The following is a 72,089-nucleotide window of genomic DNA, read 5'->3' as shown; positions in this document are numbered from 1 at the left end:
TGGAACTCTGTAAATAATTATATGTCACTTGAAAATATTAATATGATTTATATAAAAATGTGACACTACCAGCCCAGCTATCTGGAATTTTGTAAATAATCATATGTCATTTGTAAATATTGATATGATTCATTGACTTGTCTTACAAATGCAAGAGAAATATATGTTATGTGTATATTAAACTATGGTGCAGAAGTGTGTGTCGAACTGTATGTTATGTACTGAGTTTCAAGAATGTAACCATAGTGTACCCTGCTGAAAAAGAGCAGAAATGTGTATAAACTATATACCTGTGCAGATGTGTGTTTTAATGGTAGAAGTTGGGACATACAGAGTTAACTTGCAAAACTTCAAGAAAATAAGTTGAAATTGTTTACAAGTCTGCTATAAAAGTTAGTTAATACAAAGAGACAGGATGTCTAGAGCTAGGAGTTTCTTTATATTCTCTTGAAACAGAAATAATTCTAGTTCTAGGCAAACTTCTGAGGGATAAGTATTTTTGCCACAGAGCTGCTAAATTCTAAGTTTCTATTAGCCTGGGAACTGAAGGCAGATAACAAAAAGTGATGTCATCCCAGCTAACTCAGCAGTAATGTGTATTATTAATTTAAGAACTATCTCAGAGAGTGAGTCTGTGCATTTTGTATTTCTCTTGGTATCTGACAACATCCTTTTATCAGCACTTGCCTTGCTAATAGTAAGTAACTAGATTACAGTGATTTCTCTTAGAGATAGATAGATAGGAATATAGTAAGATTAGTTTAGATGTTTTCTGTATTTATTTGAGACTGTCCTGCAATATTGTTTTAAAATATTTCCTGTGATTTTGAACCCTGTAGTCACTTTGCTGAGTTATTGAATATTGTCTTGTTATTTTATTATTTATTATTAAATACATTTAAACCTTTTAATTATGGCTGGTTTGTTTAGAGATATTTTTGCTCTGACAGTACTTGCATATGTATTTGGTGACACTGTATAGACCACTCCTAAATAGCCTTGGCCTTGGTCACAGTAACCATTTGGATAATAGTAACATTACACAGTAAGATTGGTCACCCTTTTGGAAGGGCATTAAAGTAGCTGATAAGGGGTTCTGGTGGCAGTGCTAACTACCTTATGGTCTGGGCAGAAGGGGGCATAGCTAGTAAACCTGTGCCAGCCTTTCCCAGGTGTGTGTTTGTATATAAATCAAATATTAAAGTGTGTGTGTGTGTGTGTGTGTGTGTGTGTGTGTGTGTGTGTGTGTGTGTGTGTGTGTGTGTGTGTGTGTGTGTGTGAACTACTTGAGCAGGGACACAAAGCACTGGTTGGACAGAGTGCTGGGAGGACTTGGCTTGGAACCCTGGCTAAGACTCAACTCTACAGCTGTGCCACTGGGGAGTCTTATTGGGGATCTAGTGAGATAGGTATAAACTAGCAACAGACTGACTATGATCTCTGTGTACTCTTGAGGGAAATTGTACTTTACTGTGTGTGTACTTGTCATCCTCCCAATGTGCATGTCCCTCACTGGTGCTAGTGGTGAGGATTGAGGCACCTTGATTACTGGGTCAGTGCAGAGGCATCACATATTAATTGGTGGCAGTGGTGGGATAGCCACATCACATATTAATTGGTTGATAGTGGTGAGATAGCCACATCACATATTAATTAGCTTGTAGTGGTATGGATATTGAATTCCTTTAGCCTGTGTACAGTGATCACTGAAGGTGTTTGTACTCTCAATCAGCCATGCAGTGAACATTTCGAGTTCATATTACGATTGTTTTTTTTTTTGTTAGCTTAGTTAGTCAGGAAGAGCAGGCAAGCATGCCAGCAGAGGAGTATGGCAAGCTGATAAGGAGCCAGTTGGCTGAAATGTGACAGGCTAAAGGACTGGTGTATGCCAACCTGGCTAAAGCAAACATTATTGCAGCTTTAATCATAGCTGCATCACACCACAAAATCAGGAGGACAATCAGACTGGCCTTGGAGATGTATAATGCGCAGAAAATTGACAGCTCAACATTTCCATAGAGGACTTAAAAATCCATTTGAAGTTAAAGAAACTTGAGCTAGAGGCCAATCATTTGGAAATAGAGGCAGCAGAGAGACTGAGGCATCTAGAGACTGAGGAAAATGAGAAATTGCAATGTATGAAGGCTGAGGAGAAGGAGAGGCAGAGGCAACATGAAAAGGAGAAGCTGACTCTTTGCCAGAGTCATGGAGGTAATGGGGAAAGGAGTAACCAAACCCCAGTAGACACAAAGGTCAGTACATTTCTTTTACAGAGGGGGATAATTGTGACAGTTGCATTCATATGTTTGAGAGGTATGTAAACAGTATAATGTTGACCAAGGGCTCTGGGTACAGTTCCTGACTCCCTTACTCCATGATAAAGCTGTAACTGTTCTTTCCAAATGGTCTGATACTGACTGTTTAAATTATAATGTTGTAAAGAACTGTTTGCTAGAATTTTTTTTTAAGTTAACACCTGAAGTTTATAGGAAAAAGTTTCTTGAGCATAGCCGCAAGGCAGATGAAAGTGTGTTTGAATATGATTCTGAACTAAGCACTTATTTTCATAGGTGGGTGCATAGATGTCAGGTCACTACTTTTGAAGGGCTGGCAGACCTTTTGGTGAGGGAACAAATTAGCACTTTGCCTGAGTACATGAGAATCTGGTTAGCTGATAGAAAATGCACTACTGTAGATGAGTTGGAGAAGATGGGAGACCTATACCTAGCAAGCAGGGCATCACTGCACAGGAAAGGGACACCCAGTGCTGCTCATGAGTCTGCCAGTAGCAGGGGAAGCCACTAGTCCAGGTACATGTCCAGGACTAAGGGTTAAATGTTTTAAATGCAACCAGTGGGGCCATGTAGCATATAGATGTCCATGGAGGCAAGGTGGGAACAAAAGGGGGGAGCGCCAGTAAGTGGGAGTGACAAAATGCCAACATCAGGCTGTCTCGAGATAACAAGGGTATGAAACTACCACAAGAGGTCATATTCTTAGTGGATGGGAAAGAGGCCATCTCTATAAGAGACACAACCTCTGACCAAACCATTGTGAAGCCTGCAATGGTTACAGAGGAGCACTACTTGCTTGGGCAGTCTACTCCAGTCAGATCTTTAGGAGGGACCCCATTCCAAATACCTTTGGCTAAAGTTCACCTTGACTGGGAGGGTGGAAATGGAAGCAACCAAGTAGGTGTGTTTGAGGATATCCCTGCAGATGTCCTGATAGGGAATGATTTTGATAATGTAGTACTGTGTGTTCATGCAGTTATACGCAGTCAGTCTTGGAGACAAGCATGTGGGTCTGGTAGTCTGGGGAAGACCCAGACAGACCACACACTTGCAGCCAGGACTGGTGAGGTGGTTACTTCAGAGAGGGAGCTACCCTGTAGCAGAGAGACTGAAGGTGAGCCACAGCTGCTTGTGGGTACTGATGTTCCCTTGGACAGAGTGACTGCAAGGATAGAGGTGAGTAGTAGCACCTGGGCTGACAGTGAGGCACCATTGTTAGAGAATACCAGACTTCCTGTGGAAGGAGATCTAGGAAGGGTTACTAAGAGAGAGTTGAGACAGGCTCAGCTCTCAGACCCTACATTACAAGGCCTGAGAGGGGTAGCTAGTGAGGCACCTGATTCTCAAGGAAAGGGGGAATCTGTATACTGGGACAAAGGGTTACTGTATAGAGAGTGGCCCCTGAGGGAGGGCTAGAGGGTGAGAAAATACAGCAGTTGTTAGTGCCCAGAGCCTATTGTCTGACACTTCAGCTATAGCCTATGATATTCCCTTTGCAGGTCATTGTGGGCATAAAATGTACAAAGAGACAAATTATGCAGAACTTTTATTGTCCTGGGATTTCCAGGGAAGTACCAGGGTACTGCAGGACTTGTGAGTAGTGCCCAAAGGTAGGCAAGGCAGGAGACAAGGTGAAAGCTCCTTTGATGCCTTTGCTTGTGATTGAGGAGTCATTTCAGAGGATAGCTATGGATATTGTAAGGCCTCTGAGTGTTCCAAGTTCCTCAGGGAAAAAGTGTATCCTAGAGGTAGTAGACTGTGCTACTAGATACCCTCAGGCAGTGGGTCTGTCCTGCATTGAGGCAGAAAAGGTGGAAAATGCTTTGTTAGAGATTTTCAGCAAGGTAGGTTTCCCAAAAGAAATACTGACTGACAGAGGTGCCAATTTCATGTCAGACCTGCTGGCTTGTCTGTGGAAGTACTGCGGGGTGAAGAACCTAAACAACACCCCCTACAATCCCCAGATTAATGGTCTTGTTGACAGGTTAAACTCTACACTCAAGAAAATGCTACAAGCATTTGCAGACCAGTTTAAGAGGGAGTGGGACAAATATTTGCCCCATCTGTTGTTTGCTTACAGAGAGGTTCCCCAAGAATGCACATGTTTTTCACCCTTTGAGTTGTGGTATGGACATAGGGTGAAGGAGCCTCTAGATTTTATTCGAGATTAGTGGGATGGTGAGTGTGAATCCCACAAGGAATCTGTTGTGGCATATGTCCTAAACCTCGGGACAAAGCTCAGAGAACTCATGGGCTTGGCCCAGGGGCACCTGGCAGAAGCCCAACAGCAGAAACAGGTCTGGTATGACAGGAATGCTCGAGCTAGAAAGTATGCTGTAAGCCTGCAGGTAATGGTTCTCATTCCTGTCAGACACAAAAAGCTGCAGGCAGCTTGGGAGGGACCTACAAAGTGGTAAGGATGGTCAGTGTTAACTACATGGTAGAACTGCTAGGCAGGAGGCAGGGGCACAAATTGTACCATGTTAACAGGATGAAACCTTACCATGACAGGGAGGCCCTTGTGCTAAGTATTTGCACTACAAGGCAGGAGGAATCTGAGGGGGATCTATGGCTACAGGGAGCCAGCCAGGAAAATCCCAAATTACTATGGTGGAACCTAGGGTTTCAGACATATGATGGGACAGTGCAGCATGGTACTGGGGTCAGAATGCCAAGGCATCTAGAATCTCAAGAAAGGGAATGGGGTAAGGTATTCCCAGATAGATTCAACCCTCTCAAGCAATGTTTCTCAAGGGTCACGTGGAAAACTAGATTGAGTTCTCTTGGGGGCAGAAGTGTGACAAACCAAAATGCTGCCAGCCCAGCTAGCTGGAATTGTGTAAATAATTATATGTCACTTGAAAATATTAATATGATTTATATAAAAATGTGACACTGCCAGCCAAGCTATCTTGAATTTTGTAAATAATTATATGTAATTTGTGAATATTAATATAATCCATTGGCTTGTCTTACAAATGTAAGAGAAATATATGTTATGTGTATATTAAACTATGGTGCAGAAGTGTGTGTTGAACTGTATGTTATGTACTGAGTTTCAAGAATGTAACCATAGTATACCCTGCTGGAAAAGAGCAGAAATGTGTATAAACTATATACCTGTGCAGATGTGTGTTTAATTATAGAAGTTGGAACATACAGAGTTAACTTGTAAAACTTCAAGAAAATAAGTTGAAATTGTTTATGACTCTGCTATAAAAGTTAGTTAATGCAAAGAGACAGGATGTCTAGAGATAGGAGTTTCTTTCTATCGTTTTGAAACATAAATAATTACTGGGTTTCAAATGTAAAAGTGTTTAACTGTTTTATGACTTTCAGTTCTATGCAAACTTCTGAGAGATAAGTATTTGTGACACAGAGCTGCTAAATTCTAAGTTTCTATTAGCCTGAGAACTGAAGGCAGGCGACAAAGAGTGATGTCATCCCTGCTAACCCAACAGTAATATGCATTATTAATTTAAGAACTATCTCAGAGAGTAAGTCTGTGCATTTTGTATTCATCTTTGGATCTGACAACATCCTCTCATCAGCACTTGCCTTGCTAATAGTAAGTAACTAGATTACAGTGATTTCTCTTAGAGATAGATGGAAATATAGTAAGATTATAGGTTCATAGGTTCATAGATGTTTTCTGTATTTATCTGAGACTGTCCTGCACTGTGTTTTAAAATATTTCCTGTGATTCTGAACTCTGTAGTCACTTTGCAGAGTTAGTGAATATTCTCTTGTTCTTTTATTATTTATTATTAAATATATTTAAATCTTTTAATTGTGGCTGGTTTGTTTAGAGATATTTTAGCTCTGAGAATACTTGCATATGTATTTGGTGACACTGTATAGACCACTCCTAAATAGCCTTGGCCTTTGTCACACTTACCATTTGGATAATAGTAACATTACACAGTAAGATTAGTCACCCTTTGGTAAGGGCTTAAAGTAGCTAAGGGGTTCTGGTGGCAATGATAACTACCTCATGGCAGAAGGGGGCAGAGATGGTAAACATGTGCCAACCTTTCCCAGGTGTGTTTCTGTATATAAATCAAATCTCAAAGTGTGTGTGTGTGTGTGTGTGTGTGTGTGTGTGTGTGTGTGTGTGTGTGTGTGTGTGTGTGTGTGTGTGTGTGTGTGTGTGTGTGTGTGTGTGTGTGTGTGTGTGTGTGTGTGTGTGTGTGTGTGTATGTTGATGGATACGCATCATATTCAGGACTATTTTTTCCTTACATTTATTCTCATTGTTTTTTTTTTGTTTGGGATAAACTCTGGATTTTCCTAATTTATTATTTATTCAAATTTGGTAACTGCTGTAGAGCACTGATCTAAATGGACCTGTTTCAATCTCAGCCTGGACAAATATAAATGACAATAGACAACCAAGTTAACAAGAAGTATTTTGAATACAAACAAAAGTTTTTGTGAATATGACAGGGTCAATTATAATAAAAACAATAATAATAAAGTACAGGGCACATAGTAAGGGATAGTTCAAGTAAGGAGGGAGGAAGAAGAAGGAGAATAAAGTAGAAAAGTGAAGGGACATAATACAAAGTGTATAAGATGGCAAAAATAAGGAAGGGCACAAAGAATTAAAAAAAAAAAAAAAATATATATATATATATATATATATATATATATATATATATATATATATATATATGGGTCCACTTTTTAATCTTGAAATACTGAAATCTCGAATTTCAGTATTTCGAGACTAAAACATCAAAAGCTTACAAACACGAAACTACACAATCAAGAACACTCACAAAATCGAAAGAAATAAAACAAAAAAAATAATAGCCAACTCTACCCTCAAAACAAAACATAAACAACACATAACTACAACCAGAAATACCACCATACATTCCTGCAGGGGGGCAAGCCTCCTGCACTCCCCACACACCCCCTATTTATATATACCACACTAACTCAAAAAAATACAAAAAACAAAAAACAAAAACACAAACACACTCTTACCTGCCCTTCACTCCCATTGCAATCATATTTACACTCACTAATATCACCCACACACTACAATCATACTAAAATCCCCACATACAGCACTCACACACATACAGTCTCAACTACATACCCTACTCTACCCCTAAAACTCCCCACAAAAACTAAAAGCAAACACATTTATACCCAAAACTGTTAATAATTAAACATTTACCTGAATCTCCATACAAAACGAACATCAGATGCCATAACACAATTTCCTTAAAGAGACAGTACACAATCACCTACTTACCACACTACACCTATCGCGCATTTGGGACACTAAGATTCAACATAGTGCAGTTTCGGAAAACTGCACTTTCGATATTATGGTCTCGAAATACTGAAATTTGAGATTTCAGTATTTCGAGATATAAAAGTGGACCTTCGAGATATAAAAGTAGACATATACATATATATATATATATATATATATATATATATAGAGAGAGAGAGAGAGAGAAAGAGAGAGAGAGAAATATATATATATATATACATATATATATATATATATATATATATATATATATATATACATAATGTGGAAGAGGTGTCACATATTATTGTAGGGAAATAATGTGAGAAAGGCAAAGGACCTTGACTGGTCAAGGGGAGAGTGGGGGATTAGGTGATGTGTCCAAAGGTATTTGCAAATTGACTAGGACTTGAGATGATCTTTAGATGAAGAAAAAATGATTGGTATAATGTAAGGTCTTTAATATTAGTAGGAAGGGATTCCCAGAGTTTGGGTCCTAAGATGGAGAAGCCATGTTTAGTGCAATGAAGTCTGGTTCTTGGACACTGAAGAAGTTCACCAGAGTGGTTAAAACTTCTTATATTGTAAATGGGGGGAGGGGTCACCTGAAGAGGTTGGAGGCAAAGGAAGGACAGGAGTGTTCTTTGAGGAAATTGAAGAGTTGGGATCCAAGAAACAGGTTGGCATGTTGTTGGACAGGTAGCCAACTTACTTTATTAAGCGTGGTTCAATAATGTTCATTTCTAGGGGAGAGGTAATACAATGGCAGATTGCATTGCTTATACTTTGAATGGTAGAGGAGTTTTTCTTGGATGCTGGTGTAACCAGTGAGAGTCCGTATTCAACTGTGCTAGTAGAATGCCTTTGGCTATGACAGTCCTGGTCAGTCTGAAGAGAAGGGGGGAAATGTTATAGGACCATAATAGGATATTTTTTCTTCCATATTTGGTCTAGGTGAAGCTCAAAGTTCAGTGCAAGATCATAGGTTTCAACTCTCCAGATTTCTGCCTCACCTTTTTTGTCTATTCTTCATAAAATTTATGTATTTCTGGCAAATCACTCAGGACTGAAGTCATTAAATAAAGACTTTCAGAATAAGAGCAACATTTGTTTTTTTTTCAGCATTTAGAATATTGATCCTACCTTATGCCATGGAAAAAGTGCCATTAAAACACTTATCTAACTAATATTTTGCTACAAAATGTCACATTCCCTTTCCCATTTGCCTAAAGGACAATTGCATTCTCATCTCTAAACCTGAATATGGCCTGCCATTGCTAACCCCTGATACCAGGCTTAATACTCATAAGCTCTTAATGGCTGAAAATAAAATAGGTAGATTTGTTCTGCTAGCTGAGCACATAGCCATCATTGTGAACTTCTAAAATGTTATATTTGTTAGCAATATATAGCACAGCCACATTGCTACTCATCTCCATCTTATACAAACCTCAGCCTGTGTCTGGCAGTAAGAACAAAGCTTCCCATTAAGAATCATGTCCATTCTCTTAGATACAGACAAGATGAAATTATTACCTAAGATTACCTTAAGTAGACTCAAGTAGCCGAATCTGTATGGTTATATCCTACCAAAGAAATGACCACTTGCCAGCTTTCCAAACTTCAGGGCACCTTCCTTTCATCTAAACCACTATGAGCTGCATAAAATCAGTGGTTAGAATACCAAAAGCTTCAGAGCTTTCTTGCCTTATGAAGGAAGACTATACAATGAAAAATAAATGCTAAGGAAAGAAAATAGAACATATATATATATATATATATATATATATATATATATATATATATATATATATATATATATATAGATGTCAATAGGTTCATAGGTTCACAGGTTGGTACTAGGCTATCAGCCCTAGGGCCTATACAAGCCTAGCCATAACAATTTTCTAGCTATTTCTTCCCACACTATTTACATCCCTGGATCCCTGTCTAGCAATATATACAGAGGAGAATATACATACAGAGCCTGGTACTTCACCTAAAACAGAATGGGGTGGTGGTGAAGACAGGGTAGGACTACTACATTAGTAATTTATTAGAACATCTATTCTTATAGTAAGTTTACAGTTGTACTATATTCACCATTTAGACAGCTACTGCAGTAGCCTTAGCTGTATGAGATTGTACAATATTCAACATTTGTTTTTTATCTGCCTATTTTCTGCCATGATAATGGTCTTGTATGTTCTCAGTTTCATCATCATAGTATCATCCTGCATGTACTCTTCCAATTTAATATTATTCAGCTACCCATTCTTTACAACAGCAATTATGCAGTTTGCTAGGGGGACCATAATATATGAAACTAACCCATAGCCTAGTGCCTTCAGAATCTTCATGGCTCTCATGCTGGACCTTGTGGCAGACTTTAGGAAAAAAGAGTCCAGAAGAACATTTGCCTAGGAAGGAATACTTCACATAGAGTGGTGACTAACACTAAACCTAAGAATGTGTTTCTGTAAGAAGACCTCCAGCTGAATTTCGAATAATGGTGCATTCCAAAAAACATGCCATCTCCTGCAGGTAAGTGGCCTGAACCAGGCAATCATCTAAACCAGACTACATATAAATCTTTCTGAGCCTAAGGTGGACAAACGCTGAAGATAAACGTGATAAATCAACTAGGAGCAGTGTGCAGTCTGAAGAACAAGGAAGTGAACTGATGATGATGCATTCCAACATGATTCTGAGCAACTTCTTTTGGCTCTTTTAAATGGGAATATGAAGTTAGGCAACCTTTGTGTCTAGTGTTCCCATGACACTTCTTCCCACTGTGAGAGGGTACAGGGTCTGTAGTTTAAGCATTTTGAACTTTCATATGTTTAGGAATTTGTTTACTTTTGAAATTTCCAGGAGAGTTTTCCATATTTCATCTTTTCTTGAGACTAGCAATAGTCTGAATACCTTGTCCCTTCCGATACAGGAAGTACAATCTCTATAACTGCTATAATTGTCATACAATAAAAAGCAACTCAACAACATGGTCAGAGGTAGGGATCAAGATGGGCCTTGCCATTTTTTGCAGTTGTACAATACAGGGTTAGAGGTGTGAAAGATGGCAGCCAGAGTTCAGCTGTGATACATATTACTTATTACAATGATAGAGTTTTTTGGTGACATCATACCTAACAGGATGAAAGTGAGAATTGTAGAGAACCTCCTTGCTAAATGCCCATGACCATGCATGTGCAAAGTACATTGTACATGCTCAGACATGTGCACATTTCCATGTAGAACTGTCCACAAGAGTCTGATTATGGGCACTATGCAGAGAATGAGTCATTCAGAGACATTCATGAGATGAGTCCTTGTGTACAGAATTATCTCACTCAGAGGGCCAATAAAGCTTAATGTAAACCCTAGCAGTTGTAGAGTGCTTCATTTGCACTATGCAAGAAGTCAAACAGTTACAAACATATGACAAGCTTCACCTGTTGAGGATAATCAGCACTGTGGAAAGCTTTATTTCTACTTGCTGATGGTATTTGCAGCATTTTCCTTACTACTACCTGTCTGGAGATGTAAATGAATGTTTCTATGTAGAAATACTCTGTTAGGTATTTTAACAAGGGAAATGTAGACAACGAAGCAGAGAGGTGGGATTACACAAATGCTAGGGAGGTTATTAGAAGGTACCCTGAAAAGCCATTGTCAAAGGAGCTCTTAAAGGAAGCTGGCCAGCACTGTGTTCTGATGGAATGGACCACAATGATACTTGTGCTTGGTATATTATACATGTTACTGCTACACTCACATTATGCTGATACAGTGAAACCCTACATGGCCATATACATGTAGTTGGCTGCATGTGCATTGCAGTTAACCACAAAAGGTATCTCCCTGTGTAAAAGTGCCTACTCACATTGTGTATTTTTATTCATGCAGCACTATAACATGCAAAGAGAAGAATAGGAAGAGAAAGCTCTTGGATGCAAAGAATGAAGTGTTGTTGCATGCCCTCTGCCTCCATGGCCAACAGCTCTTCAAAAAGGAGACTGCTGACTGGCCCTACCATGAATGTGCTTGCCAGGATCTTGTGGTTCACATCAATGCTGTTAGTGACCAATACTGCACATAAAGGCAATTCAGATGTAGGGCTGCCAACATTACCTGCATTGCAGAAAAACAGGTTTTTCTTCTTTCACAGGAAGGTAGGGTAATGAGAAGGGGAACGTTATCTGAGCCACCTTTGACAGAGAGGGAAGTGCTCTGACTTCAATAAGAGGAGGAATGAGCTGCTCATAATCACACGGTATGGTGCAGGACTTAGGACCCTAGCTGCAACATGCCTCAGGAGTATCGGATAAAGATGTCCCAGTGTGTATTGCTATAGCTACATTAAATCACACTTATGTTTGATCACTCTCCTTACTTCTGCACATCTCAGTAATGGTTGTGTGCTTAGACTACTGCAGGAACATTGGAGGTACAACATACGTGGGCACCTGCACAAAGTAAGGTATATTATCTTGTATTGTTGCATACCACTGCAATATTACATCTGCACTGGTTACAAGGTGATAGGTTATACTTATACTGTGCTTTGTGCTTTGTTGTGTTCACAGGTGAGTCTCTACATGACACTACAAGTGTGGAACATCCACCTCTTGATGCTGGAGAGTGGTCCATCTCTGATGATGATGATGACAGTGAACAGCTGGTATGATCAGAGAATACAGTGTCTGGGTCAGACTCAGGCAGTGAGCTGCCAAAAGTCCCAATCTATGTCATGAACACAGCCTTTGAGCCTGTGTACTCCTGAGAAACACAGATCACACAGGCTGAACAAATAACTGTGGGTACTAACAATTAGGGCAGTATGTTACCCCCCATGGCCTAGGTATTAATATCTGACACAAGCACCATAGGGCAAAGGGGATACTGCATGGGTGTGTATATTGGTGCATGTAGAAAACATGGGTAATGGCCTCCCTCCAAACTTGCTGTGTTGATACCTGCATGGTTAGTACCACCATATCCTTTGGAAAGATGTTGTGGGTAATGCAGGGTATGCCGGATGACCTCCGGGAGTGGTGGTCCATATGTGTGATATTTGTTGACCAAACTGATCACATACTTATTCAAGACAGATCCTCCAAGGATCACATTCTGTTGTTGTCCAAGCAGCTGATCCACTTTGGCCTTCACAGATGGCACCACTGTAGATGTGGATAGCCAAGGTCATTGTTGCACAGCTCCAATGGACCTTCCCTCTTACACTGCCATTAAAAATATAGGCAGGATACATACGTTTTTTTTAATAAAAATATTTGGTAGTTCTAACCTCTTACTTATGAGCTATGATATTAATCTCATTTTCATGCATAGATATCTTGTCTAAAAAAAGTAATCTTAGTCACCGACATTTACACTAACCTATTACTATTGTTTTGGAGGGACAAATATTCTTTCAAGGAAGATTTCTTGTTTAATGCACACGTTCTGTTCTAGATGCATTCTCTGAATGATGCTTAGAAAAGTTTGCCATCCATCTCACAACTGACACAGCTTTTTTAAAATTTAAGCTGAATTATTCATTGACTTAGATTAGTTTTTTTAGACAATAAGATATCTATGCATAAAAATGTGATTAATATCATAGCTCATAAGTAAGCATATAAGTAAGTAAATAAATAAGTAACTCATAAGATGTTAGAACAAATAGTTTTATAAAAAAAAAGTATGCATCCTGCCTATATTTATAATGACAGTGTAAGAAGAAAGATCCATAGGACTAGCAAACTGAATACTTAAGACAAAGAGTTTGTAAAAGAGATGAATGATTTTTAATGAGCAGATATGGTGAATAAATGTATATGAATTAATGAAAGTGTGATGTGTGACAGAACTGGAAGCACTTTGCACTTTTTTTATATTCCTCTTAAGAAATACATAGGTGGCCTGTACAAGCATGCATGCATACATACAAATATTTCAGGCATGGGTAGTAATACCTTTCTAACCTGTCAGTATACCAAAACAATCATTCCCATAATAATAAGTGCTAACATTGCTCTTAAAACTATTTGAACTATTCCTTGCTTTAACAAAATTTGATAATCAATTCCATGCATCAGCCATTCTCTCAGAAAACCAATTAATACAACTTTCATTCCTGTATAATGTCCTATACAGATTGCCTGATGATCCTGTAGTACTGTTTGATAACCCCAAACTTTACCAGAGGAAGTTGTCATTAATATCTTGCATATCTTAATATGGTCCCCTCTTAAATATCTTATGTGATACACTGTACACGTTCATATGCTTTAGTCTTCATAATAACTTCTCACTGTACTCTTTCAAATTTACTCATGCTAGTTTTCTTATAATGTTTCCATATTATTAACCCATAGTCTAGACTAGGTCTAATGTAACCTACAGACAATGATTTTTATCATTTTGGAGTTTCTACATTTTATATATACTGCTATACAGTCTATAGTTATAAAACTGTTATTAACCAATTGGTTGGTGTAATCAGGAAAACTCAAATGTGGATTTGTCATATATCCAGGTCCTTAAATGACTCCACATTTTCAATCAATGTGTACTATATTAAAATTTCAACCTTCATTCTATGGCAGCCAAATTTCATATGTTTAGTTTTTGATGCATTTATCATCAAATAATTCTCCTGTGCCCAAATGGACAATTTAGTTAAGTAGAATGCCTCACATGAAAAAGCTAAGTCTGAAAAATGCAGCATAAAGAAGTGTGGATTTAGGTCAAAGCCATGTGGGACACCTCTAGTGTAACCTAGAATTTCACCTGTCCAATTGCTCTGTGTACTGCCATGTCCTATGTAAGTCAAGCAGCTATCCATCTAAGTAAGATTACATTAATGCCCGGTTATTCTAATTTACTAATCAGTGTTTTGCGAACGACCATATCAAAGGCTGAAGTTAAGTCAATACAAAATTACATCACATCACATTTTTTTATTTACAGCTTATATGATATTATTGTAGAACATCATGTTATAGGTAGATATGAATCTATTTTTAGCATATGCATGCTAATATATGGTTTCAAGTTCCAATCTTTCCAATTCTGACAATAATTTATCCAAAATAACTTTCTCCATTATTTTTCACAACAAAAAAATAAATGTATGGCTCTATATAACTCTGTGTTTGTCCTGTTCCCCTTTCCCTTAAAGAAATACAAGATCTTCGAACCTGAATTTTGTCAGTGAATTAAACAGAACATACTAGAGAGACAGATATGTGCCCCAGAGACTGTCCCGCCTATGGAGTAGGCTTCCCATCCATGTGAAGCTGAGTTTGTCGATTACCCATTTTAAGAGCAACCTAGACCAGCGGATGGGGAATAGAAAATTTATATTGTGCCTGGCACCCCCATTCCCTTATGGACAGAGGTAGCTTATAAACGCCTGGCTCTCTATGTTCTGTTTGGATACAGGACATCATTATTCTTTTCTGAAAACTTGGTTAGAGTTAGGAAAGCCGCCCCTCCTCCTGAGGTTGTTAGCCTAGTAACAGTGTAGCCCCCCCCCCCAGGGTGTTAGCCTAGTAACAGTCTATGAATCCATGGGTTTAACAAGTGCATGTTTCCAGTTTTGACAAATCTCTGCATACCTAGTGAATTGGGTCTACCTGATTACGCCATAAGCTGAGAAGAACGACAATGAGATAACCGACACCGGAAGATCGACAACAGAGAAGACCGACAGTTGAGAATCCTGATGCTGAGAACACCGACATGTTAAGGTAAGTGTGCGATAGGGACAGACGTTAGGGTCAGGGTGGGGGTAAGGTAAGTGTGTGATAGTGACGGACGTTAGGTTAGGTTGCAGGTGAAATAAGTGTGCGATAGTGATGGACCTTAGGTTTAGGGGCGGGTTAAGTGAGTTAGGGTTAGGGTGCGGGTAAGGTAATTGTGCAATAGTGATGGACTTAAGAGGTGGGGCGGATTAAGTGAGTTAGGGTTAGGGTGCGGGTAAGGTAAGTGTGCGATAGTGACAGACTTAAGGGTTAGGGGTGGATTAAGTGAGTTAGGGTTAGGGTGCGGGTAAGGTAAGTGTGCGATAGTGACGGACCTTAGGGTTAGGGCTTGGGTTAAGGTTAGTGCATATATTGTTGTGTATGTAAGGTTTAGTGTAGGTTTGTAAGGTTTTTGGTGTGCTTGTGTTGTGTGTGTGTTTTTATTTGTTTTGTTGATTGTCGGGTTTGTGGTTTGTCGGGCATGTGAAGTTTTGTGTTTTTGAACATTCGGTTTTGTCATGTCGGTTATTTCGTTGTCGGTGTTTTGGCATGTCGGTGTTATCAGGTAGACCCAGTGAATTACATACATAATAGTACTGTAAGTTTATGTGGAAGTGCTCTCATTTTATTATTATAAATTCCATCTCTTCCTTGTGTTTGTTTGGGTTCAGTTTGCATAGTTCCTTTTCAATGTAATCTAATTTAATTTCAGAATCTGAAGATAGCTGGATGCTTATAGCTCAATTTTTCACCCATTTTGTGGAGCAAAACTATATTGCATAAGATTTTTGTAAACATATCTATAATCTGTTGTGTTTGAGAATATACTACACACTTTTATATAAATTTTCTTCAAAATATAGTGGATCTTGTTTTTTTTTTTTTTTTTAATTTTCCTGATCTTGCCTCATAGTCTGTTTAGTTTGTCTGTCAGCTGCAGAGATGCATCTGCAGCGTTTCTTCCTGGGCCTTCGCTAAAAATTGGTTCCGTTCTGAGTCGGACTTTCCTGGCAAACAAATGTTAAATAAAATAAATCAAAATAAAAAGTTTGTTTATTTCAGTTTTCAAAGTTCTAGTTCAACCTAATTTCTATTTCTTATACCTTTTGTCTCTCATCTTAATTAATTATCTTGTTCTTATACAAATATATCATCCTGACCTTGTGTGCATAGATCTTGATGGTAGATATTTTTTAAATTTTCTGCATTCAAACAATTTCCCTTTCAAAACATGTCACATTCCTTCTGCAGTCTTTCCAGTGAATACAATTATTTTTACATAAGGACTGTTTTGCTTCCATATAAATGGTTATTAATCTATTGCTTGTTGGTCTATATTTCACTTTGGCAGAATCATCTACCAGTAGCTTAGCCATTATGACTGCATGATTAGTGCACACCAAAGATGAAGTAACAATCATCTCCTTAGGAACACAGTGTCTACGATCCATTCCCTGGTAGGTTTGTTTACAATCTGCTGCAATTGTTGTTCCTGAACATGCATTGCAATACTAATGTTGTAGATTCAAAATTAATCCAGTCTGTTTCTGGTAAATGTAAATACTCACCTACTATTATTTTTCCAACCCGTGTTTTATGCAATACATTAATGAATTCTTCCAGGCCTGTAGCACTTGACTTTGATGGCCTATACAAACCAACAATTGTAATATCTTCCAGGGTTGTCTTTATTGTCACACGTACACAATCTACAGTATTGATATTATCATCAAACATGTAATTATCACTAGTCTCATAATAATCATTTATCCCTATCATAACACTGCCACCTGATTTTTTGCTGACATGTCCATAACAGTTATACACTGACAGAATGGTTTCCAAGTCATTGGCATTGGTCTTTATCCATGTTTTACAAAATATTATCAGCATCAATCTTATGTGAGCATAGCAAATTTTACAATTAAAAGAAAACATTTAAAAATTACTAATGCTCCTAGCATTAACAACCAGCATAGCTAAATTAAACTTTGCTCTCTGTGAACTGTTAAATTTCTGACCTGGTAAAAATCCTGTCTTGTGTTAGACAAATATTCCAATATATCTGCTGCAAAAAATTCTCTTCCCTTGCCATGAGTAAATACATTTGTGGTCAAACATAGGCTTGCACTCTGCTACACATTTCCTCTTTTTAAAGTGTATTGTTGTACTTGGCAACTTGGTTTTTAGCACCATCCAGTGAGGCACATAAAGCAACAATTATCATTTTCACCTGAATGGCAAACCTTTTTCATCTGACATTCACTTAAACCAAGATTTGTTAAATTTGTTTTCCCCATGCTAATGCCACTGAAAGTTAAAGATGATCTTAACCTCAGTGATATTAGCTCAGTGAAAATGTGACATGTATCCATAGAGTTTAATGGATATGTTCTGCACTGTGGCAGAAACATATCCTTTAAACTCTACAAAGGTTCCCTAAGTTGATATCACCAAGGGAAACAGTACATTTATTTGGACCACGGTTTAAATAAAAATTTACCAAAGCTTGTAATTAAAACATGAGCCAATTAAGAAATGACTAGAGCAAGATGCATCATGGTAGCTAACTCGTCTTGTGCTGCCAAGCACTCTTAAAATGTGGCAATACATTTTAAAATGTGGCATTTTTTCATCTGGATATTTACCAGCAATATATTTTCATTCACACAGGCCTGAATCTCTTTTCTAAACATAATTGGTGAAAAATACATCTTAGCACCTGTTCAAGCTTTGTTTTCTAAGAGGGATTTACATTCCCAACTAACAGTTGATGAGTTGTTGAAATTAGATTATTTGAACTAGAAGAATAACAAAATAAATCTCCATACTTCCTTACATTAAAGTATCCTAGGGATCTACTCACATTCCTGTATTTTTGCTCTTAGCAAACATAACACTATTCAATGTACATTATCCTCTCTGAAAATGTGAGTATCTGTCCCTCAATAATTGAATCTACAATTACTAGAATATCATTTCTGTTCAGATCCAAATAATCTCCTACTTCTATTTCAATAATGTCTGCCCTTTCAATTATTATTAGTCTTATTAATCTTTCTTTCACAAAGCCAAACAAATCAGTCCAAACCAGCAAAAATGAAGCAAAAGAAGGTTCCAGGTCACCAGTGAGATGAATCTATAGTTCTTTTATTTAAATCCAAAAACAGATGAGTGCTTTCGTCTACAAAATGAGACTTCTTCAGATAAAACAGTACTGGTGCCACTCTTAATTTATATAAAATACCTTAATTAACCTGATTACCTAATAAAGTTTAAAATTTTAAAATTTTAAAGCACCACCACCAAGTGGTTTCTAGCTCTTTGGTTATTATACCCAAAATCACAAACGTCAAAAGTCTAGAAAATCCATTGATAGAATTAAAAAAAATGGTATAAAAAATTGTATAAAACAATTATTATATAAAAAATAATAAATAATGCTTTAATCTTAATTATATTTATTATATATTTTATATATTTTTTAATTTTTGATGTAGCCCTTTGTACACTAAAATGTTGTAAACAACAACAGTAAATCACACTCTACCTGCTCTCTCTGCTAGAATAGCCTTAATACTAACATATACATTCAGGCCTGGACTGATGTTAGCCTTAAGCCTCAGTTGCCATCTAAGTTCGCTATTGAGTAATATATTCCTCATATCACCTCCTCTGGGGTTATTTTTAACCAAGTCAATAATCCCAAACTTGAAACCACTAAATGAAGTACAAAGAACTGAATGTTTGTAAAGGGCACTGGTTTCTTTCCTATTTCTAATGTCGTATATGTGTTCATATATTCTATCTTTCAGTGCCCTTTCAGTTTTTCCTACGTAAAATGATGAACACTTTGTGCAAATAGCCAAATATACCAACATCTTGGTTTGACAATTACCCCTACAAAATTTAACTGTACTACCTAAACCATTTTTCAATTTGATAAATTCTTCTTTAAAAATATGTGAACATTGCCCACACCTACCACATGAACTGGTTGCTTTTTTGATGTTATCTAAATTGTTACCCTTTTCAAGCAACCTTTTAAAATTAATTCCTGTCTTGTATGTAAAATGAGGTCTATTACCTACCACCTCGTAAACTTCTTTGTTTGTTTTCAGTATAGACCAATTAGTTTCCACTATTTTTGTAAACAAGTCAGAAAACCCATTATACTCAGTAACACATGCCCCTAAAAAGTTTTGTGTCTCTTTTTCAAGTTCTACTACTTTTATAAAAGGTTGACCTAATAAGGCCTTGTATTTGGTCCCCCAACCATTATAGACTTCCTCCGAAATTTTACCAACCATTTCTCTTGGGTATCCTCTCTCTACAAACTTTTCACCCAAGAAATTAAATTCATATAATAGTTCCTGGAAGTCAGATGTCATCCTCGTTATCCTAACAGCCTGTCCCTTTATAAGGCTTCTTTTTTGATGGAATGGATGAAAACTGTCATGGTGTAAATAACCATTGCACCATGTATTCTTATGAAATATCTTGGACTTAAAACCCTGTGGTACTTTACTGATGGTGATGTCCAGATAGTTAATACTCTGGTCTTCAACATTATATGTGAATGAAAGGAAATCAGTGGTGTGGTTTAAATAATAAATGAATTCCTCCATATTTTCTTTTGACCCTTCCCAAATCACAAATATGTCATCCAAAAATCTCAAATAACACTTAATTTGCTCCATATAACTACTTTTTAATATATATCTTTCTTCCCATTCTAACATCACCAAATTGGCGTAAATGGGGGCACAAGCTGCCCCATAGCTACGCCACTGACTTGTCTAAAGTACTCTCCTTGGAAGCCAATAAAATTATTGTCTAGTACGACCTCCATAAGTTCCAGAATCAATAATTTTTGGTCGTGGGGTACATCTAAATGCTTATGAATACTTTCTTCAAATAATTCAAAGCCCTCCAATCTGGGAATACATGTAAATAAATCCTTTACATCTATGGTTAAAAATTTACATTCTTCAGACCACAGGTCATTGTTTATTTTACCAAGAAAGTCCCAAGAATCCTTAATCAAATGTTCTTGCTTTACAACTATATTTTTAATAGTTTTATCAATATAGACTGCTAGGGGATGGGTTTTAGAATTTTTTGCTGAGACCATTGGCCTAAATGGGGGCTCTAAAATGGATTTATGAACTTTTGGTGCACCAAAAAATAGTGGAATAATTGGATGTAATTGCTTCAAAAAATGATATGTCGTTTTCCCAACTCTATTTTCAATCAAATATTCATCCAAAAGGGAGTCTATCCTCCTGTAGGCTATTTGTATCTCATTGTGTGACACTGAGGTGTAGGTATTCAAATCCATCAGGATATTAGTTAGAACATTATTGTATTCCTCATGGTTATACAAAACCACTCCCCCACCTTTGTCCGGCTTCATAATTCTGATGTTGTTTTGTGCTTTTAAGGCCTCTAGCAAACCCTCTTCTTCCTTATTCAAATTGTGATGTTGTCTTTCCTTTCTATTTTTCGTATATGCCTCATAAATCTCTTTCGTGACTATGTTCTCTAATGTATATATAGCTGGATGCAAAGGGGGGGTTGTAGATGCTGTTCCTAACCAATCCTTTATTTAAAGTGGAACTTTCATTCACCGTTTTTTATGAATTAATTTGAGATTTAGTTTTCTAAGGTATAATTTCATTTCCACTAAAATGTGGGCTAAATCCCCATACTGTGATCTCACAAATTTGAATCCCTTCGAAAATAAATCAAAATGTTTTTTCTCCAACTCAATAGATGTATAGTTAAAAATGTTGAAACTTTTGTATTCAAAAACTATACCATTGGTGTCTTGTGCAATATTATTTATCTGCCCTTCCTCCCCATCTTTTTCCATCCATAATTGTTCCCATATGAATTCATTGGAAGGCCCGGGTCTGAGGGGGTTCGGGCCTTGCTTGCCAGACGTTCTGATCTCCTGGGGCCTAAAAAAGGTTCAATAGGCTCTGAAAAAGAGTCCAGTTCATCCAAAACCCTGTTGTTAACACCCCCTCCCTGTTCATTTCTATCTTGAAAATGGGGTCTAAAAGAATTACTAGGTACATCAGTGTCATGATAGTTTAATGGGGCCCTTTCATATAATTTGTTTTTGTTGTTATAATTCTTAAAGTTGTTAATAGGCCCTGGGTACATCTTACCCTTGGTATATTGCTCCTTATCTCTAATAAATTTCTTTTGTTTCCTAGCAAAAACCTTATTAATCCTACTATCTGTTCTTTTTAAAACCTTAATATATAGGTATTTGTTTTCATCAAATAACAAGTCCTTAGAAATGTCATCATTAAGTTTGTTTAAATCAATTAACAAACTATTCAACAAGGTCTCGTTATGTTTGATAAGTTTCAGAATTAAACCAAAACCACATTCATCAAAAAAATCATGAAAATCTTTTAAAACAACATCTGAATAAGTAATACCAAAAGGATATTTAAAAAAATCTTAGTCCCTGAGGGACTATCTTGTGACCAAGACAATTATGCAAGTAACGGTTATCAATTTGTACACATTTATATTTAAACAACATTTTTTCAAAGGAAAAAATCATGTCCTTTAACGTAGGAACATTCGTATCATTCAAATTGTTTCCTTTAGTATTATATGAATAATGTTTTGCAGTAGGTGATGTATTGAAATCAAAGTTTTTGTCCAAAATGTCTTTCAAACTAAAAGGTTGTTCACTGCCCTCTGAGGAACCTGGCTTAGGTTCCATAACATTAACCGCTTGTTTTTTAGCGCATGAAAGTGCGTGAAAAACAGTACCTTTTAATTTAAAATTTGTCTGTTGCGTCGTCCGCTCCTTTTACTCCACAGAAGGGACCTGTGTATCCTTCCGACTGTGTGGAGATAGAGAAACCCCATCATTTCTGCTTACATTACTCCGTTTGTTGTCCCTGGCGTTTACCCTAATTCCACCATTGCTCTCAAAAAGCGAGCATGGAGATGACGTTGAAAACAGCGTTGCGACACATTCAGAATTAATACAATGTACGTTGGCTCCCTCTACTGGCTTGACTTGACTAAACAACTCAATGAGCCTAGTAAGATCTCCTCTAAGGGTAGCCAATTCTTCACGTACTTTAGACACTTCTTGTTGTGTCTTAATAATACTGCTTGGACTAAAAACATTGTCTTGTCCAATAATTGTGGAATCATTTAAAGATCCTTCCATAATAGTAGCACCAGTGTTCAAACAAAATCTCGACCTCACACCAGCAACCTGAAGAACCAGTAAAAGTCACTAAACCAAACAAATCAGTCCAAACCAGCAAAAATGAAGCAAAAGAAGGTTCCAGGTCACCAGTGAGATGAATCTACAGTTCTTTTATTTAAATCCAACAACAGATGAGTGCTTTCATCTACAAAATGAGACTTCTTCAGATAAAACAGTACTGGTGCCACTCTTAATTTATATAAAATACCTTAATTAACCTGATTATCTAATAAACAGAGTTTAAAATTTTAAAATTTTAAAGCACCACCACCAAGTGGTTTCTAGCTCTTTGGTTATTATACCCAAAATCACAAACATCAAAAGTAGAAAATCCATTAATAGAATTAAAAAATGGTATAAAAAATTGTATAAAACAATTATTATATAAAAAATAATAAATAATGCTTTAATCTTAATTATATTTATTATATATTTTATATATTTTAAATTTTTGATGTAGCCCTTTGTACACTAAAATGTTGTAAACAACAACAGTAAATCACACTCTACCTGCTCTCTCTGCTAGAATAGCCTTAATACTAACATATTCATTCAGGCCTGGACTGATGTTAGCCTTAAGCCTCAGTTGCCATCTAAGTTCGCTATTGAGTAATATATTCCTCATATCACCTCCTCTGGGGTTATTTTTAACCAAGTCAATAATCCCAAACTTGAAACCACTAAATGAAGTACAAAGAACTGAATGTTTGTAAAGGGCACTGGTTTCTTTCCTATTTCTAATGTCGTATATGTGTTCATATATTCTATCTTTCAGTGCCCTTTCAGTTTTTCCTACGTAAAATGATGAACACTTTGTGCAAATAGCCAAATATACCAACATCTTGGTTTGACAATTACCCCTACAAAATTTAACTGTACTACCTAAACCATTTTTCAATTTGATAAATTCTTCTTTAAAAATATGTGAACATTGCCCACACCTACCACATGAAATGGTTGCTTTTTTGATGTTATCTAAATTGTTACCCTTTTCAAGCAACCTTTTAAAATTAATTTCTGTCTTGTATGTAAAATGAGGTCTATTACCTACCACCTCGTAAACTTCTTTGTTTGTTTTTAGTATAGACCAATTAGTTTCCACTATTTTTGTAAACAAGTCAGAAAACCCATTATACTCAGTAACACATGCCCCTAAAAAGTTTCTTGTCTCTTTTTCAGGTTCTACTACTTTTATAAAAGGTTGACCTAATAAGGCCTTGTATTTGATCCCCCAACCATTATAGACTTCCTCCGAAATTTTACCAACCATTTCTCTTGGGTATCCTCTCTCTACAAACTTTTCACCCAAGAAATGAAATTCATATAATAGGTCCTGGAAGTCAGATGTCATCCTCGTTATCCTAACAGCCTGTCCCTTTATAAGGCTTCTTTTTTGATGGAATGGATGAAAACTGTCATGGTGTAAATAACCATTGCACCATGTATTCTTATGAAATATCTTGGACTTAAAACCCTGTGGTACTTTACTGATGGTGATGTCCAGATAGTTAATACTCTGGTCTTCAACATTATATGTGAATGAAAGGAAATCAGTGGTGTGGTTTAAATAATAAATGAATTCCTCCATATTTTCTTTTGACCCTTCCCAAATCACAAATATGTCATCCAAAAATCTCAAATAACACTTAATTTGCTCCATATAACTACTTTTTAATATATATCTTTTTTCCCATTCTAACATCACCAAATTGGCGTAAATGGGGGCACAAGCTGCCCCCATGGCTATGCCACTGACTTGTCTAAAGTACTCTCCTTGGAAGCCAATATAATTATTGTCTAGTATGACCTCCATAAGTTCCAGAATCAATAATTTTTGGTCGTGGGGTACATCTAAATGCTTATGAATACTTTCTTCAAATAATTCAAAGCCCTCCAATCTGGGAATACATGTAAATAAATCCTTTACATCTATGGTTAAAAATTTACATTCTTCAGACCACAGGTCATTGTTTATTTTACCAAGAAAGTCCCAAGAATCCTTAATCAAATGTTCTTGCTTTACAACTATATTTTTAATAGTTTTATCAATATAGACTGCTAGGGGATGGGTTTTAGAATTTTTTGCTGAGACCATTGGCCTAAATGAGGGCTCTAAAATGGATTTATGAACTTTTGGTGCACCAAAAAATAGTGGAATAATTGGATGTAATTGCTTCAAAAAATGATATGTCGTTTTCCCAACTCTATTTTCAATCAAATATTCATCCAAAGGGAGTCTATCCTCCTGTAGGCTATTTGTATCTCATTGTGTGACACTGAGGTGTAGGTATTCAAATCCATCAGGATATTAGTTAGAACATTATTGTATTCCTCATGGTTATACAAAACCACTCCCCCACCTTTGTCCGGCTTCATAATTCTGATGTTGTTTTGTGCTTTTAAGGCCTCTAGCAAACCCTCTTCTTCCTTATTCAAATTGTGATGTTGTCTTTCCTTTCTATTTTTCGTATATGCCTCATACATCTCTTTCGTGACTATGTTCTCTAATGTATATATAGCTGGATGCAAAGGGGGGTTGTAGATGCTGTTCCTAACCAATCCTTTATTTAAAGTGGAACTTTCATTCACCGTTTTTTTATGAATTAATTTGAGATTTAGTTTTCTAAGGTATAATTTCAGTTCCACTAAAATGTGGGCTAAATCCCCATATTGTGATCTCACAAATTTGAATCCCTTCGAAAATAAATCAAAATGTTTTTTCTCCAACTCTATAGATGTATAGTTAAAAATGTTGAAACTTTTGTATTCAAAAACTATACCATTGGTGTCTTGTGCAATATTATTTATCTGCCCTTCCTCCCCATCTTTTTCCATCCATAATTGTTCCCATATGAATTCATTGGAAGGCCCGGGTCTGAGGGGATTCGGGCCTTGCTTGCCAGATGTTCTGATCTCCTGGGGCCTAAAAAAGGTTCAATAGGCTCTGAAAAAGAGTCCAGTTCATCCAAAACCCTGTTGTTAACACCCCCTCCCTGTTCATTTCTATCCTGAAAATGGGGTCTAAAAGAATTACTAGGTACATCAGTGTCATGATAGTTTAATTGGGCCCTTTCATATAATTTGTTTTTGTTGTTATAATTCTTAAAGTTGTTAATAGGCCCTGGGTACATCTTACCCTTGGTATATTGCTCCTTATCTCTAATAAATTTCTTTTGTTTCCTAGCAAAAACCTTATTAATCCTACTATCTGTTCTTTTTAAAACCTTAATATATAGGTATTTGTTTTCATCAAATAACAAGTCCTTAGAAATGTCATCATTAAGTTTGTTTAAATCAATTAACAAACTATTCAACAAGGTCTCGTTATGTTTGATAAGTTTCAGAATTAAACCAAAACCACATTCATCAAAAAAATCATGAAAATCTTTTAAAACAACATTTGAATAAGTAATACCAAAAGGATATTTAAAAAATCTTAGTCCCTGAGGGACTATCTTGTGACCAAGACAATTATGCAAGTAACGGTTATCAATTTGTACACATTTATATTTAAACAACATTTTTTCAAAGGAAAAAATCATGTCCTTTAACGTAGGAACATTCGTATCATTCAAATTGTTTCCTTTAGTATTATATGAATAATGTTTTGCAGTAGGTGATGTATTGAAATCAAAGTTTTTGTCCAAAATGTCTTTCAAACTAAAAGGTTGTTCACTGCCCTCTGAGGAATCTGGCTTAGGTTCCATAATATTAACCGCTTGTTTTTTAGTGCATGAAAGTGCGTGAAAAACAGTACCTTTTAATTTAAAATTTGTCTGTTGCGTCGTCCGCTCCTTTTGCTCCACAGAAGGGACCTGTGTATCCTTCCGACTGTGTGGAAATAGCGAAACCCCATCATTTCTGCTTACATTACTCCGTTCGTTGTCCCTGGCGTTTACCCTAATTCCACCATTGCTCTCAAATCGCGAGCATGGAGATGACGTTGAAAACAGCGTTGAGACACATTCAGAATTAATACAATGTACGTTGGCTCCCTCTACTGGCTTGACTTGACTAAACAACTCAATGAGCCTAGTAAGATCTCCTGTAAGGGTAGCCAATTCTTCACGTACTTTAGACACTTCTTGTTGTGTCTTAATAATACTGCTTGGACTAAAAACATTGTCTTGTCCAATAATTGTGGAATCATTTAAAGATCCTTCCATAATAGTAGCACCAGTGTTCAAACAAAATCTCGACCTCACAGCAGCAACCTGAAGAACCAGTAAAAGTCACTATACCAAACAAATCAGTCCAAACCAGCAAAAATGAAGCAAAAGAAGGTTCCAGGTCACCAGTGAGATGAATCTACAGTTCTTTTATTTAAATCCAACAACAGATGAGCGCTTTCATCTACAAAATGAGACTTCTTCAGATAAAACAGTACTGGTGCCACTCTTAATTTATATAAAATACCTTAATTAACCTGATTACCTAATAAACAGAGTTTAAAATTTTTAAATTTTAAAGCACCACCACCAAGTGGTTTCTAGCTCTTTGGTTATTATACCCAAAATCACAAACATCAAAAGTAGAAAATCCATTAATAGAATTAAAAAAATGGTATAAAAAATTGTATAAAACAATTATTATATAAAAAATAATAAATAATGCTTTAATCTTAATTATATTTATTATATATTTTATATATTTTTTAATTTTTGATGTAGCCCTTTGTACACTAAAATGTTGTAAACAACAACAGTAAATCACACTCTACCTGCTCTCTCTGCTAGAATAGCCTTAATACTAACATATTCATTCAGGCCTGGACTGATGTTAGCCTTAAGCCTCAGTTGCCATCTAAGTTCGCTATTGAGTAATATATTCCTCATATCACCTCCTCTGGGGTTATTTTTAACCAAGTCAATAATCCCAAACTTGAAACCACTAAATGAAGTACAAAGAACTGAATGTTTGTAAAGGGCACTGGTTTCTTTCCTATTTCTAATGTCGTATATGTGTTCATATATTCTATCTTTCAGTGCCCTTTCAGTTTTTCCTACGTAAAATGATGAACACTTTGTGCAAATAGCCAAATATACCAACATCTTGGTTTGACAATTACCCCTACAAAATTTAACTGTACTACCTAAACCATTTTTCAATTTGATAAATTCTTCTTTAAAAATATGTGAACATTGCCCACACCTACCACATGAACTGGTTGCTTTTTTGATGTTATCTAAATTGTTACCCTTCTCAAGCAACCTTTTAAAATTAATTCCTGTCTTGTATGTAAAATTAGGTCTATTACCTACCACCTTGTAAACTTCTTTGTTTGTTTTTAGTATAGATCAATTAGTTTCCACTATTTTTGTAAACAAGTCAGAAAACCCATTATACTCAGTAACACATGCCCCTAAAAAGTTTCTTGTCTCTTTTTCAGGTTCTACTACTTTTATAAAAGGTTAACCTAATAACCTAACTTTGTTTATTAGGTAATCAGGTTAATTAAGGTATTTTATATAAATTAAGAGTGGCACCAGTACTGTTTTATCTGAAGAAGTCTCATTTTGTAGACGAAAGCGCTCATCTGTTGTTGGATTTAAATAAATGAACTGTAGATTCATCTCACTGGTGACCTGGAACCTTCTTTTGCTTCAATCTTTCTTTCACAGCTTATTTGATTTATAAATATACAATTATCGTCTAGCTGTTTTTGTACTTCCATACTCTGAGCCATTCTCCTCTTTCGTCTTACAGTAATGTTCTCTAATCCTTCCAAATTTACTTTAGATTTGTTCCTTTTAACCTGCCCATTACATACTTTTCTACCTTGTCTGTTGGAAGGATGATGTAATTTTTTAAACAATGTGTGTGTTAAGACTGAACAATATTATCATTACTGAAAGGTGACTTCTGTCTCATATATAGAGCTTCAACAAAACTTGCCCTGTCACACCTATTACACATTCGAAGTATAGTAGTATCAGAAACACCCATTCAAAGGACCTCACTCTTGTTTGCAAAATGTAAAAGAATAGGTATGCATCACAGAGAGTACCATTTCTATGGAACAGTCTTCCTCTCCACATAAATTCAAGTACTGCTCTTATCCATTCAAATGTTACTTGGAAAAATGGATGTGGCACAACAAATTTATATCTGGTTTAACACCAATGGTCCTCATGGACAGGGGAACATGTAGTTATCCCAACATATACTTGTTCAATCTGTCTTGGGAGATTCATAGTTCAAAATATAAGGACTAATAATTACTATGGGAATGCAGGGCTGGGCTGTTTAAGATTCTTAGAGATCAATATCCTAGTAAGTACCTCTGAACCCTTTAAGTCCTCTGTACATATGAGCAGCTTAATCACAAATGTATGCTATTTAAACTCCATCATCCAAACACGTATCATGCACAAAAAGGATAGAAAGCTATATGACCATCTGTCAGATATGGTTAACATCTTATGCAGTACTTGCTTCATTAAAGGAAGAACTTATGCTTTTTGTACCTTCAGATATTTGTTTGTGGTAATAACATTGAATACAACAGAGATAATCTTTTGGCTTTAGTAGAAGGAAAGAGCAGGTAGTTCCAACAGCAGTAAAATCAGTTGATTTTTTATTTTTATTTTGAATTTGCTTACTGGAGTATAATACTAATCTCTATGAACCAATTACAGTCTCAGTTTGGAGGTACAAAGACATGACAAACACAGAATAGCATATGATACATTAAAAACAACACAGATGGACTGAATGCATTTAAACATAAAAATAACATTGTTACATATCCCTCCAAGCAAGACGGCACAGGTCAATTAGTAAAACATATTCTACTGTATTGACATAGATAATATTAAACAGGAATTATTTTTTGAGCACTGGTGAATAGTTCAGTTATGTGATTTGACCATTGGGAAGGCATTTGCATTTAGATTGGTTTTGCAGGTATAATTTCAACTTATTTCAAAATAATGAAAAAGATGTTATTTCTTTCAGGTGTGAGGGAAATGATTCTCAAAAGTTTAGTCCAAAAGTGGAGAAGCAGTGAGTGGTACTTTGGAGTTCCATTGACAGGGTTTCTTCCATTGAGGTCCTGGATTCCTAGATGGAAGGTTGCAATATTTGAGTTTAATAAAAAAAGAGTCGGCATACTTCTCAACTTTTTAGCACAAGACATCTGGACAAAGCCAAACTACAGGAAGAAAAAGACCCATAAAAAGGGACAGATTTTAAATGTTGCTCTTATAAACATAGATGGTTGCTAGAATAACAGGTTTTGCATTAGCATGCATTTCTGAAGGATATGAAGTCTGAAACTCAAATATCTGTTTTCATTTAATGACCTCAATACTCAGTGATTTGCCAGAAATCCACAAACTCTATGAAGATCAGACCAAAAATATGAGGCAAAAATCTAGACATTCTGCAAACCTCTGGATAGTTGAGAGCTATGTGAGGTAGAATATAGGAGTCTGAAAAGTTGGGAGGCATCTTGGATTTGATTACAGTTATACAATGATGTTCTTGAATGGAGAGTGGTAGTGATGAACATACGAATCTTATTTGAAATGGATTGGTAGTTTTTTTTTTCTTGTTTGTTGCAGATGAAATAATTGGTAGACTGCATTCTAGCTAAGGAAAGAGCATTCTCTTACCTATCGCTACTGTGGCAGAGAAGGACATAAAGTTGGATATTCCTTTGACCCAGAGTAGCAGATGATTTATTATTATTCTGGTTTTAGCAGATGGTTTATTATTATTCTGGTTTTATCAAGATTTTTATTAAATGTGAGAGAAGGATCCAGCCAAAAGCCTAGCAACCTATAGGAAGTGACACTTTCAATATGCATATTGTTTAGGATTTTGATATGAAAGGAATTGATGTATTCTGATATTTTAGGTTTGGTCCTAAAGATCATACATCTAGTTTTATTTGCGTTAAGGAGTACTTTTTTTTTTTTTTGCTAGAAACCTGGATAAGAGTGAGTTGAAATGGATGGGAATGCAAGTATTGTTACAGGGCAGAAAGTGAGTGGCATGAGGAGTAGAGGAATATATCATCTACATGTAGGATGATGAGAAGTTGATGTAGGTTATAGGTAAGGTTGTTAATGAAAATGAAAAAAAAACAACAACAAAGAAAGTATTGAATCTTGTGAAACTCTTTTATTTAGGGGAGCAGTGTCATAAAACAGAGCAATCAATTTTAACAGATAAGTGCCAGTCTGAAAGGAAGTTATGGAACCAGATTGTGGCTTCATGGCTTAAACCACACTGTAGAAAGTTGCTAAGAATTCTGTGGTCAACAAGGTTATATACCTTTGTCAAGTCAACAAAGATTGCATGTATAAGGTGTCCTTTGCCCATATTTAGGTGTATCTCATAAGTAAGAGTCTATACTGTGGTCACAGTGCTACAACCTGAGCAGATGCCATGCTGCTTATGAGAATTGTGTTTATGTTGTTGAAAGTCCATGATGAATTGTGTGTAGACTTATTTCACAAGTATTTTCCCTAAGGAAGGTATATGGAAACTGGTCAGAAGTTGGAGGGTCTTAGTTTGCTTGGGTTTGATTGAGGCTGATTTCCACATGGTTGGCATAGTATTTAGTGTAAGATATTGACTGCAGTTGTGTGACAATGTAGTGAGAGGAAGTGCTTGCTGTGGCAGAAAAAAATAAGGGTGCAAATTATCCAATTCTGTAGGAGCATGTAATGGGATTTGATTAAGGAGTGGGAAGAGTTATTTTGCTTTAATTACTTTGAAATAAAAGATGAAGAATACTGAGGATGGAATTTTTCAGAGTATTGAGTGTTTCCTTGTGCATATGGCACAGTTGTAAACTGTTTAAAGAATTCTGATGTCATGAACATTGAGATGGTTAAGTGGAATGAAGGGTGGAGGTGACTGCCTGTGAGGGATTCGTCTTTCCAGAATATTTTAATCCTGTGGATTACAGTTTAGTTTTAGAATGGATTTCATTTTTTTCTTAAGCAGTTTTATATAGCATGGCAAATGTTTCTTGTATCTATGTAAGAATAGTAGTGGGAGTTTCAGGTTCTGAGAGGCTTATTATTGTGGAACTTTTAAAAAAGAGAAGTATATTTTGAGATTATCAGTATTGGAAACCATACCACAAGAAAGTGAGGGCCAATGCTGTCTGCAAATGATGTCATAAAAGAATTACATCATTCTATTTACCCAACACATTAGTCAGCACTTCACCTTGTATGAATTAATTGTATTATGATTACCGTTCACATTTAGTACATTCAGGGCTATCAGCATCCAAAGAGCAACTGGCAAAGATTAATAGAAGTACTAAGTGGAGGATCCTGCACAATCCTAAGATCCTCTGAATAAAGGAGTTCCTTGTACCACCAGTACCCTAGGACCGTCCAGCAATATACTTTACCTATACAAGACACTTTAGGGGTGTAAACCATGCAGTTTCCACAGTAACCAAGAATCTCCTGCTGCTGGTCATTTCAGGAGAAAAGGAGAGCATTAGAGGGGGAGAAAAAGGATCCCTAATTTCGAGCAAGGCATTGTCGGGGGGAAAAATACAGTCGTTGAAAAGAAGTTACATATTACTAACCCAGCCTCTGATAATACAATTTGGTCACATTGAATTCCTCATTGTGTAGCTTATGGAACTTGGTGCCAATAATCTTTAGGGATCCAGTCACAACTTCATGTTTATCTGGTTACATACTGAAGGATATAAATAAAGATGTATTGATGATAAATGTTAATATGAACATCTATGTCTGTATTATTTTCAGTGGAGAATCGAATGATAATACAAAGTACTTCCTTTGAAGATATCCTTAGTATAATAGAATGATGGAATTTACTCAGAATATATGGTTCATACTTTCAATTTTGGATCTAATTCCCTCCTTTACAATGCCATCCTATTATTTAGATTTAATCATGGGGTTACATCTTACATTTTAAGCACATACATCATCCAGGTTGCATCTGCAATAGATTTATAGCTTCAAAAATTATATAACTAGGTGAAAATGTTTTTAGAGTAACTTGCAGGGGTGTTTTAATTATAATTGTACTTTGCGTGAGTTATTTCTATAGATAATTGTTGGAAGGTATCCCTCTAAGAAACTCTATGAACTGCAGCATGTGGTGATACTACAAAAGGCCAGCATAACAATTATTACTGCAACATAGTATGGGCCAAGACATGCTTCTCTGCAGCACAGTATGGGCCAAGCCGTGCATCTCTGTATCATAGTATGGGACAAGCTGTGCATCTCTGTATCATAGTATGAGCCAAGCCATGCTCTTCTGTATCATAGTATGGGCCAAGCCATGCTTCTCTGCATCATAATATGAGCCAAGCCATGCTTCTCTTGCCATAGATGGTCATTGTGGCTTTTGGAATTTTAGTAAGGTTGAATCTAGAGTAGGAAGCTCGGTCTGTGATACAGAGAAAATTCAGTCTAGTGCTTGCTTTACAGATTACGCTGACATTATAAGTGTTTCTATCTTTTCTGGTTGAGGTATTTGCAAAATTTTAGGGATTTGCAATTAGTCAAGAAAGCCAGCTGTTTTCATAAACATCTTTATAAGCTATGAATAACAACTACCATAGCTTGTCAAAGGTTCTATTTTCCATACATAAATACAGGACCATAAACTGGTCAAAGAGGACTAGTGATAACCTGTTCATGGAAATCACGATTAAGATCAGATAAAAATCAAGATGTTACTTTTGCTTCATGCTGTTTAAATTTCCTGGATGCTGTATTAATACACACTGACATATCTGTATTAAGCTGTTGAGCTATACCTTTTTCTGGTAATTTCAGTTACCTGGGCACACAACCTACTTTATCCATACTATGTAGACACCGTTTATTGAAGACAATTATAAATGCATTCCTTAAGGATGATTACAATCAGATTTCTCTGTGAACTTAAAACAGTTTGATTTCCATATGTAATGGCCCTCTAAGGTTATACTGATACAAAGGAATTTTTGTAATCATGTCCCTTTATCATGTATTAAAATCTTGTTTAGTCATAAACTCCACTGAAGTACAATTCTATTTCTGAAAGAAAAAAATCTAAAAAGAATACTGTGGAAATTGTGAAAATTGTTCAAGGCATAACAATCTGAAGTTATGAAAGCAAAATTAAATTTGACAAATAAAGGTCTGACCAAGACAATATAATTAATTAAATCCAAGTATGAAATGAGAATGCCACCAAATCCTCAGAAAACTGAAATCTTTCTTCAACCATGTAAAAATAGCAGTGTGATTATTGCAACACCCTCCAGATGGATTATAAGGATAAACCTGTTAAAGTAAATTCTCAGTTAACCAGCACCCATTGGGATTGGTAGATGCTGTTTAACTGTAGTTTCTGGTTGCTTGAGAGTTACTATTAAAAATAGGCCTGATTAATACTGTACCCTATACTATTTGTGTGGTTTGACCTGTTCTTAGGTTGGGGATAGAGGGAATTTATTCCTGTCTTCCTTTTTAAAACTCTAAAACTCTAAAAAGTTAAGGCATGTTTTTTATGGGGGGAAAACAGAAAGTGCAACACATGAAAACTGCACTGTATTTTTTCAATATTTTTTGCTGGTTGCTTGAGTTCTGGTTAATTGAGAGTTTACTGTGTAAAGGAATTAAAAGTTGCAGCCACCTTTAGTGAAATGTTTGCAAAGTCATGAGTATTTGTTGGTTTATTTACAGTGGATATAAACAATGTACACACCCCTGTTAAAATGCCAGGTTTTTGTGATATAAAAAGTGAGACCACAATAAATCATTTCAAAACTTTTCCCACCTTTAATGTGACCTATAACTGTACAATTCAATTGAAAAACAAACAAATATGTTAGGGGGGAAAAATATAAAAAATAAAAACCGTACAATAAGCTGGTTGCATAAGTGTGCACACCCTTAAACTAATACTTTGTTGAAGCACCTTTTGATTTAATTACAGCATTCAGTCTTCTTGGGTGGGAGTCTATCAGCATGGTACAGCTTCACTTGGCAATATTTGCCCACTCTTCCTTGCAAAAGCACTCCAAATCTGTCAGATTGTGAGAGAATCTCTTGTGCACAGCCCTCTTCAGGTCACCCCACAGATTTTCTATTGGATTGAGGTCTGGGCTCTGGCTGGGCCATTCCAAACCTTTAGTTTTCTTCTGGTGAAGCCATTCTTTTGTTGATTTGGATGTATGCTTGGAGTCATTGTCGTGTTGAAAGGTGAAATTCCTCTTCATCTTCAGCTTTCCAGCAGTTGCCTGAAGGTTTTGGACCAAAAGTGACTGGTATTTGGAACTGTTCATAATTCCCTCCACTTTGACTAATGTCCCAGTTCTAGCTGAAGAAAAGCAACCTCAAGGCATGGTACTGCCACCACCATGCTTCATTGTGGGGATGGTGTTCTTTTGGTGATGTGAAGTGTTGTTTTTGCACCAAATATACATTTTGGAATTGTGGCCAAAAAGTTCAACCTTGGTCTCAACAGACCATAACACATTTTCCCACATGCTTTTGGGAGACGATGTGTATTGTTTTGCAAATTTTATCCAGGCTTGGATGTTCTTCTGTATAAGAAAAGACTTCTATCTTGCAACCCTATCCCATAGTCCAGACATATGGAGAATACGGGAGATTGTTGTCACATGTACTACACAACCAGTACTTGCTGGAAATTCCTGCAGCACCTTCAGTGTTACTATAGGTCTCTTGGCAGCCTTCCTGACCAGTTTCCATCTTGTCTTTTCATTAATTTTGGAGGGATGTCTAATTCTTTGCAATGTCACTGTTGTCCCATATTTTTTCCACTTTTTGATGACCTTCTTTACTGTGTTCTATGGTATCTCCAATGCTGTGGACATTTTTTGTACTCTTCTCCTGGCTGATACCTTTCAAGAATGAGATCCCTTTGATGCATTGTAAGCTCTCTGCAAACCATGGCTTTTGCTGTATCAGGCAAATGAGTGAATGTCAGCAAAATCCTACTAGGACAGCCAAACTTTATTATAGCAGTAACCCACGCCTGGGTGTGGGTAATGCTGGATTTACCCACGGTTGGCGTGGTTTGGCCCCGAGGGCGAAGCCCGAGGGACCAAACAAAGCCAACTGTGGGTAAATCCAGCATTACCACACCAGAAGTGAGTTATTATACAATGATATTATTTAAGAAAAAAAATAATTACTTTTCTTAAATAATGGCATTGTATAATGCCTCCTTGCTGCCCTTCCGTGGCTGTCTGGTATTCCGCGGAAGTTCTGATGTACTGCGCATACCTACGCAGTACATCAGAGCTGTGGGCAAAAGCAACAGAGAAAGCAAGATCTCCGTTGCTTTTTACTGTTTCGCTATGTTAAATGGGTTTAAATTGATGGTAGGTGTGTACCCAAGAAAACTGAATGCTGCAATAAAATCAAACGGTGCTTCAACAAAGTATTAGTTTAAGGGTGTATTTTATTTTTTTATATCACAAAAACCTGGCATTTTAACAGGGGTGTGTACACTTTTGATGTCCACTGTATATATTTATTTCTTAACTCAGTAAGTTGGCTCACCCAAGCATTTGCTGGATGTATACTCCTTGTACAGGGGGCTAGTTATGTTCCACTTTGCATGCACTGTCATAGCCAACCCCCAAACTTGTAGGCAGGTCTTAGTCTCATCCAACAGCTGTGCAGGACTGTAATCCAGACATAATTTGTCAATCCCAACATGGAATTGGAGATGGTAGGCAATGTGCTTTGCCTTCAATAAACAATGAAGTCCAGGGATGAAGCTATGACTGGTCAAGTATACCCCATCATGGAACATATTGTATCCATGGCTCCCTACAGATGTTAACCAATGCCACCATCACTACACTGACTCTTGGTGCTACCCATGCCCATGAGCTAGTGCAAACCAGGGTGGACACACTAGATGAGCAATGCAATGTACACAGTCTGCATTTGTCATGGTTAGGATTCCACTATATGCACATCAAAGTGGGGCCAATTCATGTGCAACTTCTAACGTGATCTTCTTCCATCAGTTCCGCACATCCATGTGCCAGGGGGCATCTGAGAAGAACTGACTTCATAGTGCAAGGGCCATACTGCATAGTCCATTGGTGCATCTTCTACAAGTCCTCATTGTAGTAGCATCTATACTGCATGGTCCCATAGAGTCAACCCAACCACATAAGACAAGATAATATATTTGACACCACCACCACTACTCTTCCCTTCTCTACATCCACTTACCTGTGATCTGCCATATCATTGTAGTGCAGACTGCCATGTGTCAGTGTGATCCTAGTCATCTGTGGTAATGATAATGGCTGTGACTCTCACAATACCCCATCCCCTTTCAGTATGATACCTATGGCGATGTCCACTGCACAGTGTGGATCAGTTTCTAACATAGTAATTAGATAACACTGCAAGCATCATTTTCCCCTTTGTGACACCAAATTGCCACTGTCTATGTCACGGTCCATAGACGTGGACTAAATAATACTGCTTTGCCTGTGTTGCTGTATACTGTCCATGACACCAACAAGTAGGGTGTACTGTGGCCACTGTGTGTTGTCCTCTGTCATGAGCATTGTCACTGGTGGATGTGGTAGTGTCGATGGTTGCAACCACACCTCTCAAGCTGTTAGTGCAGGAAATCTGGACAAAACCTAAAATACTGGGGGGACAAAGGCCCAAAAAAGGGACATATTTTAAATATTGTTCTTATAAAGTTAGAAAGTTGCTAAAATTACATGGCATGTGTTAGCATGTACTTTCTGAAAGATTTGAAAATTCAAATGTATTCCATTATTTAGTGGTTTAAATCATCAGTAATTTAGAATAAGATCACAAGTTTTATGAGGAACAGACTAAAAATATGATACAAAAATTTGGACAATCTGCAAAAATCTGGACAGTTATCACAAACCGAAAAACAAGAACCATGACGGCCACTTACACAACTTAACAATTTAATTTGCAGAGCGTTTGAGCAAAAATGCATATCTTCAGTGTAGTAAAAAGAATAAAACCCATTTATAAATGCACACACCCACCCCCCACACATACACAAACACACACACACACACACACACACACACACACACACACACACACACATATACAGTATATGTATATATATATATATGTGTGTGTGTGTGTGTGTGTGTGTGTGTATATATATATATATATATATATATATATATATATATATATATATATATATATATATATACATATATATATATGGGTTCCTGTCAGATAGTTGAACTTCTGCAAGTTCGAACCTCATATGGTCGAGACCATAAGTTAGAATTTGCAGAAGTTCGAGCGTTTCAACGGAAATCTCCGTAAGGGGAAGTATCCATTTTGTTCAATGTGGTGCGATCTCGGCGTTGGTATATTTAAGTAGTGGGGGGTTTGGGGGGGTGCATGGGGGCTTGCCCCCTGCTTACAACAGTTGATTTTGTTTTGTTTTGTTTTTTTGTTTTTCTATCCATATTCAAAGTTTTTTTAGTTCGAACAGGATGGTTCGAAAATTTCGTGTTCATAGTTATTAAACTTTGACTATGTGATATAGACCCATATATACCAGTATAAATTAATCAGTTAATCACATTACATAATAATTAAAGTTACAAAGCTTGGGATTAAAATTTTGTAAATATTTAGAAACTCATCTGAAACCTTTTTTGGCTACTGTAAGAGTTTCATAAACAACACTAATTATTTTCTGTACTCTTTTTTTATTGTTGGTCACAGAATAATAAGTTATTGGATTTATTTCTATTTACTCAAAGCATTAAGTCTTTGTTCACTGTCATACCTAATGAATACCGTATTCAAGCAGTTAGAGAGTGTTTATTTATTTACTTAAACAGAGGGATAGATCCTGGTCAGCCTACCATAACACCAAAAACATATCAAACCTAACTATCTATAAACAATTAAGGAATCAAGCAAAAAAAATCAAAATAGACAAGCAAGTATACTTCCAAACCTGCCAACAACACCACCTAAACAACCCCCAAAAATTCTGGGAAAACATAAACTATCTCCTAAGCCTAGGTCACTCCCCTACCCCCACCCCTGTATCCAACAACTCAGATCCCATTGCAACTCAAATCAACTCCCACTTCATAAATTCCATAACATCTCTACTAGGCAACCAACCCAATATGCCTCTTATTCTTCCCATCTCTACTCCTGGTAATCCTAACCCCTTCTGCTTTACTTCCATTCACACAAGCTACATAAGATCTCTCCTAGCTAAACTCAAGCCCTGCTGTCTGGCTGCTGATCAGCTCCCAAATGAATTTCTGAGAATTGCAGACCCATGTATTGCATACCCCACATCTATCTTGATCACTCACTCAATTTCTGAACACTATGCCCCAGTTCTATGGAAAGTATCCCACATCATCCCACTCCTCAAAGGAGGTTCTTCCAAAGACCTGACCAACTTCTGCTCTATAACCATTCTTTCCCCCATAGCAAAATTCTTAGAAAAATGCAGCCACAAACAACTCCTTAACCATTTCCTAACAATCTCGTATCCAATTCACGACATGGCTTCTGACCCAAACATAGTATTTCCACTGCTCTAATCTCTTTTACTAACACCATTCATCATCTCCTAAGTGAAGGCCAGACAGTCTCTTCCATCTTCTTGACATGTCAAAAGCCTTTGACACCATGTCCCATCAACTTCTACTCAATAAACTCTCGACCTATGGCCTCAGCTCACTTTCTCTGTCTTGGTTCCACAGCTATCTTTCCAATCGGCAGCAGGCCACCAAATGGCAAAACACTCTTTCACCCCTACTCCCCATATCTGTTGGTGTGCCCCAAGGTTCTATACTTGGCCCTCTCCTCTTTATCTTATTCACAAATGACCTCAGTTCTACAATTAATCTAGCCAACATTGTCCCATACACTGACGATGCTACCCTTATATGACCCCTCACCCCAGGAACTTCAATTAAAAATGCAATCATCCTTCAAAAACATAGAAAAGTACCTATCAGAACATCAACTAATTCTAAACCCCAATAAACCAAATTAATAATTTTCAAAAATAAAAATTCCAAACCTTGCCCTGCCCCTCTGTCAATCCACTCCTAAAACAGAATCAATATCAAACCCACAACTCATACTAAACTCCTAGGCATCACTATTGATGAGAACCTAACTTTTGATAAAGATGTCTCTCTTAACAATCAGAATAGTACACCTCAGGCTGGGCACCTTATATAGGGCCAGACCATATCTTACCCACAATGTCAGGCTTGCCACTGTGCATTTTCACCTGCTTTCTTCCCTCCTCTATGGATCTCATATTCTCACCAACCTACGCAAATCTGACCTCAATAATCTAGAATCTTGCTATAACAAAATTGCAAGGTTTGCCACGAATGCCCCACACAGGACTCACCACTATACTGTGCTCTCTCAGCTAAACTCGCTAGAACTCACCAACTTTCTTGCTCTCAACCAACTTACTATGGTCCACAAGTTAATACACCGATCCACAAACTGTCCTGCTCTCTCCAATCTAGTCCAACCTACTCTCAATCCCAGGACAATCAGATCCTCCAATAAACTAATGCTAAAGGTCACCCAATCCCAAAACTATAATGGGGATTGTCATTATTCCAATAAAATTACCAAACTTTGGAATACTCTTCTTCATACCATTACTAAAAATCATCACCATCAGGAGTTCAAACAACTATTACTTTACCTAGCTAATCATTGGCTTTGCTCCTGTCATACTCCAGGCTAAATCCACTGCACTCATCCCATCTCTTTGTACCCTATAAAGGTTTTCACCCCCTTGCTACAACTTCTCTCTGATCTCACTTTCTAAGCTTCATTCTTATTACCCTCTGTATCCAAAATAATATTCTGTTGGAAAGTCTAAGTTCTTGTCTAGCATTATTTGTAAAACATGCTAATTGTCTAATAGGATAAGTTACCTAGCTGAACTTAATTTTGTAAATAAATCTGTGTTTTTAATTTCATATAAACTCTGTAATCTGAATCCTGTTTTTAATATTTCACACGTAAATTCTGTATGGTTTTCTGGAGCTTTTCTCCCCGTGTCTCCACTGAAAATGGGCTCCTGGCCCAGTCAGATTTTTCCCAGATAACAAGTGCAATGAATGAATAAATAAATAAATAAATATACATACAGCAATTTTTCAGGAAGGAAAATGGAGACAATTTGTCTTCTATTGAATGGTGTTTTAAATAATAATGGGGGTAATTCAATAAAGCTTATACATAGCTAATCTCCATGTAAGCATAGTGGCGTGGCCCAAACACAGAGTTCGGAGGCTGAACAATCCAGGAAACAAGGCTGCGGGAGGGCATGAGCCTCCCAGCACTGTTCAGCTATGGAGGCAATTGCATAATGCAAATCACCTCATTTACTGGTGAAAAACATGCAAGTGAGGTGAATTTGTGATCCATGAAGAAGACAGGCATCCGTGTAGGAGCTGTGTCTTCAGCAGAAATGCATGTGGTTATTAACCGTGTACTGGACTGCAAAAATAAAAGCGGGGGAGTAACAACTAAAAGTAAAATATATATTATATGCATTAGGCATGCCAATGGCCAAAGCTATTGCTACTGGCATAAAAAAGTGTTGCAAAATGGGTAAAATAAAAAGTTTTTTGGCAGATATGGGCTGTTTAAGCAAAGCACAGCAGTACACAAACATGAGATCTTGCAAAAAATAAAATAAAAATAGTTAAAAGGCAATCTGAATGGTAAAATTAATTTTTACATTATACTGGCCAGCATGCAGATGACTCAACAATGGCAGGTAATAGTGGTTGCTAAGGACATAAGCTCTGGTGTAGTGGAGTAACTAGGGTACACGCAATTAGGTGTATGTAAATGAGCTAAGTTTATTGAACAGCAAAATGGGACACCATGTCTGCAGGTGCCTAACTGTGTAAGGGCTATAATGTGGTAGTGTAACGAGAAGAGGCAGCTGACATGAAAATGGGGTGTGTCATGTTTTTTGTAAGCACATTGGAGCTCAGTGGCTTCTGTTTGCGCTCAGCTAAGCACAGCTAAGCAAGGGGGTGTGTCTGAGGCTGCTTAGCTGTGCTTAGCTGGTTTAAGAAAAGCTAAGTGTGCTCATGTACAGGGTAGGGTCATCTCCTTAGAAATGTTTACATTTCAGTGGCGGGTTTGCGCTGCACAGTGCGGGACTTAAAAACACAGGAAAAAAACTGAAACACCTTTACAAAAGGCAATCAATATAAATGACTAATAATCCTTCTGGTACTCACACTGGCCCAGTCAAACCCCTCAGTAATGCAACTGGCAGGTGTAATGTATTCATAGTCAGCCAATCACATGGGCTGCATCTGCAGCACGCCATTATAAAGTATGTAAACAACCTTCAATCTGATTTTTCCCACATACTCTGCACCATTGGAGTACACACTTTGGAATTTTAACTGAAAAAATGACACGGGCTGCTACTGCTTTGCTACATCTCTACATGCTACAGACTGAGGACAGTGATTAGGATGATGCTGACAACCATCCCAGACTGAGGATGAGAAGAGTGTTCAGACAAAGGCTAACCTTTCAGGGGCTACATGAGATGGAGATAGTAGAGTGCTACAGGGTAGACAGGGACATACTTCAACAACTCACCAAGCTCTGTCAGCCTCACCTCAGACCCAGATGCAACAGAGAGGAATCCATCCCAGTGGAAACAAAGGTATGTGTAGCCTTAAGAATACTAGCTACAGGTATTTTCCAAAGACCTACTGGGGACATCATGGGGGTCTCACAGGAATCCGCGTCCGGAGTACTCCACCATTTCCTGCATGTCATGCAGCACCCCTGAGGAGAGGACCAGCAATGTGTGTCTCTTCCACCACGTAGCACACTAACCAGAGGTACTGGGTGCCATAGACTGTACTCATGTCCACATCAAAACACCACCCAGTGAAGAGGGTAGAGCCTACGTCAACCACAAGGGCTATCACTCCATCAACTGCCATGTTGTGTGCAATGCCCAGGGCATTATCTTGAATGTGTATGTTGGCAGCCCTGGCATTTATCATGACTTCCATATCTGGCATGCTTCACAGATGTATCAGGCATTTGCTAGGGGGGACACCCCATACGGCCATCTAGTGGGGGATGGTAGCTACTCACTGGAATGATAGCATTCATCTGAAATGCACACACACCCACTGAAGAATCTCATAAAGAGGCACACACACAAACTATGAGCATCGTAGAGCATGTGTTTGGGCTGCTCAAGTCATGGTTCTGCTGCCTTGACATATCTGGTGGAGCCCTGCAGTACTCTCCAGCCACATGTGCACACATGTTCATAGTATCTGACATGCTGCCCAATATGATCCTGTGGAAACAGCTACAGCAGGAACCTTACAGGGAAGGGGCACACAGCCCCCCACCATTGCCAAATGTCCCCACAGGCAAAGTGGGACTCAGAGGAGGAACCTCCTGAGCCTGTCCTTATAGGCAGGCATAGGCATGCCCAGTGCACACTGGCCTTGGCAAAGAGGCAACACATAACACATACACTGACACCCTAGGGACCCAGGGACTGACGCCTGTCTCCAACTCGCACAGACACAGTAAAAAGGATGCCACACACATCACACTACCTGTACCTTATCATGTATAGGCTGTGTACTGCATGCATCTGACAGAGTCAGCCCTGAAGCACTGTCCTCACAACTGCCATAAGGCACAAGATAAGTCACTCTTCTTAACAATAAATGAATGGAGTAGTATGTTGTGGTAGCATATCTATGGTCTCGCTGCATGCATGCAAGGGGATGGGGTGGGCTACCAGGATAGTAGCGGACAACTGATAGCTATGTGGGACAACAGGAAATGTCTGCCAAATACTGGCTTCCCAGAATATGCAGTAGTCCCATAGGTGACAAAACTCACTGCAGTATATGTGGGGGACTAACAAACTGGGGGGTCATAGGTCACATGCATGGATGTCAATTTTGGAGTCCCATACACACCTCTCAGCAAGTCAGCTGTACAAAGCCATAAAGAAATGTGTGGCAAAGGCCACAAATAGGGATACTGATGAAATATTCCTCTTACAAACTTACACAGTGACATCACAGCAGGTCTTGCAGTTGCATTAAGTCTCTGAAGGGTAAGAAGTCTGAAACTCAAATGTCTGTCATTACTGTCTAACCATCGGTCTTTAGTGATATGCCAGTATTCTCCAAGACAAGCACAATACAATGCTAAATGTAACCAAAATGTAAAGCAAACATCTGGACAGTCTGTGCAAATGTGTACAGTTGAGAGGTATGCCCCCCTCCCCCAACACACCCATGTTCCCATAGAAATGCAGTAACATTTACAGTATGTTTGTAGGGTAACAGCAGCAGAGCACACATTCCCAGGGCTGTCCCAATCAACTTGATAACTTGTTGCATATCCACAATATGCAGGGGTCAATGAGCAATGTATATGCGTGGTTAATACTGTCAGGAAGTAGGCAGCACACTCTTGACTGTTGTGGCTTAGTGGTCTGGGTACAGTACTGTGGTTGACAGGGTCCATGGTTCAAGACTTTCTATACCAACTATTTGTTACACCTATGGCACTGTCCAGAAGTCAATGTCCATTACTGCAGGAAAGCCGGACAATTCAGGGATATGGTGCCAAACATATGGACAATACATAGCTCGGAGTAACCTATACAGTGCCTTGTAGGACAGCAGGTTCTTGAATGTTAGTGTACTGCCAGGTTATAAATGGCTGCCACCTTACTGTGTCAGTACTGACAGCAAGTCACTAGTCACCATCCATACCCCTGGAATGACAGGCTGTCACAGAAGTACCACAAGTATGCCCCGTATATCTGTTATGCTTGTCATAACATTGCATTTGCCTGCCAAACTAGTTGCAAAACAATAAAGGTTGATGTGGAAACATCAATGGCAGACAGTGGAGAAACAGATGTCATAGCCATAAGAAAAAGCAAGCTAATACCAAACCGGTCTCCCAACTGTCTATGTTTGGTAGAGCAATATTAACACCCTGTCCCCATGTGTGGGCCTGTGTCTGACTGTCATATATGGGCCTGTCCACATGTCATTCTGTGACGGTTTGACAACTAGGGCCAACATGTAGCCTTATAATAACATAACAGTGTAAGAAACTTCTCTGTGTGGAAGATTTTCAGTCCATATATTTCTAGTTAATCACTGTATATAATCAGATCAGACTATAGTAGTAGAAGTAGCGAACGTAAACTCAAGTCAAAAAGTAATAATAGAAAATATATAATTCTACAGCATTACTAAGTATTCGAAAGTAATCCAAGCAAGGCAGGCAGTCTGTTTCCAGTCGAAAATCCTTTATTAAGTACACAGACAAGCGATCCAAGTAAAACAAAAATAGAGTAATAATTTCCTCACAAGCTTTCTAAATATATATATACTTTTATCAGGCATGGGAGTGGTTTATTGTGCTGTAAAACAAAGTGTTATTGGTACACATGTTAAATTCACATCCCTTCCCCCATCAGTGTGACATTCAAGCTGGTCCTGCCCTACCTAGTAGCTGTCATAATAATATATAGCCCTAATGTACTTTAATGGTACATCTTATTTAACCAAATTATTAAATAGATTATTAAGTCTGTGATTTTATATACAAGGCAATATACTACATGGCTGGAAATATATAAACCTTAGTTCATTTTGCGATCAAAAATTATATATAAATATATACATATACATTTTGCATGTAAAAATCAGTTTCTATTTTCATAACCTATTGTACATATACATTTTGCATGTAAAAATCAGTTTCTATTTTCATAACCTATTGTTAACAAAGATCGCTTTCGTCCTTCTTAACATAGCAACACAAACCATCTGATGACTACAGCAGATGTAGGGGTGTAATGATGGACAACCTGCTAAACAGGCAAGTCAGAGGTGTGAAGTCCATAACCCTGTGTGTGATGTTATGGCATCTACCCCGCTCACACCAGAAATACAAATACATAACAGCAGCAACTGTGGACAAAACCTGTGACTAGACAACAGAAGGACAAAGAGACACATATAAGGGGAAGGGGAACCACTGGGCAGACAAATGGAGAATGTGCACACCAGAACAAATTGTGCATTAACATAGGTTCCCTGCAGTGTATGGAGTCAGTAAACATCACCCATGACTACACAACACACACCTACATATATGGAGGTTCTCAACAAAAGCAAACCCAAACACAGGACACCTCAGAGGCAAAAACACATGAGAACTCCACAAACCTCCACACCACAGACCATGCATAGTCCACACACCAGTGTCTCGCAACCACTAAGACCTTACCATAAACCCAACATATTACTCATAGGGCACTCCATTGTGAGACACACAGATGTGTCTCTCACCAGGCTGGATAAGGAGAAAGTCACGGTTACCTGTATGTCAGGTGCCAGAATCTGCCATATCACACATGCACTCACATCTCTCCACAACAGGTACTGTTATGACTCTGTCATAGTCCATGTCAGTGTGAACAACTTCAGATGTACCTCCCTGGACTATAGGAAGACAGACATGATAGAGCTTGATGAATATGTGCCCCATGCAGGTATTTTCCTAGGCTTAAGCAGCATTCTACTTTCACCCAGTATGATGCCTCAATACAAACAGAAAATGATTGACATTAACAATTGGCTTACTTTCTGGTGTCATCCCAGGGGGATCCAGTGCCTGATAGTCTAGGAACATATGATTGACAGTCCACGCTTCTTTGCTAGAGATGGCCTGCATCTGTCTCACTTGGCCTTCAGACTTCTGGCAAAGGCTCTTGCCTCCCTCATAGTGCCTTTTTTAAGGAAAGTCATGGGGTCGATACTGATACTACCAACATAAAACTCTCAACAAAATGCAAATTAAAGGTCATGCCACTAAACGCTAGGAGTCTAAACATGCACTCATTGCAAGCATGCTTAACCCTGGAAGATGCTGACATGTGTGCAGTCACAGAAACCTGGGTCAAAGCTGTGGAGAGCAACCCATCGTTATCTGGACTCTCATCCTACCACACAAGCACACCCCAAAACGTGGCCAGCAAAGCCAAAGGAGGTGGAGTATAAATATATATTAAATAGACACACACCTCCAGGCTGGTTCAATAGTCTGATGCACACAGGACACTCCAGGTGCAGTTAACCATTGACAAGACCCCTATTCAAATTATACGAAGCTACAGGTCCACATATTTGACTCAGGATGCCCACTCCACCTATCTGGAGGTCTACAATCTATCAAGATTCAATTCTTTACCCTGATCCTGGCTGACTTGAATTATCCAACCATATATTGGAGAAACTACTCCTGCCAGAACAGAAATGCACAGAGATTCCACCATTTTATCAATGCAAATGCCTTGGCACAGCTAATTGATACCCCAGCAAGATGTGATACATATCTTGGACTTGGTAGTAACCAGCATGATTAACCACTACAACACCCCTATGGTATCATCCTCCCTGGCAAGATCCAACAAAAAGAGTGGTCACTTTCGATATCACCATCTCCCCTGACCGCCCCCTCTAGCTAAGGTAAAAAGAAAAACTCTTCAAAGCTGATTACAACCACCAGAGAGATGGTATAAACAGCTACACACCCCCTCCCCCACTGTAGGAATGGGCACCAATATCCAAATGTACACCAAAGTATTACAAGAGCATATATATAGATGCATGGAATCAGGAATACATGACAGGACAACATCATCGTCCGCAAGAAAGAGTAAACCTTTCTGGTGGATATCTGCAATAAAGAAACTATATAACAAAAGGAAAAATTGCTTTCAACAACCAAGAAGGAGCAGGTGCCCATTTGGAAGCAATCTCTCCTTACCCTGAACAAGCAAATAAGAGCACCAGTGAAATTCTCTAAAGGCAACTTCGAGTCCAAATTGCCTACATCTACTAGAGACAATCATAAGGCCTTCTTCACATATATCTGCAGTCTCAATGGAAGCTCCCAGATCTGTTCAGAACTGGTGGTCAAGGACACCACATACACAAATGCTGTAGATATAGCAAATCTACTGGCTGACAGATTCAATGGAAACTTCTCCCCTCTGTCCCCCATCAGTAAATCAGGACATCCCCAGTACCTGCCCCCCACCTCTTATCTTTAAGAAAGAGGTCATCACTGCCCTCTCAAAAGCAAAAAAGACACCCTCCATGGGACCGGACAACATCCCAGGCTGCATCCTACATGAACCCAGGCTTGACCTTGCAGCACCATTAGGCACCCTGGTCTACCAAAGCCTGAGTACTGGCTTTGTCCTAGCTGAGTGGAGGACAGCCACTGCCATCCCTTTACAAAAAGGTGGAGTGTCTGCCTAGCTACCCTGATCTGCAAGGCCATGCAACAGATTATCCTGCACCTCAGTAACAGGGACATTGGAAAACTCCAAATATTCCACCACACATAGTTTGGCCTTGTCAAGGGGAGGTATGTCTGTTAAATCTGCTACACTTCTTTGAGACAGCCATCAAAGCCTTGGATGAGGGAAAGACGGTGTACACTGGCCAACTTGACTTGGCCAAAGCCTTCTCCACTATTCCCCACTTGACTATAGTAGATAAACTCTGTCAACTAGGTATCAATACATATGTTACCAGATGGCTAGCCAACTGGCTCACTGATAGAACCCATCTAATCATATTAGGGGTAGCCAACCCAAGCAGTACACCATTAATGAGTGGCGTATCCCAGGCATTAGTCTTGAGGCCTCGTTTGCATGGGATATACTTCTCTGAGGTGCAGGCCAAAAACAGTGGCCTATGGCTGACCAAGTTTGCAGATGACTGCAATCTGGGCACAGTCATCAATTTGTCAAGTGATGTGGATGTCCTCCAAGAGGGTCTCACACAAACAAATGACTGGTGCCAGAAACAAGGCCTCAAGCTGAATGTAAGAAAATGCATCATCTTCCCCTTTGGGGAGAGTGATGTCCCCACATATTATCACATTAACAACAATGTCCTACATACACAATCAACAGTGAGGGATTTGGCCACCTAGCAACCTGACTTCTGACCAGAATGTTGCTACTGTTGTATGGAAAGCTTTCTACATGGCCCACCTCATAAGTAAGGGTACCTCATCCAGGGACAAAAAGGTCATAAGATCCATGTATTCTACCCTTATAAGGGCAATTCGTGAGTACAATGCCCCCTTCGGCATGTACCTCACAAAGCACATGCAGCAGCTGGAGAGACCACTGAGGTTCCTCACCTGGAGAATCCAGGGCCTCAAACACCTACCCTACACAGACAGGCTAAAAGCACTGTCCCTCTACTCAGTTTCCTACAGACTCCTCAGAGTTGACCTTTGTCTGGCATACAAAGCAATCTAGACCCTGCCATGATGGGACTGCCACATATCTGGAAGTCAAGCTCCACTCAAGCAATCTGTAGGTGCAGTATCAACTTAGTCTGTGATATCAATAGGACTTACTGGCATGACCGATATGTGTCCCACAGAACCCCTCATCTGTGGAATATACTCCCAGTCCATGTCAAGCAGAGTACCTTTGATAGCCCATTTGAAGTGCACCCTGGATAACTGGATGGGAAACAGAAAATACACTCCTGGGATTCCATCTGTGTCCTTGATGGACAGGGGCTCTGGGTGCTGGCATGTCTAAACATGGGATACACTCTTGTCTGCTAGGGTTATAAGGGCTTCAGGGCCAATAGCCTAGTAACCTCCTATGAACCTATCAACAAATGTCTGTCAGCGGTTCACTACATTACTCTACTCTATACTTTGTTTCCCACCTTTCCTGTAGCTAGTCTAGTCCAGATACAGTTTTGCTGTATCCAGGACTGTTTGTAAGCTTCTGAGCCCCCAAGCCTTTTTGTGTTGAGGGAGCCTTCTAGCTTATCAGTGGGAGTGGTAAGCACTAGGTAGCATATCTACCACAAGAGGAGTGGTTTCTGGCCCAGAAATTGTAGTGTATAGGCGTTTGAGCACTTTTTCCATCTCCTTCAACCTTCTGGTTTAAAAGCCTGCATTTTCAATTGTTTCGCTCCTTCCCTATAACTAGTCTAGTCCAGATACAGAATTGCTGTATCCAAGACTGTTTATAAGCTTCTGAGCTCCCCAAGCCACTCTGTGTCAGAGAGAAGCCTTCTAGCTTGTCAGTGGCAGTGATAAGCACTAGGTAGCCTATCTACCACAAGAGGAGCAGTTTCTGGCCCAGAAATTGTAGTTTATTGGCAATTTGGAGTTTTTCCAGCTCCTTCAACTTTCTGTTCTAAAAGCTCGCGTTTGCTTTTCCCACTTTTCCTATAACTAGTCTAGTCCAGATACAGATTTGCTGTATCCAGAACTGTATGTAAGCTTCTGACCCCCCCCCCCCAAGCTTTTCTGTGTTGAGGGAAGCCTTCTAGCTTATCAGTGGGAGTGGTAAGTACTAGCTAGCCTATCTACCACAAGAGCAGCAGTTTTTGGCCCAGAAATTGTAGTTTATTGGCCGTTTGGGCAGTTTTTCCATCTTTTTCAACTTTCTGTTTAAAAGTCCACGTTGCACTTGTTTCCTGCCTTTCCTGTAACTAGTCTAGCCCAGATTCAGATTTTCTGTATCCAGGACTGTTTGTAAGCTTCTGAGAGGAGCCAAAGTCTGCAATTCAATTTTTCCCTTAGATATGCTATTTCTATCCTCTCCTGCACTTTTACTAGCTTATTAGTCTATCACTTTACCATAAAAGACTTCTTGTAGCAATTATTGTAGCATACAAAAGTACAACCAGCACTAAATGTTCTACAAGGAAACAGCTCCAGTACTTATTATTAATGCCCACCACTCCAGGCATGTCTAAAGGTCAATTGCCTGTGCTTTCTCCTGTTAACCTGGTGAACTTGGGCATCCTGAGGCAATGTAGCAACTGCCTTATGTACACCAACAACCCTCTCCTTTTACCTCCCAACACTCAGACTTGCAAGAGATGCACTCATATATCCAAATTGGAAGCCATGCACTCTCCAGCCAAGATCAGAATAGCTGGTCAAGAGGAGAACGTCAACACTTGCACCACACCACATGGAACACATAGCCTACCAGAACACACATCAGCACTGCCTTCACATAAAAACACAAACCATACACCCACTTTCATGGAGGCTCTCAATAAAAATCTATCCAAAAAGCAAAGACGTCCAAGGCAGAAATGCACTCAACCACCACAACACAACACTAATCACGAGACACATAACTCTCTTGAGCAGTGTGCCACTCAACCAAAGCCCCTAAGGCAAAACAGCATGCCCAGCACACTAGTCATAGGTGACTTAATAGTGAGGAGCACTGATGTCCCACTCACTAGGTTGAATAAGGAGAAAGTAACAGTCAGCTGCCTGTCAGGTGCCAGGATCCACCATATAATGCACACACTCAGGTCCCTCAACAACAGGTACAAATATGACTCTGTCATTGTACATGTGAGTGTGAATGACCTGAGACGTATCTCCCTGGACTACATGAAAAGAGACATGGAGGAGCTCTCGGAATTTGTAGCCCAGGCAGGTATGACCCTAGCCCTGAGCAGCATCCTACCATCACCCAGAATGATATCACAGTACAAGCAGAAAATGATTGATTTCAACAATTGGCTAAGTTTCTGGTGTCATTCTAAGGGGATCCAGTATCTGTCTGCCTGGGATGACATGATTGACAGACTTTGGATGCTTTGCCAGAGATGGACTGCATGTGTCACACCTGGGCTTCTGGATAATGGCCAAGGCTCTTGCCACCCCTATAGTGCCTTTTTTTTTTTTTGTAATATGATTTTTATTACATATTTCAGTATACAATACAAATACAGGTAAAAGGGGAACAAACAATGAAAGAAAGAACTTTACATTCACTTACAATAGTTGTTTGTTGTCAGGTATATTCAATAATAGACTTCAGGAAATATAATTAACATTTACTAAGAAAGATGCTTACAATTAAACATAAGATCAAAAAAGGAAGTATTAGCAATTGCACAAACCGAGTTATCCTATAAGATAATATGTACCCGTATATCTAAACCTATTCTAATTAACAATATATATATATATATATATATATATATATATATATATATATATATACACACACACACACACAGTTGTCACCGATAAAAGATTAAGGGTATGATAATAAGTGTATATTATATCCCTTTATGGAATGACTGGAGGTTAATCTCCTTGTCTGGTAAGGTTGAAAAACAGAAAGTAGAGCGTTTCAAGAGGAAGACTATTTAAGTGAGGAAAAGAGAGAGGGAAAAGGCAAAGGAAAAGAAAGAAAAGGAATTTAAAATAAATGAGGGTCTACTTAAGAACTTTTATAAGGTTACTCCAGTATTTCTGGAAGTACTTTATATTCTTTTTGCTTATTGTACTTAGTTTGCTTACCATAACATATTTGGTAGCCATTGATTTTAAACTCTTTCCAAGAGGTTTTAGATCTATCTAGCCAGTTGAGTGTAATATATGTTTTGAGTAACGCACAAAGTGTAACAATAATGTTTAGACTCAGAGTTGTAGTATCTAGGAAAGATGTTCAAAATTGCCATTTCCCACGAAAGGGTGGACTTCATGTATCCCATTTTCTCGAGTTGTGCTCTTGAAGTGCACCAGAGCTTCTAGACATTTTTACAGGACCAAAATATATGTAAAGCATCGGCTATTGAGTTGGGACAGGTAGGGCATAGAGGTGAGATGCTTGAATTGATTTTACTCAGAAATAGGCATTGTTGTTTGCATGGGCATGAGTATTTTAATTTTTGTGAGATTTTTTTGAAGGGAGTTTTTTTAGTTTCATTTTTTTTTTTTATTTTTTTGTTATTTTATTTTTTTTTTTGCTTTCCCAAAAAAAAAAAAAAAATTTTTGTTTTTTTTTTTTAATCTATATATATATTTGAAAGCATTTTAGACCTTAACACAGTTTTTTATAGTTATGTTATTAACTAGTTGAAAATTTAAAACTCTCACTTGATCTTGTCTGTAAACTAGGGTGCTAGGTATATTATTTTGTTTGTGATTATATATATCTTTTTATTGACTGCCAAGGATGCTATAATAGATTCAAATGGGTGGTCTTTGATTTTATAAAAGTCCCAGACTATGCAATTCTTAATGAGAGAAAATGTATCTAGATTTAGCATTTTAATTGCTTAGTTTGAAGTTAGGATTTAAGTGAATTGGTTGGGCCATCATTAAGGATTTTTTTAGGTCTAGAGATGTTATAAGCTTTTGGAACCCTACAATATTTTTTATTAGTGTAGGGTGAATCTTAAAGTCTTTAAGAGTTTTGGTATTTAGGAAAATGGTTGCTTTGGGATTAAGCTTGGATGCCATTATGTGTGAATGGTATATTTTTAACCATAGGGGATCCCAAGCTTTATTAAAAGGCTTGTAGTTAACTATGTGTATAATACTGCTAGCATTTATTATATAATAGTATGTTAGAAAATCCGGGAGGCACATGCCTCCCTTTTCTTTGGGAAGGGTTAGTTTAGAATAGCTGATCCTAGTATTCTTGGGGTACCATACAAATTTCCCTAGTATAGTTTCCATTTTTGAGAAAAAGCTGTTAGGAATGTTCTGGTTGAGGTAATAGAAATGAAAAAGAATTTTGTGGAGGGTATTCATTTTTATAATAGCTGTCTTGGACAGAAGGGGGGATTCAAATTTTTCCATCTTGAGAGGTCATCCATGATTTTAGACCACATTTTATAGAGATTAAATAATTCCTGTTGGGAGTGGGAGAAGGTTATGCCCAGATATTTGAGTGAATAGTTAACTTTGATCTTTGTTTCTGGTATGAAGAATTCTTTGTGTCCAATGGGGTTTAGTGGGAAAATTATTGATTTATTTGGGTTGATGGCATAATTTGAAATACTTGAAAACTTGTCATCTGCAAAGGCAGTATACTTCACTGGAACTTTGGAGATGTAAACGGAGTGATGAAATGTTTTTTGACTTAATTTCAACAAAAAAACTTCAAGATAGAGGTTAAATAAGTAAGGTGAGAGCAGGCACCCCTGCCTTGTACCATTAATTATTGAATTGGGTTTGAATTATTTTTGTTTATATTTAGTGTGGTGGATGCTTTGTTATAGAGAGTTGTGACCATGTTGATATATTTGTCAGGAAAGACAAAGCGCTTCATGGTCTTGAAAAGAAAGTGTACGTTTACCCTATTGACTGCTTTTTGAGCATCCACTGAGAGTGCATACTTGGGTGATTTTTCATTCACTGTCATATTGGTTATGGCTTCTATGGTCAAAGTATTGTCCCAAACGTCTATTATTCATAAATCCTAATTGGTCGTGGAATATGATGTGTGGTAGTACCTTTTTTAATCTATATACCAGAACTGATGACATAATTTTCATGTCTAGATTGATTAAAGCAATTGGACAGCAGTCGTTTGGGCTGAATATAGTGTCATTAGATTTTTGCATACAAATTGTCTTGGAATTATTTATGTATAAATTGGAGATGCCGGATTGGATTATATAATTGTGAACTTTGAGTAAAAGGGGACTAAGAGATGCTTGAAGGCTTTATAAAATTCTGTAACATAGCCATCCGGACCCGGGAATTTTCCTGGTTTCAGTTTGTTTATAGCTAGAAGGATTTCATCAACAGATATAGCAAACTTGAGAGATTGCCTGAGGGTATCATTTATTATTGAAAATTGTAAGTCATCCAAGAAAAGGTCAGTGAAGACCTCCCCATCAAGTAATTGAGGTCCATACACTTCTTTATACACCTCTTCAAAGATCTGAATGATTTCATTGACTGTGAAAAAGGACTTGCCATTATGGTCAATTTGTTTTATTCTAGTAGGTGGGGGTTTAATATTTATTATCCTGGCCAGAAACCTTGAAGGGGTTTGGGCCCATTCAGCGTATGTATGTAGGAGTCTTAGTTCCATGACAGAGCATTGTTTTAGGTGTACTTCATGAAGTTGTTTTTGCAGGGATATCATCTGTTTTTCGACATCAGTAGAGAATTTAGATTGCAGTTCTGACTCTAGTCTTTTTAGTTCAGCTTCCAATGACAATACATGTGATTTAACCTGTTTTTTGATTAAAGATGCTTTTTGAATAAGGATACCTCTGAGCGTAGCTTTAGTTGCAGTCCAATGGGTGTCAAGGGGAATATCCAAATTGTAAAAGGCATATGTTGTAAGGGATTTCTTGACAGAGAGTCTTATTATTTAAAAAATTTGAGTTAAAGGGCCAGTTAGATGGGATTTGTTCGTCCAAGTTTGGTCTGGAATTAATTATGTTAAGATTAATTTTGGCATGATCAGAAAGAGTTCTAGATTCACAACTGTAAGTTATTTTATAAACTGAGAAAAATGCTGAGATTAGAAAAAAGTCTATCCTAGACCAGGATTTGTGATAAGCTGAGAAAAATGTATATTTACTAATTGAGGTGTCCTTTGTGAATGATTCAAATGGATCATACAGGTTAAAATCATCTATTATGTTGCCTAGAAGGTTGGTAAGGGCTGCAGGTTGTTTATTAGCTTTATATGTCCTGTCAAGCTCAGGTCTGTTAGTCATGTTCCAGTCCCCGCCCAGGATCATTACATGGTTATGAAATTTTTCAAGGAGTAAGTAAATTTCATATAAGAAAGAGCATTGGTATAAGCAGGGTCCATAAACATTTAATATAATAATTTCTTTATTGCAGAAGGGAATAGAGCATGTTATGTAACACCATCTTCCGTTAGGATCCCACCCACTTGATATTAATGAGCCTTTAAAAGAGTTTTTAACAATTATGGCTACTCCTTAAGAATCTGTACAGTTCCCAGCAGCTATTATTTGTTTAATCCATTTCTTTTTGACATTTTTTTCCCATTGTTCTTTTGTCATGTGGGTTTCTTGAATAAGAGTTATCTCACAGGTAGATTTGTATATTATATGTAACACTAGGTTATTTTTCTTATTATTTTGTAAACCCTTGACATTCTATGATTCCAACGATATCATTGGGGAGTACCTTTGGTGATCCAACAGTTTATATTATAGTTAGACATAGTGAAAGAAACAGGGATGACTGAATTATAAAGGATAATGTAACCAAGGTAGTAGTAGTAGTAGTAGTAGTTAAAAGTGTTTTTAAATAGGTCAAATATAAAGTGATAGTAAAAGACAGTGACAACCCCCCCTTTCAGACCACCCCCCCATGCTTAACCACATCCTACTATTATCTGAAAGAGATAAATAAAAACTATTTATAAAACTAACTATTGTACAAAACATTTCAATCATTCCAAGATCCATCTGACTACACACACTAAAACTTCCTGCTCTATGTTGACTTTAACTAATTAAAGCAGAATGTAAGCATTCACATGTACTAGCTCAATAAATGGAGGTAACAAAATCCTCTTAATAATGACAATTGCAAAATGTTAAAGAAAGTTTTAAAAGCAGTCGTATTTCGTAGTAGAATATTACTTTTTCCAGTACCCAGTGGATGACATCTTCACTTAGAGCATATGGTAAACAAGTGTAGTATTAAGGTTCCTGATTATATATATGTAAATAGTTAACTTGTAATAGTTGTTAGATACCATTACAAATTGAATAGCATTAAATATCAGTAGATATACAGTGAAGGTCGAATTGTAAATTGAACACAGATTAAAAGAGTATTAAACAAGTTTTGGAACAACTTATGGTTTACAGCAGTTTTATGGCCTTTCCATAGAGAGAAATTATTGTAACATGACCTAGTTATGGGTTCTGGGGATAAGGAAGAAAAGAGGGTGATCCTAGGATGGTTGTAGAACTTCCAGCCACACTTTTCACACAACACTTTGTGGGCTGTACAGTTTACAATTTGGGATTACTTATGTGCTGAGCAGCATATAGGAGGTATATAATCACATGAAACAAAAGGATAGCCCATTTTTACTACAATTTCATGTAACTGCCCTTATGATTTAATTGGAAGTTTACATAAACTGAGCTATATACAATAATCCCCTTATGGACGTGGTTAAGCATGCGTATGTATGACCATTACCATTTGTGTGCAAGTATAACTATATGAGCGCGTTTATGTGTGTGTGTGTAAATAAGCGCCTGTATGTATATATGTAATTATGTATATATGTAAATGTCCAGTTATAAAACCGCACCTAAAACATACACATCTATACCCACATAATTAAAACAACACAGATGTGAGGGTAAGATAAGATGAAGGGGGGACAGCAGACATGCCACTGCCACATGTGGTATTGGCACAGAACAGCCAGGGATATTACACAATAAGTCTTGGAACTATAATTGTGGCAAACCAAGCAGTATTGAATGGATAAGGCAGGTAACTTACTACAGACAAAAAACTTGAGCAGTTACAACAAAAGAAAAGGCTATCACCTCCTGCTGTTTGTATATGTATACTACATGGTTCAAACATTCTGTATGATTTAGTGTAAATCTGGTCAATAGATAATCTTGTTGTTCAGTCAAGTATGAGGGCTAACTAGTAAGCAATGTAAACAGTGAGCATAATTACCTTATTTATATGTAAATAAGATGGGCTGAACGTGAAAATGGTTCAGGGCTGTAATGTGTTGCAACAATGAGAGAAATGTATTTCTTTAGGCAACGTTGTATACATATCAAGAAGAAGTCTGCTGTCATATGAAGAGTAACTCACAGACCCTTACGGCAGGGTGCATGAAATGAGATACCTTAAGCTTAGTATAAGGAGGGGTTTTAGGTTAGTGCTACTAGTCATTAATTATTAAACTAAGTGCACCTCTCAGCAACCCCAAAATAAATTACGAGCATAAACCATAGTATAAATACACTGCAACAGCTTAGATACAATAAGAAAAAATGTGAATATAAGATCTACAGACAAAATGTAAATATAAGAGTTGAAGGCTTTTTCTCTTTTTTTCTTTCATCATTCCTTTCTCCTTTCCCCAGTTCCTTTTTCTTAACTTCCACCTTCTTTTTTCTAGTTTCAAATGTTCACATTACATATAAAAATTGGGCAAAAACAAATAGAGATACAATACTATATATTAGTAGCTTAAAGACCTGTGGAACAATGCAGAACTGGGGAAGGATACTGTACATTACCAAAAATAAGATGACAAGAACAAAAGAGTTTTATAAAGTTAGTTATTTGCAGTATGATTGAGATAGTCAATTTATAGGCAGACAACCTTTTAAAGCTAACCATTGAAGAAATCTGTAAGTTAGAACTCATGAGAATGAAGTACAGGGCAGCCATTGATTTCTACGTACAGTAGTTCTTTAGACACTAAAGTTCAGATAAATGGCTGAAGCTGCAGATAACTTCCTCTGTCCACGCTTGTGCCGAGTATGAATGTGATGCAATGTTGTTCGGGAATTAAAAGAGGAGCTCCTTAAGGCATCCATCACTTTTCCTCTTGTTTTCTTCCTTCCCCTTTTCTTTTTTTTTTCATTTGGTTGCTTGAAGTTCTCCACAGAGCTGCTTGAGAGGATCCGGAGATAAGGCAGAGTCGGCCTTGCATGACGTAACGTGCAGAGTGTGTTTTTGCACTCTATCCTCTGTAAGCAAAGGTTCTTCCTGTAAGGAAGACCAGAAGATGATTTTTGCAGGTCAGGGGGCACTAAATGGCTGCATGGTTTGGCTTTGCAGCCTGCATATAGAATGCCGAGATGGAGAAAAGACAGGAATGATCCTTACTGAAGCAGAAATCGCAGCTGAAAAAGTTAGAGGTAAAACAAAAAGATTCCACCTAAACTGCAAGGCTGCAGGAGAGTTACCATCACTATTTTACATCCATTTGGAATTATATCCATTTCTGGAGCTTAAAAAAAACATGTGAGTGCATCATTTTGTTAAGATATTTCTTTTTGTTTAGAATCAGGTCTGATTTTAATACTGTGTATCATTTTGTTGTTTGTTTACCCCGAGGTCGTCGGCACTTCACCAAATGCTTTGTGAAAGACAGATTTTGCTTCTTGAAGGTTTTTGATTGAATATGTGGTGCTTTTGTGTTGAAAAGATAGTGTCGCTGGGTATTTCATCTGGAATTTAATGTTTTTGTTTATCTGGAACTTGCAGAAGGATGAGAGAGTTTGTCTGGACTGCTTTATGAGAAATGGTAAATCTTGGGCAATTGTGATTTTATTTCTTTTCCATGTTATAAACTTTTTTTTTTTTGCAGACAACAATATTGATTGAGTGCGGGAAGCATTTAATAATCTTGTGTAGACTTGTCTTGGTGCATCCGGAGACTGTGATTTTCTCAAAGCCTGATGTATTCTCTCAATTGTAAATGACTGTGCTAGATCTTTATTTGCTGTGGAAAGTTCAAAGATTTCCTTTGCAATGCTGGAGAGTTGTGGCTGTTCAAACTTCTCTGGTATACCTCTGATCAACACATTGTTGCTCCTCGTCCTTGCTTCAGGATCTGTTATTTTTTGTTGCATGTCTTTTATGGAAGTTTCATTTGTGGAGATGACTTTTTGTAGTTCCTGTATTTTTATCTCATTTCCCATAATTTTTGCTTCATTTTGGTCCAATCTAGAAATAATTTGTTCCAAGTTGTTTCCAAAAGAGAAGGCTTGGATTTCAGACTGAAGTGGAGTTAATGCTGCTTTGAGTTCCTCCATAAGAAAGGGTTGTTCAGATTTATTTTTCAGGGATTGCTTTGGAGCTTCCGATTGTATTTTGGATGTTTTTTGTTTTTTTGTAGATACTTCTTTCTCTGGAGATGATATTAATGGCAGCCTAGTCTTCTAGGATTGTGACTCCATTTGTTCCATCTTGATATGATTTTTTGTTTATTTGCTTGTGTAGGAGCCTTGCAATTATGTCACGCCTGAGCGCATATGGCTGGATAACCCACTACACCTCTGATGGAAAAAGGGATCAGCTAACCTTTTGGTGCTTTAAATCCAAAAAAGTTCTCTACAGGTAAGTGTGATTTAGTTAGCTCTGTCTTGTAAGATCTTTTTCATAGGTTTGGATGCAGCAGTAGCAGGTGATTTAAGCAGATTAATTGATGGTGATAAGAGCTTACAGAAGCTACTGTTTCCTAGTTAGCAGCCATCTTGGAATCCTCCATATAGTGCCTTTTTAGGCGGTGTTCCAAAGACCAAACTACCACCATAACAGCTACAAACAAATACAATCTGAGGGTCATGCTGCAAAATGCTAGAAGACTAAATATCAAAATGCACTCACTCAGAGCACTCCTTAAAAGGGAGAACATCGACATTTGTGCTGTAACAGAGACTTGGTTCAAGGCAGGAGAAATCACCCCTGCACTACCAGGCTATAACTCATTCCACACCTTTTAGCCCCAGAGCTTGGACCGAAGCTCTAAAAATGGTGGTGTTTCCATATTCATAAAGGATGTGCACACCTCCAGACTGGTAGCCCAACATAACACTTCAGAGATACTTCAGGTGCAGCTAACATTGGGTAAGACAGCGATTCAGGTCATAGCCTGTTATAGGTCCCCAACCATGTCCCAAGACACTCGCTCCACGTTTCTAAGCACCCTGGAGAATATTAGGGTCCAACCTAACACACTCATACTGGGCGACTTCAGCTACCCCTACATTAACTGGGAAAACTACTCATCTACCAATACCCTTGCCCAACCTTTCCTGGAATTCATTAATCCCAATGCCCTGGACCAGCTTGTTCTTACCCTCACTAGAGGTAGCAACATCCTTGACCTGGTCATTACTATCATGAGCGACCATTGCTCTATACCAATAGTTAACTCCTCCCTGGTTAGATCTGACCACAAACAAATCACCTTGGAAATCCACATCCCTCACACCCCCCGCAAAGGTAACCACCATGAAAAACTTCTCCAAAGCTATGTTTCGGATCCTAAGAACAGAGGTGGCTAACTTCACGGCACCCATGCAAATGGAGAATAGTTGCATGACCACCGAATCATACACCAATGCACTGTACGAACACGTACACAAATGCATGGATCTTGCCATACCCAATAGAACCAAGATACTCTACTCCAAAAAAGGAAGCCAATCTGGTGGTCCCCTGTCATAAACAAACTCTACAACAGAAAGAACAAACTGATGTGGAATAAGGTGAAGTCCCAAGACTGGAAAAACTCCCTTATCAGCCTCAACAAAAAGTTGAGATCCCTCATCAAATCCTCTAAAGCTAGCTATGAAAACAGAATTGCAGCAGATAGTAAAGACAACCACAAGGCCTTCTATAGTTATGTAAAGAACCTCCATGGCAATACCCAGATTTGCTCTGAGCTACTGCACAATGGTACCTCCTATACCAAGCCAACAGATATTGCCAATATACTGGCCAACAGATTCAGTGCCAGCTTTACCCCCCCCAAAGACCAATCACAATACCAGTAGATTGCCAGACACCCAGTATTACTGCTGCACAGGTTAAAACAGCACTGTCCAAGGCCAAGAATACAGGTACTATTGGACCTGACAATATCCCTGGCTGTGTTCTACATGAACTACAGAGTGAACTGGCACCTCAACTGTGTGCCCTGTTCAATCACAGTCTCACCTCAGGCTTTGTCCCTATCAAATGGCACACTGCTATACACATCCTTCTTCACAAAGGAGGAGCAAATACAGACCTTGGGAACTATTGAACCATTAGCCTGACAAGTCTGACATGCAAAGCTATGGAACGCATCATCATGGACCTAATAAACAAGGATATAGGGAATCTCTAAACTCTGGATCCCACACAGTTTGGTTTTGTGAACTGTAGACCATGCCTGCTCAACTTGGTTGACTACTTTGAGTCAGTCACCAGAGCTGTGGATGAAGGCAAGGTGGTTCATACAGCCTACCTTGATCTGGCCAAGGCCTTTGATATCATTCCCCTCTCAGGAATCATAGAAAAACTCACTAAGCTAAGCATCAACCCCTATATCACTAGGTGGGTTGCAAACTGGCTCACAGATAGAACCCACAGTGTGAAAGTAGCTGACTCCAAGTCAGACTTCCAACCAGTCACGAGTGGAATCTCACAGGGATCAGAATGGTATCTACTTTTCAGAAGTCCAGTCCAACACAAAGGGACTCTGGCTGACAAAGTTCGCAGACGATTGCAAGTTGGAAACCATTATTAACTCCCCAAGTGATGTTGACATCCTACAGAAAGGCCTCACTAAGTCCAACGAATGGTGTCAAAACTATGACCTTAATCTCATTGCCATAAAATGTGTCATCATCCCCTTTGGGAAAAACCCAGTTCCCATGAACTACCACATCGATGGTAGTCCACTGAACACAGAAGGTGTTATAAGAGATCTGGGAACACAGGTTGACAGTAACCTCTCTTTTAACCACCACACTGACACTGTGGTCAGAAAGTCCTTCTATGTGGCACATCTCATTACTAAGGGTTTTGCATCCAGGAAGAAAGAAGTCACTGTCTCTCTCTACTCTTCCCTCATTAGGCCAATCATCAAGTACAATGCCCTATTTGGCATGTACCTCACTAGACACCTGCAACAACTGGAGAGGCCGCAAAAGTACCTCACAATGAGGATCCTAGGCCTAAAACACTTGTCCTATATGGAAAGACTAAAAAAAAATATTCTCTGTCTCATATCACCTACTTAGAGGTGATCTCTGCTTGACTTACAAAGCCCAGCTCTGTTAGAAATGCTACATTTAAAGAAATACCAATCCCTCCACACCACATGCTCCAGAGACCTCAACCTCATTACCACAATCAACAGAACATGCTGGAGGGACAGGTTCATAACCCAGAGACTGCCCATGCTATGGAACAGACTTCCCATACATGTCAAACAGAGCACCTCACTGTCTGTCTTCAAGAGAAATCTTGATGAGTGGATGGGAAATAGAAACTTCACCCCTGGGATCACTCCAGTGCCTCTACTTAACAGAGGCACTGGAAGCTAAGGTCAGGTGACACGATGCTCGGGTAATCCTATAGTCTAGGCTTGTAAAGGCTCCAGGGCCATTAGCCTAGTATACACCTATGAACCTATGTACCTATACTGCTCTGCTACTGACATACCAGGAAATCACAGTGCTATTTAGAATATACCACACATATTATGGAAAAAACTGCTCAGTCCAGTGCACTCTGTATCCACACCAGGATATGACTTTCCATTTAAGGATAGCACACAACCAGGAGACCCTCAGCCAGTATATCACTGAGGTGCTGGACTGTTTACACAGCTTCATCAGCCAATCGACTGTAGCTATACCTCTCAACTGCCCAGATTTTGGATAAATATTTTTGGTCTGTTCCTCATAAAATCTGTATTTTTATGGTAAATCACTGGGATGATCTGAGGATTTATGTCAGTAAATAATGACATACATTTCAGTTTCAGACCTCATATCCTTCAGAAAATGTATGCTAAAACAAATAATGTTACTCTAGCAACTGTCTAAGTTTATAAGAACAATATTTAAAATATTTCCCTATGTGTTGCCCATTGCCCCCCCCCCATTTTAACAGGCTTTGATCTGATTTCATGCACTAAGAGGTTGAGAGGTATGGCTGTAGCACACAAAATCCTGGACCAGAGTACAGCTATCTCTGGAATGGACTCCCACTCTTACTATAGAAGGTCATACTGGGCATGGTCCTACACTTAGAGAATTACAGACCATGTCTAAACCCACATCGGACTATACAACTGTATTGTGCATATATGTCTTTGCATACAGACAGCTATGTACAGCTTAACTGTCTCTTCCCACCCCATCACACAGGATTACCCTCAGCTATCTGTAGGTGGCTCATATGTGATATATTTGCATCCGTTGAGTGTGATACACATACATATATATTTTCAACATATACAAATATATGAATTATATGCAGGCAGAGACAGGGGGAGACAGAGAGGGAGACACAGACAGAGAGAGAGTCATATATATATATATATATATATATAGAGAGAGAGAGAGAGAGAGAGAGACCCAGAAAGACATAGAGTGATGTCTGCTGCAGAAAATTGCACACCAGTTGTAACTAGTGGCATGTGCCACTATAAAGGTGAACTCCATTATGTAATAGTAGTGAGGTAGTGGTTGTAATCTGACATCACCTGCCCATGTGTATGTGTGTGTGTGTGTGTGTGTGTGTGTGTGTGTGTGTGTGTGTGTGTGTGTGTGTGTATTTGTAGGTTAAAGTATTTTGAGGCCTTCCTCACACAAAATACACTTCCCATTTCCCTACTTTACAAGGCCTGCTGATGTCATTCACCTTAGAAGTACCTCTGGACACTCATCAGGCCTGTAAGCTCTGTGGTGCATGCGATAACAAAGTAGCATTATACTACAAATTACTAGATAGGTAGGGGTTCTAATCTCAGCACCGGCAACTATGTGTGTATGATAAACATATCCCATGTGTGTGTGTGTGTGTGTGTGTGTGTGTGTGTGTGTGTGTGTGTGTGTGTGTGTGTGTGTGTGTGCGTGCATGTGTGTGTATTTATATCCTCTTGCAGATGTCTAACTGTGTTATGGCCACCAGCATACCTCTCAACCTCTCACAGAACATCTGGTTAAAGACATGTGGAAAAGTGGGGCAAAGATCTAACATTGAGCACAACCATCACATATTGCTGTGACATGCATGGAAAGTAGATACCAGAACAGGTCTTGCATATGAATGCACTTTCCAAAGGGTATGCGTTGTTACATGACAATATCCGTCATTAATCTGTAATGTTAGCCTGTCATGATTTCCCAGCAGTTTGCCAGAAAACCACAATGTTATGACAGACGGAAATAAAATATGTATCAAATATCAGGACAATCTGCAGGCATATGCAGAGGTTCTAGGTATGGCCACCATCTGTACCACCCTACAGGTTGCAGTCCATGTTTGGCAAGGTGCGACCTGTGACAACAACTGACACAATAAAGAAGTCGCAAGAGTGTAGGACAACAAACATTTCATACAGTTGTCTACTGATTGCATACAGCAGTTATTGCACATAAGAAGCACCTTAATGTTATGAAAAATAGCTTAAGCTAAGGTAATGTCACATAAATAAGGTCTCATAGTAGCAACCAAAGGAAGTCCTGTGTGTTGCACTTGCTGTGGTTATAGTATGTCCTACCAATTGTCACATTAGTACAAGACGTGTCCCACAGTCCACATTTGACAAGGTGGCAATCACAATCTGTGTTGCCTATGTGTGTGCAATATGTAGACATGTGAAGGCCCTGTGACTACCTGCTGTCCCCAATAACCCACATGTATACAGAAATGAATGCTAACTGCCACCACCCACATACGTAGGTACAGCCTAAGGCTGTGTCAGCTGTAGTCTTTGTGCAGTCTGTCACTGAGCCACAAACTCCTGTTAACACACTGCAATGGGCAATACAGTGGGTATGGAATGGTGTCAATCTCCTGGCCTCAAGCTAAATGCAGACAATAGTGTTAGCATGCCATACAGCAAGGACATGTCCCCATTATTTCCCACATCAGCACCAACCCCACAAGCACACAGACTGCAATGACAGACCTAGGTACTCAGGATGGCAACAATGTTGCATGCAGGCAACAAGGAGTGGCAGTGGTCAGGAATTGCTTCATAGGATCAAAGGAGGTTAATAGGCTAATGCCCCTGGGAACTTTACAAGCCTAACCAAGAGTTTATCCCCCAAAGCAAACCTCATTCAGCACTTGTTGCCCCTGTCACCTGTTTCCCCTGTCAGTGAGGGACACAGGTAGAACTCCTGGGACAAATTTGTGGTTTTCCATCCACTCATCAAGGTTGTGCTTGAAAAGGGTCAGTGAGGTGCTCTGTTTGATGTGTATGGGAAGTGTAATCCAGAGACCCGGCAGCCTCTTGGAGACAAACATGTCCCTCTAGTAGGTTATGTTAATGTCACATATTAGGTTCAGGCCTTCTGAGCGAGTAGTGCATGAGAAGTTGCACTTACAGATATGGAGCATCTCCAGTAGCCAGGGTCTGAGATTGCCTTGTAGATGAGACACAGATCACCCACGACCAATCTGTACAATACTGAGTATAGTGATAGTGATCTGAGCCTGTCCACATAGGACAGGTATTGGAGGCCATATATTCTCTTTGTGAGGTATTTCTGTGGCCTTTCCAGTTGGTGCAGGTGTTTGGAGAGGTACATCCCAAATGGGGTGTTATACTCAATTAGTGGTCTAATGAGGGAGGAGTACAGAGAGGTATAACCTCATTTTTCCTGGATACAATCCCTTTACTGATGAGATGAACCAAGTAAAAGTATTTTCTGACCACTGCTGCTACATGATAGTCAAATGTGAGGTTATCAACCTGAGTGCCCAGGTCACTCACCACAGGTTGTGTGCTTAGGGGGTTGCCATTGATGTGGTACTCAGTAGGGGTCATGTTTTTGCCAAATGGTATGATGATACATGTTTTTGCATTTAGCTTGAGGCCATGACTTTGGCATCAGTCATTAGTTGCTGTGAGACCCTCTTGTAGTATGTTAACATTGTTTGAGGAGTCAATGACAGCACCCAACTTACAGTAGTTGGCAAACTTGGTCAGCCACAGGGCTTTTGGGTTTGCCTGTACCTCCAAAAAATAGATGCCAAACAGAAGGGGTCCCAGGACAGATCCCTGGGGAACTCCACTAGTGACAGGTCTACTATCAGAGGCCGCTGTGCCTACTTTGATTTTGAGGGTCCTGCCAGTGAGCCAGTTTGCCACCCACCTGATGACATAGGGATTTACACAAAGTTGTGTTAGTTTTTTGATGATGCCAGAGTGGGGGATTGTGTCAAAGGCCTTGGCCAAGTCAAGGTAAGCTATATGTACTTACTTTCCCTGATCCAGGGCCTTGTTGATAGTCTCAAGGAAGTCAACCATGTTCAACAGGCAAGATCTGTCCTTGATGGGTCTGGACTGGGTGGGCTCAAGTGCTTGGAGATTGCCTATGCCCTTGTTTATGAGATCCATAATAATATGCTCCATGGTTTCACAGATCAGACTTGTCAAGCTAATGTGGTGATAGTTTCCAGGGTCAGTAGTGGCACCACCTTTGTGCAAGGGAATAACAAGGGTGGTTCTCCACTCTGCTGGAATGAAGCCAGTACTTAGGCTGTGGTTGAATAGGCCAGTCAATGGTGAACCCAGTTCATGCTGGAGATGGTGCAGAATACATCCTGGGATACTATCAGGTCCCATGGAAGTTGTGATTTTTGCAATGGATAGGGCCTGTAACACTTGATTTACGGAGATGTGAGGTGCAGGACAAGTATTGGGAATGTTGAAAGGGCCTTTGGGAGGACAGGGGGGTAAAATTTGCTCTGTACCTATCTGCTAGCAGATTGGCTAAGTCAATAGGGTCAGTGTATGTGATACTGTTAAGGACTAATCCGGAATAAACACGGCCTTTGCCACGGAGGTTCCTGACATAATTGAAGAAGGTTCTATGTAGTTCACCACATAGGTAAAGGGACCTTATCTAGACAAAAGGTGGACATTACCTCTGAATGGTCCTCAGTCAGTACAACAATACATTAGCAGCATGGCTGGTCTGCTATGCACCTATGCAGAGATCTGCAGAAACTGTAAACGCTGTGTTAATAACCACAAAGGTCAGCCATGGCCTTCAACACCTATTCCATGCAGACAGCCTGTAATCAGTATCGCCCCAGTGGTTAGCGGTCAGGTTATCCACAGGTGTCTGTGGCATGCCAATATGGCAATTTTGCGCTCAGCCTTTCAACAGCTGCCCCATGTATGAGAGTATAACTCTGTGTGCATTACCGGCACTAGAGGCCTGACTCACATATGAGATAGCAGAAACACATGCTGGAGATTCAGGTTTGGCTACCAGAGGCTAACCTGTGTCAGGACTACACTCCCCAAACATGTCAAACACAGTACCATGCATACCCTCATCAACTGCATCAAGGTTGAGTGGATGGGGAAAAATACATCTGTCCCTGGGGTTCAACCTGTGTCTAGCAATGGCAGGGGTAACAGGTGCTGATTGATGATTCTGTTTGGGACAAAGTAATGGCTAGGCATGTGAGGGACCCAGGGCCAGTAGTGTAGTAACCTCCTCTGTATTTATGAACCTGTGTTCCTACAGAACACCCAGGTGACATGTATGAAGGCTAGCTGGCTGTGTCAAGAGGTATGCATGCAAGGTCTGCCTCCATTATCTCTCACACACATAGGTAAACATGTACATATACAGCCATACCTTGGCAGTGAAAAGGTCACTGTGTTTCCACTCCACCATACTCGACTTTGGTATTGTTGGCAGCTCCCCAGGCTGTACACACACAGATACATGGAACACAAACAGAATAAGGTATGTGAGACAGCAATCAGTCAGCAGTACTGACAGCAATAATGTATCATGGAAGAGAGGTACATACACTTTGATGTATACCCATGACAATTGCCAGCAGACAGCACCTTACACAGCATAACATTACTACACTGTACTATATTCACCCTGTGCATCAGACCCATATTAGCATGTCCCTGCATCGATGGTATGGATAACAGGGATATGGCACAAGTATCATCACATGCACAGGGTGTGGTGTGAAGTTGCCAAAGGCCTAGCTTGGGCCATACAGTTGACATCATGTGTGTCTCTGTCTGCAGGGGTGGTATTCAACTGGGCCATGGAGTGCAGCTGTGTGCGTCTGATGGTGACCTGCATATGATAGTGATATGTGAGTGTGTGTATGCACACAGCCATGTGCTAGCCCTACACAGGGGAATGTTGGACAGTTGTGGACTGCACATGGCAGGATGTACAGTTCACTGTCTCCGGCCATGGACTCAGGAACTTGTTCTGCCAGGAGTGTCACTGGCACCACTAGGTCCAAGGCCAGATGTAGTACTACTTCCTGATGGTGACTATTGTCTGCTGGATCCATTTCCCTCACAGGACCAGCCAGGACCATGTGCTCATGGCCTGCTACTTTGTGGTGTGGACAGTACCCTCCTTTCAGTAGTGCTAGTGGTACTGCCACCATGGGCCTGTGAATGTTCATGGCGAAGTGGTCTCTCAGCTGATACTGTTGCTGACCTAAGTCCACGTGTCCGATGCCCAACTCTCAACACATGCTCAAGCACAGATATTGCACAGTTAAGCACTGACAATGTCTCACCCCACCATCTATCCTTAACATCAGCAAAATGATGTACAGCATCAGCAATGCCACAGAGGTCATTATGCATGGCAGAAAGTGCTGTATCCATGACCCTAAGCATCTGTCTGGTGTACTGTTCAGAACATACCTGTGCCTCCATGATGGACCAAAACATGCGGCGGGTGACATTTGCTGTGACACCTCTGACAGGGGCTGGATGGGCAGCAGTCCTCTGAGTACCCCTGTCAATCCTCATGTGTGGGACCTCACCAGGTCTCTGGCTATGGCTACTGTTGACAGTCACAGATGCCATAGTTGCCACACTAGCCTGTTCGATGCTGCCACCCTCTGACTGTCCAATATATGTGCCTGCTGGGGACTGGGTATGTGTGGGCATACTGACTTTGTGTGGGGACAGTGTGGCTGGAAGTGGGATGTCAACCAATGGTACAGATTCAGTCCCCAACAACCCCACCTGTGTTTCACTATGACCACCATCATCATCAGAGTCCAATCAGAAACTGACATCAGGTTGTGAGGGGGAGAGACACCAACCCCCATGCCCACCTGTGAGGGGAAGACAACAAATGTAAATTACTACCTGCACTATAATGTTTTCTGATACACACACACACACACACACACACACACACACACACACACACACACACACACACACACACACACAGGTGAGGTGGTACAAAGGCGTTATGCAGACCACACTTTCTGAATGATGACATACATGACACACAATCAGACCACAACAGACACACTGTGCACAGACCCTCAACAACATGCAGTGCAGCTACGTCCAGTTAATGTTGCTACTACTGTACACCTGAGAGATACGTGAGGAGTGGGATTATATGATGCACCTTCATCTAACACACAGTGCACCTGTGTATACAGTACTAATGTACCCCTGTATAGCACAGTGGCTACACCTATAAAACATGTGCCAATATGTTACAGCACCTGCAAATAGGCTCCTGTGATGACCAATGTGATGCACTGCAGTTAACCCCACAAGTGAACATGCACATATTGCAATATGGCTAAGCATAACAGTTGTGTGCATGGAAAACTGCCTGCCCTTAAAATGCCTAGGGTATTGCTGAGCTACAAAAAGACAGTTCCACACCCACCAGCTTCAGGTAGCTGTTCCCCAGCCACACCAGAGGGACCTATGTCATTATGGGAAAGATGTATTGTCAGCACACACACACATATGTGACATTGGTGCAAGATACTATGTGCATTTCTGAACATGTACACTACAAGCTGTGATACTAATCGATTTGCTGACATTCACAATAGCTGTACACTTGTGTGCAATACAAAAGCCCACCCACAAATGCAGGTTGACCTGACATATGCATCCAGATATGCAAAGACTGCTACTATGAATAGTACAGTATTGAAGTGATGTCCACTGTGGCCTTACCTGAATGCTCCTCGGCTGTTGACTTTGTGCCACCCACCTCCATGACATATCTGGTGATTGCTTCCTGGGATGTGGTGGCTGCACCAAGGTTGATGAGGAACTCCACAATGGCTGTCAGTTGTGCTTGCATAGCAGGTCCTCCACCTGTGCCAGCATGGACCCTAGACACAGCTGCAGCCCTTTGCCGTGCACTGTGGATGAGGTCGGTGGCATGGTGTCGGACCTGTTCGTAGGTACTGTCGTGTTGGCCCAGACTGTTCCAGTTGCTACCAGTCCCACCAATATGGCAGTGTGTCCCTGCAGGTTTTGCTGGCTTCTCCCCAACAGTACCCTGTGATGGAGTCAGAGTGCATCAATGATAGCCACAGTCTTGGCTTCTGAGAATGCCATCTGCTGTCTGCGGTACATCCCATCTGAAAGACATAAACAGAGAAACACAACACAGAACTGCATACATTGGCCACCATTATGTACAGATCCAGCACATCCACTTTTGCTAGCACTATCCACTGCTAATACCGACATCATACCCCTGCCATCTATCAGCACATAATGTGTGTGGGTATTGTCACAATGTCTATATCACATTATCGAAATCTTACTAAATCGAATCACTAAAGGTTGACTTCTAGTGATCGATGTAGTAAAACATTGAATAACGTTTAAAAAGAAAACAAACAAAAATAAAAACTAACTAGTGTAGACAGGGGGCAGCCCCCCTGCACCCCTCACACCCCCTACTTAAATATTCCAACTCCGAGACCGCACTACATTGAGGTAAACGGAAATCTCCCCCTATGGAGATTTCCATTTACCCGAACGATGTTCTGCGCTTTCGATGTTGTGGTGCCGACAATATCAACTTCAATATTGTCGGCTTTCGACATCGAGAAGTAGACCATACTGCCATTACAGCATGCGTTGCCCTCCTGATCCTGATGTTTCATGTTCCCCCAATGAGGACCACTAATGTGCATAATCCTCCATTCATCATTCACATCAGATGGCACAGGCAGCAGCTGGGGACATCACAGAGGTTTCCCACCAGGGCATATCAGGCCAACAAACATCTACCGTACACCTATAGGCTATAAGGCCAACTCTCTACCTGGTGTCATACATACTCTTCAGGAGTGACCTCACTCTGGCATGCCAGGCAATCACAGACTCCACATTGCTGTGACTGCTGCACGAGTGCAAGTAATGCTCCAGTCTGTTAACACACACACACACACACACACACACACACACACACACACACACACACACACACACACACACACACACACACACGTACACACACAAACACACACACATACACACACACAGACACACACACACAAACACACAAACACACAACCTCCACTTGGTGAGTGACCTGGACTGGCCTTGTTGGTGGCTTGGATGTGTGTCCCACACAATCACCCTGCAGTGGAATGGGCACCCTGTCCACATCAGACAAGGTAGCTACCTACACCTTTGCAGACATAACCTGGTCAACTGGATGGTTAACAGCACATACACCTTTGGAGTACCACCTGTGTCCCTGTTGGATGGGGACATCAGCTGCTTCCTTGCATACACATGGGTTAACATGTGTCCTAGGGATATTGCTGCTCAGGGCTCATAGCCTAGTAACCTCGTATGGTACCAGGAATACCTTAAATGGCCTGACTGCTGTGACAGACTGTGTTATGTGTCCACACACATCACTGCCATTGACTGCTGTGTGTCCCCTATGGGCAGCGTTACAGTACCATGTCATCCACCCTACATACCACAAATAGGGTGAGTGCTCCTACAGGTGCATGTGGACATTCCTGGGACATCTGAGCTACGCATTAACTGAGAGCAGTTCTATACAGACCAGACACAATGACAAGGTTTAACTATATTTAATAATAACT

Source organism: Protopterus annectens, chromosome 2.part0, assembly GCF_019279795.1.
Source record: "Protopterus annectens isolate FY-2018-M chromosome 2.part0, PAN1.0, whole genome shotgun sequence".
NCBI lineage: Eukaryota > Metazoa > Chordata > Ceratodontiformes > Protopteridae > Protopterus > Protopterus annectens.
This window is presented reverse-complemented; position numbering follows the sequence as displayed.